At 38.3% G+C, this 72,089-nt stretch overlaps 1 protein-coding gene, 1 non-coding gene and 1 pseudogene across 3 annotated transcripts; 2 read left to right on the plus strand and 1 right to left on the minus strand.

Annotated features, from left to right (window-relative positions):
- The first annotated feature begins 7,384 nt into the window (after positions 1-7,384).
- On the plus strand, positions 7,385-17,947 carry LOC145584937 (uncharacterized). 2 transcript variants are annotated; one of them, XM_081641722.1, is made up of 10 exons: positions 7,385-7,553; positions 8,295-9,039; positions 9,455-9,485; positions 9,664-10,516; positions 11,583-11,877; positions 11,979-12,203; positions 15,927-16,100; positions 16,611-16,817; positions 16,896-17,009; positions 17,405-17,947. In XM_081641722.1, exons 2-10 carry the CDS (start codon positions 8,344-8,346, stop codon positions 17,747-17,749), a joined length of 2,940 nt encoding a protein of 979 aa, XP_081497848.1. In that variant the 5' UTR covers positions 7,385-7,553; positions 8,295-8,343; the 3' UTR covers positions 17,750-17,947. The 2 variants fall into 2 exon arrangements, with proteins under 2 accessions (XP_081497848.1, XP_081497849.1); XM_081641723.1 differs by lacking the exon at positions 7,385-7,553 and having other exon boundaries at positions 7,622-9,039.
- Positions 17,948-19,121: 1,174 nt separating this feature from the next.
- On the plus strand, positions 19,122-31,590 carry LOC145583917 (putative disease resistance protein RGA3; annotated as a pseudogene).
- A 17,350-nt stretch (positions 31,591-48,940) lies between these two features.
- LOC145587142 (small nucleolar RNA R71) lies at positions 48,941-49,046 on the minus strand. Its single transcript, XR_014101169.1, has one exon. It is a non-coding gene; the product is annotated as a small nucleolar RNA R71 (small nucleolar RNA).
- Positions 49,047-72,089: the final 23,043 nt, after the last annotated feature.

A 72,089-nucleotide genomic window follows, 5' to 3' on the forward strand; every position in this document is an offset into this window, starting at 1 on the left:
AGATGGGCAACGGTGTTACAAGAACGTTTAGTATGCGAAAAAATACAAACGTTACACAAATTGCTATCCTTCCTAACATCATCATAAACTAGATAAATCGGAGCAGCCCCTATAGTCCCATCGTTAATAGCCTGGATCACATTAAAAGCATCACTCTCCACAATCACATTCGAGTACCCCAACCTTGCAGCAAGTTGTAGCGCATAACGAACAGCCATTGCTTCCCCCGATTTCTGGAGATGAACCATACGTCAACTTCACTGCAGCAGCCAATAATTTCCCATTTGCGTCTCGGATGACAGCACCCAATCCCATTTTATTGCCCTCCTTAACATGAACATCAGAATTAATTTTAACACAATTTTCAGGGGGGCAAAACCATCTCGTCACATTCATATAGTTGCTGCTAACAGAAGAGGGAAGAAAAACCTTAGTAGCATACGAGTTATACTCGTGTACAAGCCTCGTAAACCCAGCAGCCAGGCTTACAACATTTGGTGTCTCCTCCTGGAACACGATCATGTTCCTTCCCCTCCACGCAACCCACATCAATGCAGCCATCGAGCTTAGGAATTCAGCGCTATACTTCCTGCACAACCAGCTCCACCTCTCCTCAAAGCTGGAAATTATATTCTATTGATTTCAGTTAGTATTTTGTTTTGCACTATTTAGGAATTTATATTTTAAGTGCTAAGTGATTATATAGAATAGAGATTGTTAGAGAGCTCTAAGAAAAAAGTTATAATGGAAAAGGAATAAAAATAAAAGTAGCAGAATTATCCATAACATATGAAGTCTAACAATTGAAAAATTTGTATATGGTTCAATATCTTATATGAAAATTGCAACCTTTAATATTCAACTAACATGCAAATTTTCAAAAAATCTAGAAAAATTGATTCAAAAAACACAAATTTAAAACACCTTTTACAATTGTTCATTCAAGAGGAGATCTAATAATAGAATTTTATTACAAAAACTAACACTCCATATGCAATTGAACACTTAAAGCCCCAAAATTGTCAAACTCAAGCTCAAAAAACCCAGAAAATAAACCCTAAAATTAATTGAAAAAATGAGGGAGATTGTGAAGTTACCTTTACCACAACAATGGAAAATTAGTAGCGAAGATGACGAAGTCACGATTTCTAATAATTAGCTTCAAAAGAATTTATGAAATTCAATTGGCATTATATGAATTGGGTGTATGAGAATTTATGAAATTCAATTGGCATTATATGAATTGGCTCTCTAACTGAATGTTTTGGGATTTTAGGGTGAAAGAGAGGGAAGAGACGAAAGAATTAGAATATGAGAAGGTAAGGGCATAATTGGGTTTTTGGGGGGTTGTGTAAAGTAGGTGAAGGTTGTGTGTTAGCAACCGTGTTTTTTATTAATTTCCTTTTCTTTCTCTTTAAGTTTTATTTAATTCCTTTTAGTTTTCCTATTTTATTTTTCTTATTTTTTAATTAGCTTGTATAAATACCCATTTTTTGGGTTAGTAATCTCTAAACTTTTTAGCTCTAATTAGGGAGTTAGATTAGGATGTAGAGAAAAGATTAGCTTAGATCTAGAGAGAGAAAGTGTGGGTTTTTCTTTAATTACTCCATTGTTGAACTTCAAGTTATTTCAATCCAAGCTCTTTCCCTTATCTCTCTTATTTTGTTTATTGTTTTCCATTTGGATTGTTATCTTTGTTTATGGTTAGTTTTGTTGCTTTGTTTTGGCTATCCTTGTTTATGAATGATGTTTAGATTTGAAGTGGTAGTTGTTTATTCTAGCTTTGTTTAAATGGATTATTTTATTTCTCTAGGCTAGATTTCTAGCTAAGGGAAGGGGGTGAAGAGCATGGATTGATGTTGACTAAATGATGATGGATGATTGATTATTATGTCTTGAATTGATAATTTTTGCAATTAATTGCTTCGGATTATAGAGTGCACCTTTAATTCTCTAATTTGAATTGTTGCCTATTTTGGATGTACGAGAATGATTTAATTTAGGTATTAGATCTCGATTATTCGATTTGCTTGAACAATTGCATAGGAATAAATTGTTTAGGTGGAATTTTATATTCTTTGGCTTGTTAATCTTGATTTTCATCATTATTTTGATGATGGTGGTCCTTGGTGGCAGAGGCGGTGATGGTGGCTGAAGACGAGGTGGATATGGTGAGAATGGGAGGCGAATTGAGGATGGAGGGTTGAAATTTGCTTCTCTGATTTGCCAGATTCAGGCCTAAAGCCGTTGAGGCCGGGTGTGAGAGAGGCTGAAGGGTTTGGTTCGTCGGTAGTTTGTGGCTTTGAGTGTGCGGTATCGGCGGTTGGTGTCTTTAACTAAATGGTGTCGGTGTTTGTTGATTATCTGATGGTCGATGATTATGAGGTGTAGAGTGGCTGTCGCTGAAGCGGCGAGGTGGCCAAGTGAATAACTGCCGTGACCGGTGTGGAATAAGTTGGGGTTTGGTTGATTTTCTATCAATAGTTGTGTTTTCTGGGTTTGAGTAGCTGTGGATAATTTGTGTGTTAAAGAATTAGTGCCAATGGAGGAGTAGTTGTCATTATTGGGTTTATAACAGGGAGTTGAAGAGAATTTGGGTGGGTTTCCATGGCATTGATTGGTGTTTCCACCTCCATTGTCAAGTGGCGTAAATTGTCTATGGTGTTGGCTGCACTTAATGAAGGGCGCACACAAGACTCTTTACATTCTTGGATAGAAATATTTTTGCAGGATAATTTTTCAGAAATATTCTCTGGAAAGTGAATATTTTCTTGAGCTCCATTATAGCTCAAAACTTGAAAAGAGTTTTCTTGGAAAGGATGTTTTTTGAAGGCTTTTGGTTAAAGGTGTCTTTTGTGGTTAATTTATTTTTATTTAAGATTGGTTTTGGGATTTGGTGGGTTTTATTTTTGTTGTTATTTTTCTTAGTGGGAAATTTCTTATTAGAGACAATGGTCCATGGACCATATGAGTTAGTGGGCATTTTAATATTGTTATCCAAAAAATTGGACAAGTTAGTGGAGCCTAAATGTTGACTTTGGTTTTCAGAAGCTCTAGGATTTTCCAAGTGGGGGGGGGGGGCTTGTAGTGGATGTGGAGGGAGATGGATTGGGTTGAATGGAAGTTTGGATTAGGGGTTTCTTACCTTTGTTTATCCCATTGCACTTATCTTTGGAATGACCAATAATTCCACAGTTAAAACAAAGCGAGTGGATGTTTTCATATTCAACTTGTTGCCAACCATTGCTAATCGAGATGGATGTGACTAAAGAGTGGTAAAATCAATATCGATATAGACTCTGGCATATCGAGCACAAGTAAGATGATTGGTTGCATAATAAAATCTGATGGGATTTTCGAATTTTTTTGCAATTTCGAATAGAGCAATTTTATCATCATACTTAACCGGTAACTCAGGGGATCGTATCCAAACCTTCATTCTGTTAAAGGGATTCACGGACGGCCTAAAATTAGGCTTCCATTTGGTTAGCATAAGATAATGGTCAAGAACAAACCATGGTCCCCCAAGAAGAGCTCTTTCATAGTCATCAATGATTGAATATCGAAAGAGGTAGACATCTTTTTCGAGATCTATGACTTCTAAAGTACCTTTAGGACGCCACATTGCTCGAATTCTTTGGGTGATAAAAGAGGGTCTAACTGATATTCCGAGACATTTTCCCATTAAAGTTAGTTTGCATGGACTTCAAAGCTTTGTAAGGGTATCTTTTGGGAATGAGATAGCATCGCACTACTAAAATTCGATCAAATTGCGACTGTTATTAAAACGGTCGCAAAATATAAAATTTGCGACCGATTTTGACACAGCCGCAATTTTGCGACCGTTTCTAAAGCGGTCGTAGATTTATGACCGGTTTTTCCTATTTAACGGTCGCAAAGGTATTTTATCATTTTCTTTAAATAAAATAAATGTGAAAAATAATTCTAAATAAAATAATACTATTGCGACCGCCAAAAGGGGTCGCAAATTGCGACCATTGCAACCGTTACAAGCGGTCGCAACAGGGTTATTATTTTTTTTTTTAAAAAAAAAGGGTATAAAAAGAGTGTCGAACTCACCCTAACCCAAATTTTTTGAACCGCTGCTCCATCTTTCCTCTTTCCTTTCTCTCTTTTCTCATTTCCTTTCTATCTTTTCTCTTCCCTCTTTTCCTTCTCTTCTTTGAATTTCCTCCCCTCCTTTTCTCTATCTTTCGTCTTCTCCCTTTTCTCCTTCTTGTTCTCTTTACTTTTCTCCTCCTTCTCTTTCCTTTTCAGATCCGTCTTTATATGCAAAAAAATTCTCCACTTCATGAGGAGCAACTTGAACCGTCCTTCGCATTAGTCTTTCCTCTCCTTTTCATTTTGGAAGCTCGACAACTTCGGTGGTGTTGGTGGTGTTAATTCAAGCAAGTTAATGGTTTTTAAGGTCAAATTCGACCATGAAAACTCTAGATCTAGACTTTTCATGGTCGAATTTGGCCTTATTAAACCAAATTCGAAGTCAATTCAGGGTTTGAGGTATTTTTTGGTGTTTGTAATTTTTTTGTTTGTTTTTTTTGTTGAATTTGGTTTGATTATTGGTTGATTTTTTATTCAAATTTCCATGGTCGAATGTTGATTTTTTTACTTGATTTTTGTTATGTTTGGGTTTGAAAACCATTTTAATTTTTTTTTTGGTTAATTTTTGTTTTGATTTATGTTAATTTTGGGTTTGAATTCATTTTGAATTTGGGTTTGATTTTAATTAATTTCGATTTTGGGTTTAATTTTAGTGGGCAGTGTTGTGGATTTAGTTTTGTGATTTTTTTTTTTGATAAATTAATAAGTTTAGTGGTGGGTTTAGGATGGGGTTTAATTTCTGTGGGTTTAGGATAGTTTAGGATTGGCGGTGGATAGTGGTTGTTTGGGGAGGGCGCGGTAGTGGTGGTGGGTAGTGGTTATTTAGGGATGGCGGTGGTGGTCGGTAAGGTGGTTTAGGGTGTAAAAGTATGCAGTCCAGTGGGAAGTGGTTGATGGTCGTGTCTGATTCTGTTTTTTTTAAAGCAATTTGCGACCGCCTATGGCCATCCGCAAATGCTCATATTTGCAATCGGTATGGTAACGGTCGCAATCAATAATAATTGCGACTGTTTTAGTAGCGGTCGTTGAAAATCAATAAAACGGTCGCAAAATTATTGCGACCGCCAACCAGTCGTAATAATTGTTTTTTGCGACCAAGTGAATAACGACCACCCTATTACAACGGTCGCAATTATTTTCAACGATCGTTTTTGCTATTTTTAGACCATTTGAGACGGTCGCAAAAACCATTATTTTTAGTAGTGTTGTTGGAGTCAAGAATTGGAATATGATCATCTTCCCATTGTAGAGAAGAGACAACAATGTCACGAGATCCAGAGAACCATTGTGAAGAACCTTTCACAGCTTCTATAAAAGACATGGTCAAAGTAGGGATTACAGGGGTAGGAGGAGGCAATTTAGTATTATTAGGTAGGTTGGCTTGAGCTGTGGTGGTGTCAATCACCATAGCATGGATATCCACGCTACCATCCACTAGAGCGGCTGCTAGGTCCTCCATGGATGTATCAGATGCATCGAAAGAGGCTTCGGAAGCTGCCATGAGTAAGGCAAGATCACACGAGACAAGAACAAGAGCTGGCTACAACACCTACAAAAAAAGAAAAAAAAGCAAAGCAATTTGAAGAACTTAATCCCCGCACAAAGGAGACTCCCAAAGCCCCCTCGCGAAAGCGAAAAGGAAATTCTCTGATGGTCACCCAAGTGGAGAGAAAAAAACTAGAGAAAGGAGATAACATTTTTTTTCCATAGGTTAATGGATTACTTATTGCATGTGTTGGAAGTTGTTAAATGCATTACTCATTGTATATTTTGACCAATATCTTATCATGATTTCTATACCTCATGTTGCATGCACTAGTTTCTATACAATAATCGTGGTAGTGTGAATAATGTTCGTTCAAAGTATAGTAAGACTTATTTACAACATTGATGGAAACTTACAAAGAGATATTTATTATATTCCAATGGGCTTACATTTATGTTGAAATTATTATTAATGTCAATTTAATAGCATGTTATGAATCATGTAAGAAGTGTTCCTAAAGAACTTATATATGACGTATTTAAATACTCAGGCCTACAAATTGTATATTTTGAATATTGCAATTATTATCAAACTCTTTAAAAGTCTATATGACTACATGATTGACATCTCAACCTGAAGTTTGAGCATATGAGGGTTAGTGAGATTTACTATTTGTATTTGTAGGAAAACTATCATGTCAATTATGAAAACGTCTAAAGGATATCAACGGGATACTTATGCGTGAGAATATTTTCATGGTCCAGAAGAATCATGATTCGTGTATATAATTTAATTACATATGTTATAATTCATATAAGATTGAAGAATGACATTAATAATATCATGTGTTGCCATCAAATTATTATTAATGAATGTTTGATCAAGTAATGATCATCAAGTTCTATTATTCACAACTTCCAAAAGAAGGCATAACTGCGTAAGTTTAACTTTTAAGGCAACTTTAATTAAATAGAGATTTGGAATAAATATGTGTATGGTGAAATAAAGACACTTTATATGTTCATGTGAAGACTTGAAGATGCAAATATTTAGGAGGATCAAAAATAAGGAATGATGTTCTACTACTTATGAGAAGATATCCAACCATATTGGATTCATTGCACTAGAAGATCTCAAGATATTGGGTTTTTCTGGTAAGCTTTTTAATGAGGTAGCTTTTTTTCCCACATGATTTTTCGTAGTAAGGTTTTAATGAGGCACGGTGTTCGATAATAGACATCCAAGGGGAAGTGTTATGAAATATTTGTGGATGCCCATTATGTTTCAGTACACTCTGGAATATTCTAGGTTTAGGGTTTAATGTTTTCTAAAAAAACCCTAGCTATTGTATATGTATATATATCCCTACTTAGGCCCCATTCACTTCACCTTATTTTTGCAGAACTGAAATTATTTTTACTGAATTGAAATTATTTTTGTTGAACTTAAATTATTTTTACTGAATTGAAATTATTTTTGCTGAACTGAAATTATTTTTACTGAAATGAAATTAATTTTACTGAATATTATTTTTTAAGGTGAAGTGAATAGGGACTAAATGGAATAATAGGTTGATCTATTTTGTCTTCAATTTCTCTCATATTTTCTTTATTTCACAACTAAAAAAACGGATGAACTATTTTTTTTTTTTTTTAATTTGTAACATGTTAAGAAAATGGGGCAAGCCCGAATCCGAACCCGAACCAAACACCCTCCACCTTACAAACTGTCAAACTTAGACGTTTGTTCTCACTCAAACAGTCAACAGTGTTCAGCTGTTCACTTCCACTATCTTGTACGGAGTTCAACTTAGAATAATCATCGAACTGTTGGAAGTCACATTCTGTCCTAAATTCTACCATCTCATTTTTTATGTTTGTACTTTACTCCATTAAACTCTCATTCCTCCCAAATTACGCCATTTTCAATAACAATCTCATTTTTGGTGAGTACTCCCTGTTTTACTTCTTTCTCACTTACACCTATGTTTTTCCATTTCTATTATTGTTCATAAATTACATTCCTCCTTTTTTTTAGTGTTAAGAGTACTTGCCACTGTTTAATTTTTATGTTCATTTTCTGTTTATTGTGACATTTTTAGCATATTTCACTCAAATTCTTCATCTGTTCGTGTAGATCTATATTGTGCTGGTAATAAATTATATAATTATTTGTTTAGTGTTCAGTTTACTTGCAATGCTAGTTGTAATTATGCCTTTAATTTGCTGAATACTGTGCTGCTTTCTTTGATAACTTTTAGTTAACTTGTTAAGATTCAAACTTGCAGTAGCCTTTCAAATTCTTGTTTAAGTGCTTATTTCTTAATTTGCCTCTTTGATTTTTCGAATTCTTGTTTCAGGTACTCATTTTTTCTTCATTTTGGGGGTTATTTATTTATTTATTTTCATATATTTTTTGTGGGTCTAATTTGATAAATTTCATTATTAAAAGTATTCATATAAGAAGTAAGTAGGATTGCCTTTTGAACTTATTTACTGTATATAATTTTGATATGCAACTGACTGAATTTTGTTCGTAATGCATTTACCTAATAATGATTATTTTTTAAATTTATTGGATTTGTATCCTTATGTTGCCATCATCATGACATTGATTTAGCATTTCTTGTGATATTGGAAATAATCTAATTAACAATCACTATTATTGTCATCTTGGTGTTGTTTAGACCAGTTCGACTTTATGTAATTAACCTACGACAGTAGTGTAATCGAGCAATGGTTTCGGGTACAAGGAACAATTATAGGAGGGGTCCTAGTATTCAGGTTGATTATGTGATTCATATCCAAGATATTAAGCCTTGGCCTCCAACACAATCACTAAAAACCGTCTGTTCTGTCTTGATACAATGGGAAAATGGTGAGCGCAATTCTGGGTCTACTAGCTCTGTGGCTCCTTCAATCAAGGATGGAAAGATTTTAATCAACGAATCATTTAGAGTTCCTGTCACTTTGTCAAGAGATTTATCGGTTAAAAGTGGTGATGTAGATATGTTTCACAAGAACTTGTTAGAATTCAACTTGTACGAACCTCGCAGGGATAAGACGGTGAAAGGACAGTTGCTTGGTACAGCAATTGTGGACTTGGCAGACTATGGTGTTATTAAAGAGGTAATGAGTTTAAGTGTTCCCATGAACTGTACCCGGAGCTTCAGGAACACAGCACAACCAATTTTACACTTTAGAATCCAGGCATATGATAAGGTTCGCTCAGGTGTATCCTTGAGAGGTAGATTAGCCAAAGAAACATCACTTGATAAGAACGAAGAGGACTCAATCTCGGCACTAATGAGTGAGGAGTATGCTGATGAAGCTGAGGTTGCTTCCTTTACTGATGATGATATTTCGTCACACTCTTCACTTACTGCTTTATCTGCTCTTGAATCAAATGGAGCTTCACCTTCGCAAAATGAGGTACTTTTCTCTAAATTTGGTAGTATATTTGTGTTTCCTTATTAATGTCTATGGCTGAATGTTCATCTGCTTGGTTGCAATCTTTGTTTACTCCGTTTTTATTTTTCTAATATAGTCTTTCCTGCATTTCCAATCTTTGTAGTTGTAGTTAAGTTTAAGATACCTGTTTATGCTATGTGGCTTTTCTCTCATACATATGATGTAAGAACTTGAGTTATCTTCTTAAAGGCATATGAAATGTTAGGTTGAGAGTGGAGGAAAGTTTGGGGAATGGTATTATATATAGCATATCGTCCTATCTATTTTTTTCTGTTGAAAAATGTTTGCTGTGCTTGTGGGATGGTAGCTAATTAATTTTTATCATACAATTTTATATACTATCTTTTATTTACTTATCTTTCTTCCTCTTTCACAGACTGGCTCGAAGAGGGGAGAATCCCATACAGGTATACAATGAAAAACCATGCTGTGCCTACAAAACTGACGCATAGTATCAGAGTCAAATCATGAATCATGCAAAAATTGCGGAAGTTGTGAAAATCTGATTTATTCTTCCTTTAATCCTATGTTTACATAAATCTTATAACCAGGGGAAGCCATATAATGTATCTTCTTTTTTGTCAGACACCTCTGAATTGGACTCAGAGTTGAACGTGGAAAAGTTATCTTCTGCATCACACCAAGTGCATGAAACCAGTCAAAAGTTTGCAGTAGAGGTTGATGGTCTTAAAGGTCAAACTCTTGCTATCTCAACAACAAATGAATCTCCACCTATACCTACTGCTAAAGGAATTCCAGTTGAAGTACCTGCGAAGCTCAAGTCTGAACATGATTATCACATACAAGCCACTAGGGAAAGTGTGCAAAATTCGAAGATTCCAGAAAGAAAATTTTGTATTGAGGTTGCGCCTACAGTTGATTTTGATGGTGTGGAGGTCAAAGATAGAGACAAGAACGAGAAAAATGATCAGGCAGGGGGAATGCTGGAAGTGGAAAAACATTTATTAGGAGATGCATCATACAATAAGCTCTCACTGGATGCAACTAAAAAACAAGTCTTGTCTGGAAGTGAGTCACTTCTCGTTAGGGATAGAGTTAGGCATGTGAGATCTGTTAGATCCTCAACGGAATCTTCTAGAGGCAGCGGCCCCACAGGAGGCTTTTCTGGAAATATTCTGAGACAGGAAGCCAATCCAGCTGAAAAAGTATGTACCTCTTCTGATAGTAAACTCCAGGGACTGGGACAAAGGATAGAAATACTGGAGAGAGAGTTGAGAGAAGCTGCTGCGCTTGAGGTTTCTCTTTATTCAGTGGTTGCTGAGCATGGAAGTTCCATTAATAAGGTTCATGCGCCAGCAAGGCGCCTTTCTAGACTTTATATTCAAGCTGGTACAGGAATGAAGAGAGCCAGTGCAGCCCAAACTGCAGTTTCAGGATTAATTGTTGTGGCAAAAGCTTGTGGAAATGATGTTCCAAGGTACGTTTATGTGACATTCTATTCTGCATTTCTTAAAAACATAGCTTTTTCAAAAATTACATGAGGCAATAAAGCAAGTACTTTGTGAACATGAATTAATTTTTAAGGTGCCAAATATAAAATGCAAAATGCAATAGCACAAGGGTACTGCCTAGAATTTCCCTAAAAGATTCACGACTGAAAAATCATAACTTATGATTGTTATGAACTATATCAATGTAACTAGATTCATGACTGAAAAATCTTTACATCTTGTTGTGAAGTTATAAGTCAATCGAGAGTTGAAGATTTTTGACCCTCCTACCTTTTGTTAGATTGCAGTCTCATTAGGGTCATGTGATCATTGCACATATATTGTTTGCTGTGGTTGTAAGCGTTATTAGGCTTGGTATACTTGTGTGGGGTGATGATGTGAGCACCAATGCACCATAAAAATTCTCACTAGTCGGTTTATGTAATAGACTAACCTTAGGAGGGGCAATTTGGGAAGTCTAGTATTATTAGATTAACGGTCTTTAGCTTTAGTATATATAGAGATGGAGGGAGAAAGGGGAAGGTAGGCAGAGTTTTGGAGTAAATCGTTAGAGAGTTGTGACCTCAAGTCACTAATTTGAGGGTGATGGTGACCTGTATTCACTAATAGAGATTGGCATCCTAAAGTTGCTAGCTTGTACAAACTCCTGCTTTCCAATATTTTTAATCAAAGATTTGATCCTTTTCCCTCTGTACTCTGTTAATGCTGTGTGTGATGGTCCAGCAAGCATGAGTCTATCAAAGTTTAAAATGTTGGCTCAAGTGAACCTTCTATGGTCATATGACTCACATCCAGTCGGAGAAATATATGCACCTTAGACTCCTTTTAATCTAATTATACTTTTACAATGAGTAAATTTGAAAGCATGTCACTACTAGTCAGATTGGGCTGCAGTTTCTGCTCTAAATTTCTTTTAGATGATGCAATCTATCAATTTTCTTATAAAAGCGTTTTCAACGTATGTTATTCATTATGTAGGGCATTTTTCTTTTCTTGGAACTTATCTGTAGTTTTGCACTCTCATGAATGCAGGTTGACCTTCTGGTTGTCAAATTGTGTTGTACTCCGAGCGATTCTCACCGAGGCCTTTTCAGAAGAACAACTTCCAGTATCTGCCAGCTCTTTAGCAGATATCGGAGTTAGAAAGGGAATAGATCAGAAATCAACAGTACTAAAGTGGAAGGTTTTCTCTTCTGACAAGCAAGCTAACAAGTTTGATGTAAATGGAAGTCCCCAAGATTGGGTTGATCCACTTGTATTCATGTCCGCATTAGAAAAAGTTGAATCTTGGATCTTTTCACGAGTTGTAGAATCTGTTTGGTGGCAGGTCCTTTTCTGTTCACCCCTTTCTTTCTCTCTCTCTTCCTCGTACTCTTGTGACTAATGTTTTTCAAGAGAGTTGACCAGATTGAGTTCTTTTTTTATCAGACTTTGACTCCACACATGCAGTCTTCAGCTGCTCAGATGATTGAAAAAGAAGTGGATTCTGGCTTTCAGAACAAGTATAGGAGGTCATCCTCTTCTAGTGATGAAGAGCAAGTCAACTTCTCATTAGAACTTTGGAAGAAGGCTTTCAAGGATGCTTGTGAGAGGCTTTGTCCTCTCCGAGCTGGAGGTCATGAGTGTGGCTGCTTGCCAGTGCTGGCCAAATTGGTTAGTTTATCTGCTTCAATCTTAATTTCCAATGAAGACTGAAAATAAACTGTCTCGCTGGGATGTGCTTGTAGTTTATTTGGATGTTGTCATACCTACTTCGGTACTACCTTTGTTTCAATTCATGCGTCATTTTGATATTCACATGTGTCAATGTTCAACTTTAACATCTCTATATAAATATCTGTTCACAATTTTTTTTTTTTTTTTTAAAAAAAACTTGATATTTGAAAACATTAAATTGAAATAACCAAACCAACTACTGATATAAATATCTATATAAAGTTGCTTGTTGATAAAATAGTTAATAGATCTTCAACAAGAAGTTGATTATCCTGTGAATTTATATTGCGATAACAAGTCAGCAATATGTATAGCTAAAAATTCTATGCTTCATGCATGAACTAAGCATGTGGAATTATCACTATGTACGAGGAAAGGTGTTGCGTGACGAGATAAACATTGGAACCTATCATTCAGAAAATTAAGTGGTAGACATATTCTCCAAGGGTTTAAGTGGAATCAAGTTTGAAGAATCACAAAAGAAGCTTGGTTTAATCTCAATGGCATCAATAAAAGAAAGTTATTGATGAGGGGGAGTGTCAAAATTAAAACACCGATAACTATTTCTCCACTTGCTAATTACAGTAAATCTAAATACTCAACAAACCATATGCAATTAAATTTGTTAAGTAGAAAATTAGGAATGATATTTGCAATTTTTAGATTCTTATTTTGTTTTCATTGCTCATTATACGTAGAAATGGAACTGAAAGACATAAACATAGAGAGATTATTACTCTATAAAATTTTGCTTTTAGATTATTTTGTTTTCCTTGTAAAAGTCATTTTTAATTAACATATTTTTCAAGGGATGCCAACAATAATCACAATGGTACCCAAATTAAAGAGCAATCAACATATGAAATTGATGAGAATTATTTCTCATTCTCTTTATGAAGACATGCTTGGTAACTCACAATCAATGATCACATCTCATGAAAATGTTGAAAATCACATCTCATAAACTACAATGAATAAAGAGGGTTACAAAGAGACTAAGAGGAATAGAAAAGGTCTATAACAATCTCTTTTTCTTTCTTTACATACAATAATTATCAATGTTCAATGTTTGCTTAGTTATAACAAAAAATGTAGGAAGTGGAGATTCATAATAATGGATAGACTAGGTAATTATTTGGTTGATACAAAAAGGTAATTTGTTAAAAGACATGGTAAAAAAAATATAAGGAAAAAGGTAATTTGTTAAAAGACATGGGAAATATATGGTTATTTTAAAGTGCATTGCTTTGGCTATCATGAAGTTTTAGGATAAGGAGTTAAACGAACTACAATATTATGTAAGTGAGGTTTGTTGGGAAGTATGACAAATTTGAATAATGCATATTGGGTATGCAAAACCTACTTTCAAGAAACCCTTTGCTTCTAAGGGTGAGACAAGTAAGCTTAATGCCAAAAATCGACATGGAGCCTTGTTTAAGAACATTCAACTTAAGGCGAGCATCTTGCAATTAGTCTCTAGGCACGAAAGCCCTATGCAAATGTTCTTCAATTTCTCCGAAGAAGTGATTTTTATTTCCCTTCTTTTTTTTTACAGTTATTAAAGTTCACATATCACAAAGAAGCATGCTTTTTCAATTTAATGACGATCAATTTACACCTTTTTTTTTTATCATTATACCCCTTACAATCAAACATGTTCTCCATACTTCTAACCCTATTAAATTAAGAACTTCATTAGGGTCGAGATTACCCTCAAAGTTGGGAAGGTCCTACAGGATGTCTTGGCTATATGGTTGTCCTCACTCGATCGGGGGGTGCGGCCGCGCTCCAGAGGGTCTTGAGATTTCTTCGCACCCAGGGGAGCGAGTGCTCCACCCTAGAGGAGCAGGCGCTCCTATTAAAGTGAGAGGCCGCTCCTCTCTACTGTTGAAAATGTGTAATTTTGCCTCGCGCTCCTACAAGGGGTGAGCGGCTGCTCCTTGCAACTGATCTGGCCCTCATAATAGATTTCATGTTCCACTCTTCCACTACTCCAAAGCATTCCGAGGTTCAAGCAAAGCTTTCGGGAAATTATCACGAGCTTCCATACAACTTGAACAAACACTCATACATAAATATAGGCAAAATAGTGGAGGGATTAAAATAAGGGAAGAAAAAGGGATGAAAACACCCAAAATCGAGTAGTATTAGCTATAAGCTACTAGGAGAGGGAAAGTAAGCAAATTACATCAAAACTAGGAGAATAAAGGGAAAAAGGAACGAGAAAGGGCTTTAAGAGAGGGGAGAAAGGGTCATAAAAGTGGTCATAAAGACCACTTATCAATTATAAAGCTTTTCGTGCTTGAAAAGATAAGAGGCTGGCTGAGAAGAAAGCTACTACAGGGTTATACTGGATTACAAAAGACAAATGTTTTGCTAATGACTACAACTTATATTTAGACTCCATCACCAAATGTACTTCAAAGTTCAAAGTCTTTAGCCACAACCGGATTTGAAAATTCACCCTTACCCTATTCAAGTTCTTTTTCCAAAAGAAATCCCTCTACGACCGACATTCGATGGGTCAATAACTCATCCTAGTTCCTCTTTTTGTACACTTTTAATATTAGTATTGTTTTAAAACCTTGTTGGTACCATGTCAGTACCATCTAAGCTAATAGTAGTACTATCCTAATAGTTTTATTTTTAGTCGGAAGGACCAATTAGGTAATCACCAATTTATCTTTATAGTGTCATAGTAGATGCCAATAGATATAGTGACTAAAAAAGCCCCTTCCTGTTTGAATCATGAGCCTCTTAAGGAAGACGTTTGCTCTAAATACTATGGCAGCCTCAACAGTGAATATTCCTGCCTGGCTTTTCTTCTGCCATGGACATTGCAGTGTACATTACCACCTTTTTTCTGTGATCTGCTATACCTAACATTCAATGTCCAAAGTAATTATTAAACTCTGTATGCAACTTCATAATAGTACTCTTGTCAGGTGATAAAATTGCAGTTTGGAACCTTTAAAATGCAAAATGTTCACATTCCAACAGGGTTTGACTTTCTCACCCATCAATGAAATATCATCGAGTTATTATGTGGCACTGTGCATATTATCCTAAAGACATAAAGTGAAAATATAAGACCTTACATGGCAGAGAGGAAATGGATGTTTATCTGTTTATAAGTCATCCTACTACAAGCCCTTGTCCCCTCATTCATGTCTAGTGTGAGTGATGCTCTTCTCCCCCACCCCTTTTATCCAACATTTTAAATATTCTTTAATAAAATTGTCAGCAGAGTCTTTAGTTTCAAGTCTTTATCGCTTTTTTCGTGTGTGATTAATGTGAATATGACATGCGTATGTAGCACCAATATACATATTTTCATAGCACCTTGCACCGTAGTAATAAAATATATATTTCCTCCATTTTTTTAATATTGGCAATACTTCCCTAAAATAGAAATGTCACAATACTTGAAACACACTATAATTGGATAGGTTTTTTTTTGTGAAATTTACACTGCTATCCTTATTAAAAGTGTGTAGTCATATGTGGCACACATTTTTCAATTACCATGAAAAAGTGTGTTGCTACTATTAGAAAATGAAGGAAGTATCATTTTAGAAATTTCATTAATCTCTTTGCTGATTTTCTGGTATTTTATGCTCCATGTCTGACTTGACTGATTTAGTACTATCATGGGTGTAGATAATGGAACAATGTGTTGCAAGGTTGGATGTAGCCATGTTTAATGCTATTCTTCGAGAATCTGCTGATGACATTCCAACTGATCCTGTTTCTGATCCTATTACCTTTCCGAAGGTTCTCCCAGTTCCAGCTGGAAGATCAAGCTTTGGTTCTGGTGCACAGCTTAAAAACGCAGTATGGAGCTTCTCTACTTTATGTATATTACTATGTTTCTGCTTCAAGTAGTTGCTAATAATATGTATCTGCGGAGTTCTTTCTGTCTGAAAATGGACTCCTATCTAGTTATCAATAGATCCTAGTAGATACTTCATATTTTTTTTTTCCCCGACCAGTTCTTTCAGAATAGGCAGCCCTGGACAGATTTGCCTTTCTGGCTTGCATTACTTTCCAGATACTGACTTACGACGCCCATTTTGAGCCATTAGGCTACATTTGCCTACTAGTTCAAGCTTGCCTACTTTGACCATTTATTTGTTGCTATAAATGATGAGTTGTGTACTTATTATCTGAAGACATCTTTGTGATTATATTGTTAAAAAGTCTTTTATGGTAAACAAGGGTCAAAGTTGATAAGGTTTGACTACGGCAGTATAATGTAGCATTTTTCTATTAAACCTAAGGGTACAAATTTTTAACTTTGACGACATGGTTTAAAAAACATTCACTTTCATGAATATTTGACAGATTGGAAACTGGTCTAGATGGTTATCTGACCTATTTGGCATGGATGATGATGATGCACCAGAAGATGAAAGGGAGGATAAGGAAGATGATGACGGCGAGGGATTTCAATATGATTCATCCTTCAAATCGTTCTATCTGCTTAAATCATTGAGTGATCTTATGATGCTTCCGAAAGACATGCTACTGAGTGAGTCAATCAGAAGAGAGGTTTGGACTTTTACACTTTTGAAACTATCATGTTATTGCAATCAAGCTCTGGCACCTTGGTAATTTCTATCTTTGCAGGTATGCCCTTCATTCGGTGCCCAAGTTATTAAAAGGGTTCTTGAAAATTTTGTTTCTGACGAATTTTGCTCAGACAAAATCCCAGCAGCCGTCTTTGAAGCATTGGATGCTGAGGTTAGGTGAACAAAACATATGTTTTCCTATCATCTTTTCCCACCTGCTTTTTTAATTGGTTGTCAATGCGGGATTACATCGGGGATGCCCCAGTTTCTCATAGTGAGAAACAAAATTTGTTTCTCACGTGACATTTTCGTAAATAAACCAACAACTTTATTCAACTTTTTTTGATTGTGGAGCCCACTATAATGAAAAAGTTGTTGATTTATTCACGAAAATGCCCCCATGAGAAACAAATTTCATTTCTCAATATGAGAAATAGGGAATTTCCCGATTACATCTTATAAGGAGCAAATTCAGTTAAGTTGGTTAGCTGCAAGAGGCTGCAACACATTCTGAATTCTCGCAGAATGATCTGCAGTTCAACTTGCTAATAATGTTACTTTTTGCAGAGCGTGCATGATGAAGATGAAGGATCTATCATGAATTGTCCTTGCACAGCACCTGCAGTATCCTATTCTCCTCCGACACCATTTTCACTAACCAGTGCACTTGGGGTAAATTTAGGAAGACAAAGCCCATCCCAGTTACGAAGAAGTGGATCAGTGCTTAGAAGGTCAAACACAAGTGATGATGAATTAGATGAACTGGATTCACCACTACAAGCTCTTCTGAGTGAGGGTGTCCAGTCATTTCCTGCTCAAGTTAAAGAAAATCATAAAATGTTGCAAAATCACCAAAACAATGTCATCAGATACCAACTTCTTCGCGAAGTTTGGGATGAAGTAGAATCGTGAATATTATTGCGTATAGCTGTACAGATGTATGAACTGTGTAGCAAGATCCTTTTCCACTCATCAGTTTGTAGGTAAATCCCTGTTGTGACCACTGGAAGAACATGAAGCACTGTATAAATCAAAGGGTGTAGTATGGAATTCAATCTTGCTCATCTTAGGCATAATATGGAATTATGGAAACTGAACTGTTTTGGTTGACATCATTATTCATTAAGTTTATCATGTTAACACTAGGTTGTATACTATGTATAATATATCATTAGTTTAAGAAGCATGATGAAATTATTTAAGGAAAAATAAGTTCAATTTAGTAAAAGTAATTTCAGTTCAAAAAAAATTAGTAATTTTTAAGAAGAAATATAATAGAAAAACAATAGAAACAATTTCAGTTCATAAAAAATAATTTCAGTTAATAATAACAATTTCAGTTAATAAATATAATTTCCTCAATTTGGTGTATTAGACTTCAGATTGTTGCTGAGTTTCAAATTCCAGCTGCCAAGGAAAATTTGGAATTAGTCCTTCGATTTTCTTCAACCAAAACCTTAGGTTTCATGTGGCTTAATAATGATTAGATTATTCAAACGTCAAGTTTTTGTTGATTGCTCAAATTATGCTCATACTTTGTTAAGATCATTTTTTTTTAGCTGTTTAGCATATTTTACTGCTTACTCTATTTACTGGTACATTATTATATTTTTTTGGTTGCTGCAAGTTATGTAATTATACAAATTTTTATGAGGTGAGGTCCTACATGTTACCAATCATACATTTAATCCGCTCAGATGAGTTAATTTATGGTCGTGACGTGGAAGGTGAAAAATTAAGGTTGGAATCTTGGAAGGAGAAAATATTAAAAGGTGAGATCCTCATGCGCCTAACTCCATTATGTTCAATGAACGTTATGCATTGTGCTACTTACCTGACTAGTGAGCGTTAAAGTTGAGAGATTAATATAATGATTATTGTTATAGTCGATGATAATATGCACATGTAATAGACTTGTGTTGGTAATAATGCCATTGTTTATATTTACTTCCGTTGTCATGTTAGATGGCCTAGTAAAGATCGATAAAAAGCAAATGGATAAAGTAAATATACAAAGTAGTAATTAATATAATACCTTAATTTTTAGTCGAAATAAAAAGGTATTATTTGTGAGACAAAACATTCATTTGTTGCAACTAAAAATTAACGGACATAATAATAACTTGTCCTGGCTGATTGCTCATTGCTGCTAGTTCTGTTTAACTATAAGGTTTGGTCACTTTGTGTTCCACGCTTTGCACTTCAAAAACTCGCAGAGTTGCAGAAAAGATACTTGAAAAGATTAAAGTTCAAGGTCTACAAAAAAGAACGAGAGAGTGGAAGGATGGCTGAAGCAGTACTATTTGGCATTGCAGAGGAAGTCCTGAAGAATCTGGGTTCGAAGGCTCTGGATGAGATCGTCTCAGCATGGGGCTTCAAGGTGTTAAACTCAAGAGTATTGTGGAGAAAACGGCTTAACCTTTGTATTGATAATAATCACATATATATACACAATACATAACTTGCCTAAAACTCCTAACAAGATAAACTTGCCAAATATACAATATTAACATAAATATAACAACCAAACTCTAATACTCCCCCTCAAGTTGGAGCATGTAAATCACGAATGCCCAACTTGCGTAAAAGAAAACCAAACTGTTGTCGTCCAAGAGCCTTGGTAAGAATATCTGCCAACTGATTACCCGTCGAAACATATGAGGTAGAAATATTACCGTTTAACAACTCATCACGAACAAAATGACAGTCTACCTCAATATGTTCCGTACGTTCATGAAACACCGGATTCTTAGCGATATGCAAAGCCGACTGATTATCACAAAACACCTGCATAGGCTTTGAATGCTTAACACCAAGAACAAACAACAACATTTTCAACCATTTCAACTCACGGGAAGAAAGAGCCATAGACCTGTATTCAGCTTCAGAAGAGGATGTGGCTACAGTAGGCTGTTTCTTAGTCTTCCAAGAAACAGGGGAATGGCCTAGGAAAACAAAATAACCTGACAAGGAACGCCGGCTCAAGGGGCATGCTGCCCAATCACTATCACAAAACGCTGTCAATTGTAAATCCGTCGTAGGTCGTAACAAAATACCTTGTCCCGGACTACCCTTAAGATAGCGCAGGACACGAATGGCCGTATCCCAATGAGAAACCTGTGGAACACTCAAGAACTGTGCCAAAACATGTACTGAATAACTCAACTCCGGTCGAGTGATCGACAAATAAACCAAACGACCAACCAAACGACGATACTGTTCCGGATGAGCAAACGGCTCACCGGAAGCATGTGCAAGACAATGATTCTGCTCCATCGGAGTATCAATGGGTTTACAACCCAACATTCCTGCCTCAGTCAAAATATCTAGAGCATACTTTCGTTGGGAAAGAAAGATGCCCTCGGGACTCCGAGCAACCTCAATGCCTAAGAAATACTTAAGCAAACCCAAATCCTTCATATAAAAGCATTTGCTCAAATAGGCTTTGAATCGAACAATAGTATCGTGAGAGAAGCCTGCAATAATCAAGTCATCGACATATACAAGAACGTGCAAAGAAACACTGCCCTGTACATAGCTAAATAGAGAGTAATCAGCATGGGAATTTTTAAAACCAAAACCTCGCAGAGCACTTGACAGTTTAGAAAACCAATGTCTCGGGGCTTGTTTCAAGCCATATAGAGATTTCTCCAACCTGCAAATTTTGCCAGAAGTTGGAGTACCGTACCCTGGAGGAAACTGCATATATACTTCTTCATCCAAATCACCATGAAGAAATGCATTATGAACATCCATCTGATGTAACTCCCAATTCAAAGAAACAACAACAGCTAATAAGATACGTACTGTAGTCATCTTTGCAACTAGAGCGAACGTCTCATTATAATCAACACCTTCAACTTGACGATTGCCATAAACAACCAAACGAGCCTTGAGACGTTCCACCTTTGATTTGTCTATGTACTTGATTTTGTACACCCAACCACTACCAATAGCCCTCTTACCTGGAGGAAGATCCACAACGGTCCATGTGCCATTGCGTTCTAGAGCATCAATCTCATCCTGCATAGCCTTACGCCAACCGACGTCTTTAACCGCCTCTTTGAATGAAGACGGTTCCTTTCCCTCAGTGATCGTTGCCAGAAAACACCTGTGTCTGTTAGAAAAACGATTATATTCAACATGACAAGCTATAGGGAAAGGTTTACCCAAGGAATGTGATTGAGGAGGAACAACAGTTGATGTAGATGGGTCTATATTTTTTGTGATGATAGTGTGAGTAACATAATTCCGATGCCACGAAGGGGGACGTTTCTCACGATGACCTCGACCCAAATTATCCGAAGAACTCCCCCTCAAAAATTCCGAATTAATAAAAATATTTTCGTCGACAATTTCTTGCTCAAGAACAACTCCCGAGCCTAAACCTTGATGATTAACCTCACCGGAGCTACCTGGATTTTGCTCCGGCGAGGCTGCTGAACTTTTCGGCGAGGCTGCCACCTGCGGTGGCGGAACAGGTGGCTGGGCAAGCACCTGCTGCTGCTGACAGGGGTTGCTGGCAGGCTGTTGGAACAGCCGGGGCTGCTGCTGGTCCCCTGCGCTGCCAGCAGGGGTCGTGACCTGCTTGGCAGCCTGGCTGCGGCTGGGAGCAGTTCCCCGCGGCTGGGCTGCGGAGGGGACTGTTTAGGGGGGCTGCACACCCTGCTGAGCAGAGTGGCCTGCGGCCTGGTCGCGGCCAAGCGCCTGCTGCCGCGGCTGGGCTGCGGTGCTTGCTGTCTCGGTATTCGCACCCCCATTTCCACATTATTCGGCCAAAATTCTTCATCTATGTCATCCCACACCGGAGGGTTGGCAAAATATCTCTCCCATTGCAACCTTCGGTCATCCGGAAGAGACTCAAGGTAAGGAAATTTATCTTCGAAGAATTGAACATCCCGACTCACAAAAAACTCATTTGAATCTAAGTCATAAAGACGCCAACCTTTTTTTTCCGTATGGGTAACCAACAAAGATGCATTTCCGAGAACGAGAATCAAACTTGTCCTTAATACGTGGCCGATTTGCAGCATAACATAAACAACCAAAAACCCGAACATTATCATACGAAGGTTTTTGACCAAACAAGCATTCATGCGGCGTTTTTCCTCCAAGGACCGGAGTAGGAGTTCTATTAATCAAATAAACCGCCGTCATAACACATTCACCCCAAAAATACTTGGGCAACTTTGCCTGAAACCGAAGAGCTCGTGCCACATTTAAAATGTGACGATGTTTACGCTCAACTCTACCATTCTGTTGAGCTGTGTCAACACAAGATGTTTGATGCAAAATGCCTTTCTTAGCAAAGAAAGAACCCAAACTGAGAAACTCCTGACCATTATCACTACGAACCACTTGACCTTACGACCAAATTGAGTCTTAGCCATAGCACAAAACTCACGAACCAACTGAGAAGCTTCAAATTTACCACTCATTAAGAACACCCAGGTGGAACGCGAAAAATCATCAACAATGGTAAGAAAATACCGAGCATCACAACTAGACAAAATCTTATTTGGACCCCAAATATCACAATGAATCAAATCAAATATGCCAGATGCTCTAGTCTTACTCAAAGGAAAAGAATTGCGGGGTTGTTTCCCCATAAAACAAATATCACAATCAAACGAACAACCAGAGGAACTACTATGAGCATGAGTACTACGAGAAACTCCCGGAAGGGAACTAACCACTTGCATCGATGGATGACCAAGACGTTTATGCCATAACAAACTCGCATCTGAAATCACTACTTTGTTTGCCTGAGAAGACCGAGCACGAACCAGACGAAAAATATAGACCCCATCACACTACTCCCCCGCTCCAATCAGGTTCCTCAAACTGCGGTCCTGAATAATGCATAGCTTGTCAGTGAACATAATAGACTAATATTGTTTTTCTAACAACTGAGACACAGACAACAAGTTGCATTTAAGAGCAGGAACATAAAGAACATGATGAAGGGTTAAATTATCAGATAGAATAACTCTCCCTTCTTTTGTAGCAGTAGTGCTCTTCCCATTAGGCAAACCAACAGGAGACGAAATATCAGATAAATCTGTAAATAAATCAATATTACCAGACATGTGATTTGAAGCTCCAGTATCAATGAGCCAATCGACAAAATTATAGGTGCGAATAGACGAAGAACTCGAGCACTGAACGACAGATAAAAGTTCTTTCCATTGCTCATCAGTGATAGTAGGAACACTCCTACGATCTGCGTCAGTAAGACGCTCAAATATACGGTTAGATTGAGCCCCCATTGTAAGAGAACACCAAACAGCTCAACAACACACTAACCAAACGATAGCACCAAAAAAAAAATAGACCGCCAAACTAGCTCAATCAACAAACACGAGCTATTGAACCACGAAACAATATAATACGTTTGGAAGCACAAATACAACCAAATTGCACCACCAAAGAAAATATCAAACACCAACCCCAAGGACGAATAACACAACAGCAAGAACAATACGCAGCAACCAAGAATACCAACTAGCTGAGTAACACCTTGAGAAATAATAAGGAAAAAAAAAAATCAAGCCACTAAACAATATGGTAGAATAGTGGAGAACAAATACCAAATTATTGCATTAACAAAATGCCTCAAACCACGTGAAGAGGAAAAATAATTAATGATCCAACTTGCAACCAAGAAAAGGAAAATCAGTGAGTGAAATCAAGAAGTAGCAGTGATCACACTAACCAACAACACACCGCAACAAGAAACGGCACACACTATACCGCAAGAAGACGACTAGCAGCACCACGAACACCAATAGCACACCACAGCAAGGTAGCGCACCAAACTAAATACACGAGCAGCACTGTCACACAACAGCACCACACCACACAACACTGCACAGCACGCACCCACGCACCACACAAGAATAAGACACAAACGCGTAGCAACACAATACCACGCAAACAACGAATGACCACGGCAGCAGCACACCACACCAGTAACGCACCCACGTAGCACCTAAAACCGCAACACACGCACACCACAAGGCAGCGCAGAAGCCAGCACACACAAACAATGTGCGTACCAAAGTATCGAACAAGAATTAGGGTTTGTGAGCCCTAATTTCGACCCAAAAAAAAAATTGTAAACAAATTGATTTCTTGAAAAAAAAAAAGAAAATCGAAGCCTTAGTCTCAATAATTAAATGAGGAAGAAATTGAAAAACAAACCAAGATCGTAATATTCTCTAAAAATTAGAGAGGCCTAATACCATGTTAAACTCAAGAGTATTGTGGAGAAAACGGCTTAACCTTTGTATTGATAATAATCACATATATATACACAATACATAACTTGCCTAAAACTCCTAACAAGATAAACTTGCCAAATATACAATATTAACATAAATATAACAACCAAACTCTAATACAAGGCTCGTCTTGAGAAGCTCAAGAACACCATCACCACTGATAAATATGTGTTGTTGGATGTTGAGGAAAGACAAGCTGATAGTCGCGCTGTTCATGGTTGGCTTCAAAGGCTCACCAGTGCTGTCTATGCTGCTGACGACTTGTTTGATGAGGTCGCTACTGTTGCTTTGCAACGACAACTCATTGACAGAAACAAAATGTCTAAGAAGATACCAACTTTCTTCTCCCGCTTTAAACGGATTGCATTTGCTTTCAAATTTTCTCGGAAAATAAATACAATTAGGGAGGAGCTTGATGAAATAATTAAAGATGGCACGCAGTTTCAATTTATTCAGCGGTCTATTGAGGAAAGGAATGTAAATGAGTAGTTGGAGGAGAGATCAGACTGTTTCATTTGTAGATGCAGAAGTAGTTGTTGGCAGAAATGAGGATAAGAAAGTGATCTTGGACATGCTGCTCGCATCCTTATCCACTAATGCGAACATGAATGAGATGCTCCCTGTTATCACAATTGTGGGAATTGGAGGCATGGGGAAGACGACTTTAACTCAACTCATATATAATGATCCTCGGGTTTAGGAGCTTTTTGAGTTGAGGTTATGGGTTTGTGTTTCAGATATCTTTGATATTAAGATAATCACTTAAAAGATCCTTATTGTTACTTTAGAAGAATACTACAAGAGGGGGGGGGGGATGAATTGTAGTTAAAGGGAATTTAGCTAACTTTTTGCAGAATTAATAAAACTAAGCTAAAGGAACTCAAAAGTCACACAAAGAGATTTTACGTGGAAAACTTCTTGGCCCTAACAAGAAGAAAAACCACGACCACTTGGGATTTTAGGAAAGATTCTTTACTAGAATAGGGCAATCAACCTATTACAAGATAAAGACTCTAACTTCAAGTTGCTCAACGAACTTGAAGTTCCCAACAGTTAGTCCCTCTACTCACTGCTCTTCTCTTCTCTTTCTCTTTCTAATCTGACTTCTCTTGAATTCACTCAAACTCCCAATCCCCAATTACAACTCTTGAAATAAAATACTCTAATGAAAGTAATTAAGAAAGTTAACCACTAAAGTAGAATGCGACTCTTGACTCTTTTAGAAAACTTAGAAGATAGAAAAATATGATTGAGCAAGGTCAAGATTTTCCAGAAATCATCTTAATTATTTATAGGAAAACTTGGCTTAGAGAAAACGCCATTACCTCCTCCACTTACGCCACTACTGCTGCATATCAACGCCACCAATCTCCACTACTTATAGTACTTCAAACATGTCCTAAAACTTAGGACACGTTGAACTACCATGAAGTAGTTTCCTTGTTTAATGGCGAAGACTAAATCAAAACTAGTAGCGCAAGTTTAGGAGTTAGTTGAATAAACTTTCTGAAAGAAAAAGATATAATTTTGAAGATAAAATCAGAAAGATATTTGGGAAATTTTCTTTGGTAAACCTCTAATAATTAAAATTCTCAGTGGTAAAATGCAAAAAAAGTTATTATCCTTGGTGAAATATGTTTTAAAAAGTTTAATCAAGGGTAACCTTAAGCAAGGTAATTAGACAATGGTATGGTTAACCATGATTAATCATTCTAATTAAAATAAAAGTTGTGATGCCTAAAATACCCCCATTTAATTACCCCCAACCACAAATGTCAAATCATTTCCTTCCTTGACTTTAAACCTTCAGCCTTCTTCATCACTCTACATTCGACATTGATGAGGTGCGCCATTTCTCTTGAAGGTGCAATCTGAATTTTTTCCTTTAAAAGTTTAGGGATTTTTAAAACAATTGTTCTAGGTTTGTATTTGTAGTTGGTAGTGGTGATTAAACATATTTTGACGGAAAATTCAAGACAGTTTGAGGGGTTTTGGTGAATTGCATGGAGTGGAATTCGGTTTTGTGCAAGACGATCTGCATCAAATTTCGAAATTTTTGAGAAAATCCCACCATTTGCCCTTAATTGAAGCAAGGTATGTGTTTTTTTTTTGCATATAAGGTTTATTTATGCTCTATTTTTTTGGTTAATGGGGTTGGATATGAAATGTGGTTAATGGTATTGGTTTAATTTGTTTGCTTAATTATGTTAATTGTTAAAGTTCACTTTTTTATTTGTTTAGGGCTTTGATTATGTGGTAACATGCTGTTTATTGTTGGATTGGTATGTAATTTAGGGCAGATTCTTATACAATTGTTTTTTTGGATGTTGTTTGGTTTGGTTGATGCAGAATGGTTGATAAAATTGTGCTACAATTTCAGTATTTTGGTATTGATGTGTCTTTTGTGGTTGATGATGTTGATAAGATTAATTTGATAGACCTCATTGTAGAGTATTGGGAAATTGTTAAGGAGAAAAATATTGAAACACCACAACACCCCACCTTTCAGTATTTGTATAAAATGAAGCACGTACCTCTTCTAAGTGATGCTGATTTGATGAAGATGTTTAGGAATTTGCCTGAAAAAAGTGAGATATACATATGGGTTGGGTGTGGTGCTAAAGATAGTAAAATTGTTGCAGCTGCAAGAGCATTAATGAGTGGAAAGCAAAAAGTAACTAACCTTGTAGCTAATCCAGTTCTTGAACCTGAAGCTAACCCAGTAGTTGATCCAGTAGCAAAAGTAGTAGCTGAACCATCAAATAGAAGTACCAAAAAACTCACACCTAGGAAGAATAAGCAACCTGAGAATGTGGAAGCTATAGTAGTAAGCAAGGCTGACTTTCATAGACATGTGAAAGCTCTAGGACAATCAAAGAAGGTGAGTGAACCTGTGATTTTAAATTATGATCCAGATCAAACATGGGCTGAGTTAGAAACTGAATTGGAAGTAAACCCTATACCTAAGGGTAAAGGGAGGGGGAGTGGGAATGACAAAGGGAGAGGGAGAGCATCTGAGAGAGGGAGAGGAAGAGGTAGGAGTAGAGGGAGAGGGAGAGATAGATCTTCTGACAGATGGAGGGGTAGAGGGAATGCCTTGGAGAATTGGTTCAACATTTCCCCTACACCATGGCCAACTGAGCAAGAAATTCAACCTCATGAAAATGACCAAACTGATGAACCAAATGAAAATCAATACCAAGTGCCTCATGATATTATCACACAAAATACCCAAGCCCAACCATCTACACAGTCTATGATACCTCCTTTGCAAAACATTGGTCAGTTTGGACCTAGGGGTAACTTAGGTGAGAATGAATCATCAAATTCATCAAGAGTGTTTGCCTTTTTCAAAAGAGAGTGCCTACTGCTAAGAGAAAAAGGATTGTGATTAACACAAGTACAAGTGGGGGGGGGGGATAGTGAACAACAAAATGGGGATCATAATAGGCAAATCAATGACATATCAGCATTATTATGATATACAAAAATTGCTTACAAAAATTGACAAAAGTAGTACCAATTTTATTCATTCATCATTCATTAAGAAAACCAAAGTACATCAGTTCCATACCTAATACATAACCTCCAACATCAACATTCTAATTCATACTACTACACCTAATTCATCACTTAGAAACAACAAATAACATAATAAAATACATTATCAAAGCCATCCTCACAATTAGTTTGATGAAATTCACTAAATCATCCAGCCTTGAAGTAACACCAGCAATACCACCTTGTTCAACTTCCAATTCATCACCAACCCTTATTATATCCTCCTCCTTCAACTACGCAAAATAATCGCATCCTCTGCACATGAAAATAGTCTTCTAGGGTTCTTCGTGGTTTTCGAAATCTTCACCGCAACCACTTGGGGGGGAACACACTCGCAGCGCAGATGCTTAACCCAAGCAATCCTATCATCCATGGTGATTGGCTTCACCGAAAAAGATGAACGACTGTTCTTCATTGCCTCTACAGAGAGAATTTGGGGAAATCGTGAAATTAGGGATCATAAGAAAGGGGGAAATCGATTTGATAAATATAATAAGGGGAAATCGATTTGGAGGGAAAATCAGGTCTGCAATTAGGGTCAAATTAGTCATTACATCATTAGTTAACCATAGTTACGCTTAAAATGCCTAATTACATTACTTAAGGTTACTATTGATTAAACTTTTTAAAACATAGTTCACCAAGGATAATAACTTTTTATGCATTTTACCACTGAGAATTTTAATTATTAGAGGTCTACCAAAGAGAATTTCCCAAGATATTTTCAAAATCAACTTCCCTATTTTTTGGCAATCAATAAAACTCTATCTTTTAACCAACATTGAAATCGCATTCCACTAAGTATCAACTCCTAATTATTCTCACTTACATAAAACCTAAAACACAAAATATTTTAGACTTTATAATTCTCTAGGAAGTCTCTACCCTGAGCCTTCATTATCCAGCTTCTACTCCGAAGCTTCTGTTCCTTCAAAGGAACACTGCAAAAAGACTTCTAATTCCTTAAGCTCTTGTTCCTTTACCTTGACTTAATCCTGTAAATTTGTCAAAACAAACTACACAACTTATCAAGGCATTAGTTTATTTATTTGACTTGTGTTATCATTAAACATCAAGGGCAACACTTATGTCACCAACCAACACAGAAATCCAAAAGTTAGAGATGGAGCAGTTACAGGGTCATTTGCGAAAAGAAGTAGGTGGTAAGAAATACTTTCTTGTTGTGGATGATGTGTGGAATGAAAAACGTGAGGAATGGCTGAAGCTGAGAGCTCTGTTAAAGGTTGGTGATAAGGGGAGTAAGATCCTCGTAACTACTCGATCAAGGGAGGTGGAAGACATAATGGGTAATTTTCCTCCTCATGAATTACAAGGGCTATCACAGGAGAGGTCTTGGGAATTGTTTGAAACCAGGACAAGCTCAAAAGAAACCCCACCTTGAGAGATTAGGGAAGGAGATTCTTAAGAAGTGTGCAAGTGTTCCTTTGGCCATAAGAACTATTGGGAGTCTGCTTTATGGCAAGGAGGAGAGCAGGTGGTTGTCTTTTAAGGATACAAGTCTTGCAAAAATATCTGGGAACCAAAGAGAAGTTATGAACATTCTTAAGCTCAGCTACAGTCATCTACAGTCGCCATTGAAAAGTTGTATGCTTACTGTTCTTTATTTCCAAAAGACTATGAATTTGATAAGGAAATGTTGATAGATCTTTGGATAGCAGAAGGTTTCATCATTTCAGTTGCTAGTGAAGGCCAAAGTTCTACGGAGTTGCAGAGGAGTACTTTCTTACTCTGGTACAAAAGGGCTTTTTCCAGGATATAAGAAGGAATGAATGGGAGGCTATTACAAAGTGCAAAATGCACGATTTAATGCATGATCTTGCAGAAGAAGTGGCTGGAGTCAAATGCAAGGTTACAAGGTTTGCAGAAAGGAATTTTGACAATGACAAAATCCTCCACTTGTCCTTTGCTTATACTTTGATTTCCTTATGGGAAATTCCAAATGGCATGTATAATTTGAAGATTCTAAGTACGTTTATTTTGCCAAAGAAAGTAAATGATAGATCTCCCTTTAGCGAATCAATCTGACAATAATTAATAATGAGGTTTAGCTGCTTGCGGCCATTGGATCTACATGGTCTCAGCCTCAAGAATTTGACTAGTGCAATTGGTAAGCTGATTCACTTGAGATTCCTCAATCTCTCTCACACACCTATTCTAGAGCTCCCCCTTTCAATAACAGATCTTTTGAATTTACAAACACTAAATTTGCATGATTGTATGAACCTTAGAACACTTCCTTCAAATGTTAGAAAGCTTACCAATTTGAGGAGCCATGATGTTGCTAATTGTTTCAATTTAACTCACATGAGATCAGGAACAGGAGAATTTAATTTTCTTAATAAGCTGCATAGATTTATAGTTAACCACGAGTGGTCTCTCTATAAGCCCAACAGTTCTAGTGCTAAACTGAGTGATTTACTGAAACTCAATAACTTGAGATGAGACCTAGCAATTTATATATTCCACGATAAAAAAAACATGTTGGATGCAACAGAAGCATAGTTGAGCTGCAAACAAAAGTTGATCGAATTAATGATAGACTTCGATTGGAATTATAAAGATGGTGGTAACCATGATGAAGCTGTGCTGGAGGGTCTCAAACCCTATTCCAATTTAAAGAAGTTGAGAATTACTCATTACAAAGGTCAAAATTTCCCAAGTTAGGCTAGGATGGATTCTCTGAGTAATAACCTTCCAAATTTTGTAGAGATTAGACTATTTCAGTGTCGAAATTGCCATGAAGTCCCCGCCTTTAATCAACTATGTTTCTTGAAAATCATGTCGATAGAGATGTTAATGTTGAATATATGGAGATTGGTGTATGTGATAATTCCTCATATCAAAGTTGCAAACTTTTTTCTTCCCATCTCTTGAGGAACTTTGCTAGAATGTATGACGAATCTGAAAGGATGGTGGAAAGAAGTAGAAGCAATTGTAAGTAAGAATGAGACAAAAGGTGCATCATCATATGAATTAGCATGGACAAGGTTAGGGCAATAACATGATCATCATCTATTATCCAAGCAATTTTCCAAGCTATCTAAATTAATTTTAGAAAACTGTCCAAACTTGGTATTGTTTCCACTTTGTCCTAAAGTTGAGAATCTAAAAGTAACTGGCACCAATGAGAACCTCTCAGTGTTAAAGTTGGCAACAACTTTGTCAACAAGAAGTGCGTCTTCTTTTGATTGTGGATAGGCTGCTTGTTTGAAGTTGAAGGAGTTAAAATCTGATAATGCCGTATACCAACTAATGTCCCACCCAAAACAATGTCCGTACCAGCTATCCTTGCTAACCATCCATAGGGATGACAATCTACAGAGCACTAAAAGTGTAAGAGAAGTCTTTGCAAGTCTATCTTCTTCTCTTCGATCTTTGAAATTCTCGTGTTATGGTAACTTGAGAAGCATATCTAAAGGCCAGGCCTAGAACATCTGACTGCATTGGAGAACTTTTTTTATCTGGGAATGTAAACAGCTTGATCTATCACAAAATGAACAACCAGCAGCAGTAGCTGAGGATGAAGAGAGCATGCCATGGAAAGCCTTGAAAAATAATCTTCGTTCTTTGGAATTATGGAGTCTTCCACAACTTGTGGTTCTTCCGTGTAGTCTTCAACATTCGGTGAACCTCTGTTCTCTGTAATTAATTATGAATAAAGAATTGAGGGAACTACCAGAATGGATAAGTTGTTTGTCCTCTCTTGAATATCTAAAATTGTTGTTGTGTCCCAAATTGACAATGCTGCCAGAAGCCTTTTGCAAACTCACCTCACTTAATCAACTTAGAATTAGAGATTGTCCAGGATTGAGAGAAAGATTCCAACATCCAAATGGTAGCGACTGCCCCAAGATTCAACATTTCCCTCTTGTTATTTTTGAAAATTAATTATGTAAGTCGCCCAACTGAACCCTTTCATTTTTATGTTTTTTTTTTCATTTGATAATTACTAATGAAGAATTTTCAATTTATTCTGCCAAATTCTTTGTATAATGCTACATAACTGTATATTATGTTAGATTTTATTCTGTTCAGGAGAACTTTCCTATATCTTTGAATTTACTTTTCTTATGTTTATATTTTACAAGATTATAGTTGTATTGAAATTTCACTTATCAGATGGAGATGCTAATATATTGTATTGAAGAGCACCAACAGAACAGTATCTCCCTCTCATGCATCTTACAACACTTCAGCAAATCAGCTAATAATTAATAACAAGATTATACAAATCTATTACAAAATTTAACAATTATGTTGAAAAATTAGACTTCTGAGCTGTTATTATATAAACGCGATTGCTAGACATGTAATACAAACTCTTTACCAAACAAGGAGAAAATATTTGCACATAGAGTACAAAGTTAATCAAGATTAACAAACTTTTGAGGAAATATATATATAATGATTTATATATTCATGTGTTATTATATCTTAGAAACAATGATCAAACTCAATACGACTCTCAATTCTCTCTTATCTTACCTTCATCTCTCGCCAGCTCTATCATTTGTCTGGTATATCTATTTCTTGTAATCAAATGTTGTGGGATTATGTAATTCGAGAGATTAATATCTTGCTTTGGATTTCTTTTATTGGAATTTCTGCTATTTGTGTAAGAAAATTGTTTGTACTCTTTAAAATGTGGTTTTATGGTAGTCGTATTTTTGATCCTCCATCACCTTCCTTTTATGGTCATTTTGTGCTCTTTGCTGGCGCCACTTCTCATCAGGATCTCACTGGTAATTTTTTTGATTTTTTTTTGTTGGTATTTTCGATGATTTTTTAGTGTTCTAAGCTGTATCTGTTGAAGTATTTGACTTGGTTGTATTGGATAATGAGGTGGCGTTGTTAATTAGCTTGTTGATTAGTTTATTGCTATTTGAAATTGAAATTTTGTCAATCTATGGAACTTTAGTAGGTATTTTTAAACCATGGCATATAAGATTATAAGGTGAAACACAATTGTCTCCTTTTCTTTGCAGAATCAAGAATTTATTTATCCATATAATGTGGTACTTATGACATCCTTATGATATTGGCGAGACAATTGTTGACAGGCATTGAGATTGGTAAGTATCTTATAGGATATCCAAGATTATTCCTCTCCAACGTGAACAAGATTCAAATTCCACATAAAACTTCACTACTTGAACACTATGAGCTAGGATGTTACAAATAACATGATCAAACCAAGAATTCAGAAAGAATCATAAAGTAGGGAATATCCTACTTCCTGCTCCAAATGGAAAGAAATTCGCTCTTGTATTAGGATCATGCAAAATAGATATGCAATCTTAGTTTATGTATATTAAATGTGAATGACTTTTGGAACTAGGTGAGCACTTCTAAGCCAGATCAGTGGGTACAATATAACCTTCATCAAGTATAGAATATTAAATTTTATCAGCTTCAACATGTTTGATAGTTTCATAACACGTGATTAGAACAAAAGAGGTTTTTAGTACTATTGGATAACACTAACCATTGATGTTAACATCCGTATTTGCCTCTCGAAAAAGTGTAAATGAGATGTTAACCACACGTTGACACGCAGCATCTCATCAGTGACCTTGTTGAAATCCTCATATTAAGGCTAATTGACATTGAAATAAAGCTAGCTTAGCTATAAACAGTACAACCAAAAGAAAACTACCTTTTGATAAAATTATCATATAGTTGATCGAGTACCTTGGATAAATACTTGTAGGCACGAAAAATTTATATAAGTTCCACATCGGATATTATACGGGTCAAAAGTCAATTTGTTGACTTAATGGTTTGACTATCAATTGAGCTGTGCCTAGTTAATTCTCCCGATAAACAAAACTTGTTTATTTGGGGGTATAATTGTCTTTTCAAGTACTAGTGGAGGGGTATATGCGTCTTTTCTTGTACTAGTTGAGGAGTACATGTGTAATTTCCTCACCAAACAGTAAATGCAAGTTGCAAACAGTAATTGGACAGCTCACCAAAAGTATTAAATAAATGACCATGCTTTTCAATATATTTACAGAAATGCCACCAGATTAACAAAAATTCATTTATCTGGCCGATAAACTTGTATTTGCCGCTATTAATTTAAATTATTTAGTTTGGGTGAAATATATTAAAATAACCCATTTTATTTAATTAAATTATAAAACCCAATATATAAGCTAGATCATCATAAATGGGTTATATATTCAAGCCCAATTTCTAATGTATGTTAAACCCTAACCCTAGGAGTCCTTCACTCATAGCTCTCTCTAGTTCATTTAAGGGGAGAGGAAAAGAAAACCCTAGAGAAAACAAGGAGAATCAAATACAGAGAAAGCCTCTTAAAAACTTTAAACCTCTCTAGAGAAAACCTCTCAAAACCAAGAAGAACAACAAGCATTCGACGTGCCGTTCTACTCTAGAAGATCACCCGTGGAAGAGATCAACCCTTGACAGCCCTCAACATGAAAGAAAGAAGGAATTCAAATCATCAAGAACACCCGTTTAACCACTAAATCAAATATTCATTGATCGAGATCAAGCTCCGTCGGCCCTCACTCAAGAATTTAAGTCAAAGGTCTACATCAACAATAAGTCAAAGGTCTACATCAATATAAGTCAAAGTTCTGCATCAAATCTTAGATCGAGATCAAGCTTCAACGGCCCTCGTTCGAGAATCAAGTCAATTCGTAAATTACGTCAAAGTCAAAGTGGAGGTCTAATCAAAGGATCAAATTAGAGATTGTACCCTTAATTATCAAATTAATAAAATTAACACTTTGTTGCATTTGTTTTGAGTTTATAATTTGCAGATTTAAAAATTGTGTTTACCAATTTGGCACGCTCGATGGAACTATTTCTACCTCTCATCTCTTTCTCCACGAATCGAAATGACAAACCACCTTCAACAAGTTGAAGAAATGATGACGAAGGACAACGCACAAGACAACGTCGTTGTAAATGTCATGGTAATCGAAGAAAACACCATCAAGGAGGAGTTTTTTCTCTCCCTTCTCTCTTATTTTTCTTTCTTTCTTTTCCCCCTTCCCCTTATTTTTTTAGCACCACCGCCGGCCACCACCACACCACCGGGGGGCTGCCGCACCACCACCAGGCGCCGGCGGCAGCAACGACACCACCAGCAGCGCGGCTGTGGTGTCGGGGCTACTGCTCGGCAGATGCACTTCGAAAAAAAATTATTTTTTTAATTCTTTTTCTTTAATTCCTTAATCTAATTATTAATTATGGTTTTTGTGACGATCTTCATGATGTTTGATTATAGGTAGTATGTAAATAAATTTTCATATTTGATTTTGAATTAAAAAGCCCAAAATTGAAAACCCTAGCTTTCTAAATTATTGCAAATTAAAGGAATTTGATTTTGGGTGGTTTAAATCTTTGATTTGGGGGTTTTAAAACATATTTACAGCAAGTTTTAAAGATTTAATAAAGCTGGAAATTTTGTTAGTAAGCCATTATTGAGTTTCTTGAAGGGATTTTTTATTACCCATTAATTGGGATTAAAGTAAAGGGTTTTAAATTAATTTTCAGCTTGTTTTAAATAATTTATGAGTGATTTAATGAGAGTATATATTACTGAAATTTGTGTGGAGTAGATATTAATACCTCTTTATAATTTTGGAATGTAGGAGACTTCTAAGTGAGTGACTTCATATAGTGTGACGACTTTAAGATCGTATTCAAGGTACGTTCGCGTACTTGGTATTTATTTGGTGATGTAGAAACATGCTAGGCTTTGAATAATTGATTCCAAATAGTATCATGATAGATTTTGATTGGAATTTAATATTTGGTTGATGTTGGCGATTGAATTATGAAGCATGGATTATTAGTGATGGATTAGTGAATGGAAATAATTGATTTGGCATGTTGTATATGAACCACACTTTTATTTCTGGCATGAAAGTGAGCATGTTTAATTAAACTAAATGTTTAATTTGGTTTGGAATATTAAAAAGGAATTTTATTATGGTTCATATAATTTTTATTGATGCTATTAGCATGAGGAAAGAGCAATTTAAGTGTTATACGTTGGTGCCTTAGTGCACTTAAGGTGTTTCTAACACCGATGGATAGGAATTTTGGCGCATTATGCGTTTAAGGTGTCTTTGACACCGAGGTAGATTAAAAAGGGTTCAACATTAAATATTGTGTGGTCACTAATTATTCAAGAATTAAAATGGTATGTTTAATTGTTGAAATAATTATTATGATTGATTGTGTTATGGTTTGAGAGTCATCACCAAGTCTAATAATATGTAAATAACGTGAAGTGAAAGAGATTATGCACCAAAACTCTTGGAATGTATATACCTTGAGTATGAACATATGGGGGAGTTATGGGGTTTTATATTTAACCATAACTTCTACTGGGAGTACAGGACGCTATATATTCCTTTTTATTATTATGCGTAGGAATTCTGGCTCTTACGAGTGGTTCTTTTATACTAGCACAGTAAGCTCCCATGTTAGTACCCCTTTTGTTGGGGCAAGTTAGGGGGAAACCCGTTCGATGCGTAATCAATGCTAAACGAATAAATTAGTTATTTAATTGAGGGTCATGTTGTATGTTGTACACTTGTAAACGGGTGCAACAAGGTAAGTTGTGTGATGATAAGTGAAAGCATATTAGTGTGTTTTATTCACGCTTATGTACTCAGCTTTGTTGATTGTGTGTTGTATGTTTATTTGGCCTTGTCTTTACTTTGGCCCTACGATGACCCATTTCTAATGGAGAGTAGTGGGGACAAGTAGAGAGGAGCTTTTCAGGTGATGAAGCATATTCATGATGGGCATGAGTGAAGAGCGAATCATGCTTAGTTTCCACAAGTTTATGATGTGGATTATTGCTTTGATTATTTTATTATATTATGCTTTTGAGACTAACGCAAAGGTTTTTAAGTTTGTGTTGGGTGTTTTTGTCCCTCGGGAGAGGTACAGCTCGAAGACTGGTCTGGTGACGTATGTACCTACAAAATAACGGAGACTCCGGGTGGTTGGAGCTCTGCCTCCAACGATCAAGTTAGAACGTGTTGGAGAATATGAAAAAGGTGTCGAAAGTAAAGAGAGATCTTCTCAAATTCCGAGATTAGGTGTTTTTTCTGATGTGAGAGAATGTAGGGTTGTGTAATAAATGATTGAATGTCTTCCAAAATGGGTGATATCTCCCTATTTATAGGGTCGTTGGAAAATGTGCCCTATCTTAGGTCACTCTGACCTAGATTTGGCGGGCTGCGCCATTTTGCGGCTTTCTCAGGAATTGGGCCTTGAAGGCCGCAATTCCAGCTGATATCTGAGGCTGACACGTGTCAGCTGGTGAGTGGCCCATGTGGGCCTATCCAGGCTTGACACGGGTCCCTCTCTAATTGACCACGTGTCTAGGGTATTTTTACCCTAAACATATGCCCCTCACAGGGATCACGTGGCAGGCCACGTGGCGCTTGTGACACGCGTCTTTCTGGGAGTGGTGAACAGTAAAAAGACTATTCACCTTCTGGGGTATAATGGGGATGCCCCCCGTTTTACCCCTCTATAAATAGGGATTTACCCCCCTTTTTCCCTTCACTTGTTTGACTTGATTTTACTTGTTAGAGAGAGAAAAAGGGATTTCTAGAGAGAAAGACTCTGCCCCCGCCTGTAGCGAGTATTTGAAGCTTCCGTCTGCGTTTTAGAGGAACACATCTGGTCACCGTCTGAGGCTATTTTCAGATTTTCAGAGTTTAAGATAAAGGTAACCGCCTCTATCCTCTTCCAGCTGTTTATACTTTTTCCGTTTGTGTACATAAACTTCCAAAATAGAAATAGACTCTCCATCGACACACACGGCACTGCCTAGGTCATTCAGCTAGTCTCTTGATACGGTTAAGTCTAGAACCGGGGGTGCCCTTTCTGGACATTTGGACCTGCTTTGCTCATCCCCGAATCCCTCCGTCTCTGTGTCTATGCAGGACACAATGGCTAGAGTCAAGCAGACGGCTACCTATCCTAGGAGGCGGCGTGCTCGGGAAGTGCCCGCCGATGAAGTTACTCCGGATGAGGAGTACGAGGGATCGGAGGAGCAAGCAAGTTCTTCTCCGGGTGCCACCCTTTCCACCCCAAGTGACACAATCTTGAGGGAGTCAGGCGACGAGGACGCTGCCTCTTCCCAAGACTCAGATGAAGAGGAGTCAGGCGGTGGAGAGGCCGCTGAACAATCCGGATCAGAAGTGTCGGGCTCTGATCAAAGGGATGTTGCGGCTGACTATCAGCAGCCGCCTAGGGGGCCAGCCTTGTCGGATCCTTTAGAAACGGGCATGCTTCCCAAAGACATTGCTACCTTGAAAAGTAGCTTTCGAGCGTTCATAGATGCACATCCCATAGGGGAAGGCTGGCGGATAGAGGTCCCGCCTGCGGAGGCAACGATTGCTTGGAAAGATGACATCAAAAACGCTGATAATTGTTTCGGCTGCTATGAGGCCGTGATTAGAGCTAGTCTTCGTTTCCCTTTCCACAAGGGGATTAAAAAGATTTTGAAGGGGTAGGAGTTAGGCGTCTGGCAACTCACCCCAAATTCATGGATAAATATATTAAGTTACATCGTCGCTTGCGAGTTTCAAATTATCGAGCCAAGTTTTGCAGCCTTTGCTCATATGCACTATATGAGCCGGGCGCTAGGCGGGTATGGGGCATGGTACGCATTGACCACCCATCCGCAATATCTGATGACCTTGGACAAACCGTCCAAGTGGATCGGCTGGAAGGAGAAGTTTTACTTGATCTCCTCGCCCAAGTTAGGACACAACCGGTTCTTATGCCGGTACAATAAGACCCGGCTTTACTTAGAAAGAAGTGCACCCTTCCTCGCATTCCGTCTAGGGCTTACGAGCAAATAATGGAGCCCGGATTTTTTGAAACTACGACTAAGCCCCTTGAGGATGGGACCCATATAATTGTTCCTAAGAACTAGATACCCCATCCGAATTTTTTGATGGATGAGGCCTTCCTTTCCGCCTGCGGTCTTAGAATCATGTTCCTACAGGGTAGATTCACTATACATCTGGCAATTCTGCTGTCTCTATGATGCACTAACTGTTTTATTGGTTTATTTAACCCACTGTTTTCTTGCTTTTTTTGTAGAAGAAGCGCTAAACATGGTGGACCCAAACAAGACACCTACTAAGCCTGCTGCCCTGCTGAGAAAGGAGCAACTGTTGGAGAAGAAGGCTGCCTTGGAGGCCAAGGAATCTAAGAAGAGCGAGGTAAAGCCGCCTGCCATGCTTCCTAGCTTTTTGTTTTAACTTAATTATTCGCCGGCTGTAAACCTTTTTCTTCATTTGCAGAGTGGGAATAGATCCATTCCACGCTCCATTACCAAGTTATTCAAACGGCCGGGGGATGAGTTGATAAAGAACTCGGCTAAGACAGTAAAGAAGAATTCTTCACAATTAAACCCTTAATCATCCTACAACCGGGGGTAAAAGCCTAGTTGTGCTGAAGGCTCTAAGTGAGAGCTCGAAGCGCGCTTCTGGGAAACTGTCAGATGCCTCTACGGCATCGAAGGATGGCGGGCCACCCAATGTTGCAGTCGGCGCTGCAACGGCTGAAGGGGGAGAGTCTTCTCAGCCTAAGACCCAAGGTAAGACTCGTATTGAACTCCCTTGGCCGCTTGACTACATGCGAGTCAAGACTCGAGTCAGCCCCTCTGGAGGTTCGATCAGCAGCCGGCAGAAAATGGATACTGCCTTTGCTGCTTTCTCACAAAGTACTTCTTTTGGTGCAGATGCTACCTCAGAGCCGCCTGATGTCTAGGCGTTTTCCAAGAGGATGGTTAGGTCTTTGACAAGATCAGAGAAAAGCTCAGTGCCTGATCTGCAAGTAGTGGACTTTGACCGAATCCAGGGCTTAGTGGCTGAGGTAACTCAAAGTTCATTTTATACTTTACTCTTTTCCTTTTCTTATTCAAATGCTTAACTGTCGTGTGCATCCCTCCAGGCAATGCTAAGGGTAGACAAGCTGAGGGCCCCTTTTAGGTGGAAGCAAGACGAGGTAAACGATGCTAAACAAAGGGCCAATGAAGCTCACAACTCTGCTGAATACAATAAAATAATGTATGATGTAGAAATTAAAGCAGTGGAGTTGAAACAGGATGAGCTGGTGAAGAGCCTGACGGCTGCACCAGACGCCGCCAATGCTAAGGCAGCCAACCTTAAGTTGGAGTTAAAAAAATGCTAAGTCTAATATTGCAGAATTGGGGGAAGCAGACAAAGAGAACGCCCATCTGAGGGAGGATGTCAACCGGCTTAGGTTGGAGATTGTTCAGATGAGGAACAATCACCAGGAAGAGCTCTCGAAGGAGCAGAGCCGGCTGGTAGTCGAAAACGAGCGGGACACTGAGGCCCGTCTAAAGCTTGCTTGGAATCTTCTTCATCCGACTGTGGACTTTGAGTACTTCAAACTGAGGTACGATTACGCCACAGCGGTGTATGACGCCGAGGTCTTGAAGGAGCAGGCCCCGCCTCCTTTCAAAGAATGGGCTTTGGATCTAGGCTTTGAGGTCTCAGACGGGGAAGAAGAGAAGGAGGAGAACCAAACCGAGGAAATCCCGGCCAAGGTCCTCCCGGAGCATAAAGAAGCAAGCCTCCCTGCCGGCCAAGACCAGCTAAAGCAAGTTCAGCAGCCATGATCCAGCCACCCTCGAAGCATTTCTGCGGCAGTATGTCATTTCTTATTTAATCCGGCCTGTGAGCCGTGTACTTTTGTATTTACCGACTAAGGAGTTGGGTTAACAATTTTATCTTTTTTCTTCTTGATGTATTTCTAGATAACAATATCACCCGGCCTTTGGCCGATTTGGAATTTAATGAAATTTTCCGACTGAGTCTGTTTGCTCAATTTGTTACAATTTTTGCACTTAAATTTTTGCAATTCTGCCTAACTCTTTTATAGCATGCGGCATTCAGTATACCGGCTACCCTTGCCCCTGGCGGCTGTGTGGTTGGTTTCGGTACTTCTCTGATTGATTGACTTGGGAACTTTTGATACTTTAAAGAGTATGAGATGTTCCTAAGTCAATCAATCATAGTAGTGATTGCCCCAAACCAAGTACACAGCCGTCCACACATTCAAGCAAGTAGCCGTTTACCCAGACGAAGAAATAGCTATGCTATAGCCCTTCTCCTCCGTCTAGGGTACTCATAATCCAGTTATACTGTCTTATGATAAGGCAAGAGGCAAATAGCCGCCTGGCACTTGATGAGGTAGGAGACAAATGGTCCGCCTGACAAATGGCCCCAGACGGCTTAAGAACCGTCTAGGGCACATTCAATCCATTGCACTTTGTCCGTTTGTCCCATTGGGTAGACTTGTACAATTTCGTCGAATAATCTAAGTTAGAACTTCAGTCGACAGCCAGCTGATGTCAATAGACATCCGGCTTTTGAGCTTAATCATTCTTTAGATTATTTTGGTCAGACGACTATGAGTTGACCAATTAGGTCGTTCAATTTTTTCCGTATGTATGAGTTGGTAGAGCACTTTGTTACCCGAATGGGAGATACTCTCTACGACGATTCCACCCGGATGGGTGTCGCCGGACGCCTCACTCATGTTGGAGCAGACGAATTATAAAATAAGCATTATCCGGCCATTGGCTCATTTTTTGAACATTAATTTAGCCGCTAAGTTTTTAACTTAGTTTAATTTTATCATTGTCAGTTGACCGTCTATGCATTGCATAGACGATACTCTAACACTACACATGTATATATAAAAATTAAATAACAGGTTTGAAAATAAAAAGCAACTTTTCATTGATATGCTTCTCATTTACAAAAGTTTACAAATCTCAAAAGTAGTACTTTTTCAAGTTATCTACATTCCAAGTTCTAGGCAGCCGCTTGCCGTCTGGAGATTCCAGGCGGTAGGTGCCATCTCTTACTTCTTTATAGATCCGGTAGGGGCCTTCCCAATTAGGGGTTAGCTTTCCATGCTCTTTGGCCCTTCCGGTTGCCTCCATTTTTCGTATCACAAAGTCCTCAACTTTCAAAGGCCGTTTGTGTACTCATTTGTTATAGGCACGCGTCTTTCTCAGACTGTAAATCTCATGGCGCAAGGCGGCATTGCCCCTGCGTTCCGGGAGAGAGTCCAATGCTAGCCGCATGGCCTCCCAGTTTGCCTCTTCATTGTATAACATGACTTATAGAGTCGGCTCATAATGCTCAATGGGGAAGACGGCTTCAGCACCGTATACCATGAGAAATGGGGTTTCACCAGTCGCCCCTTTTTCAGTTGTCCGGATGGCCCATAGGACATGAATTAGCTCCTCATCCCATAAACCACCGGCTCTTTCAATTCTCTTCTTGATGTCGTCTAAGATGAACTTGTTGAAGGCTTCAACTTGGCCGTTTATCTAGGGTCGGCCGACTGATGTAAAACAATGAGAGATCCCTTGATCTCCCAACTAAGTCTTGAGTTGAGGCGTCTCAAACTGAGGGCCATTATCGAACACCATAGACATAGGTACCCCATACCGGGTGATGATGTTCTTCCAAATGAAAGAGAAGACATCCTTTGTCTTGATGCCCTTGACCGCCTCTGCCTCAACCCATTTGGTGAAATAATCCACAGCCACCAGAATATAGCGCTTTCTGCCTGGGGCAAGCGTATAAGGACCTAAAATGTCCATGCCCCACTTAGCAAAAGGGACTGGGCTGTGGATTGCTGTCAGGTCGGTTGCCGGTTGATGGATGAGCTTGCCAAAGATTTGGCACTTGTCACACTTTTTGACCATTTCCATGGCATCTGACTCAAGAGTAGGCTAGAAATAACCTTATCTCCTGGTCCTGACAGCTAGGGATCTGCCGTCTATGTGAGAGGCGCAGTATCCCGAGTGTAACTCTTCGAGTACTTCTTTCCTTTTTTCTGGGGTAACACACTTCAACAAAGGTTTTAGGAAACCCGTCTACATACACCTTCCAAACCTGATCAAGGTTGTCCGGAGCAACCGGCCTTGTCATTTCGACAATGAAGTCGGCAAACGCTTAACCCTTCACTACCTTTCTTAGTTCGTAGGTGATTTCAAGACTTTGCATTTCAATAGCCCACTTGAGCATTCTGCCGGATGACTCTAGGGTTGTCATTGGCCACTTGAGAGGTTGGCCTGTGTAGATTACAACCGGATGTGCCAAGAAGTAAGGTCTCAGCTTCTTGACAGCCATGTAAAGAGCGAGGCAAAAATTTTCAACCATGGGGTACCGCATATCAGCATTCCTGAGTACATGGCTAATGAAATAGACCGAGAGCTGCCTTAGCAAGGAGAACGACACTAAAGGCATGGTCTGAGACGGCTAAGTACATGTAAAGCGCCTCCTTGGGCAGAGGGCTAACAAGCCTTGGCAAGGAGTGTAAATGCTCTTTTAATTTTTGAAAGGCCGCCTCAGCATCGTCTCCCCATTCAAAACTAGTCTTTTTCATGATTACTTGGAAGAAGTAATGGCATTTGTCACCTGACTGGCTGAGGAATCTCCCCAACGCAGCCAGGCAACCGGTGAGCTTCTGAACTTCCCTGATAGTGCGGGGTGACTTCATGTCAATTACCGCCTGTATCTTCTCGGGGTTAGCCTCTATCCCCCTTTGGTCAATCAGGAATCTGAGAAACTTCCCAGACTCAACACCAAAAACACACTTTTTGGGATTTAACATGACCTTATGCCACCTGAGTGTGGTGAAGGTTTCTCGGAGATCAGCAAGGTGATCCGTTTGTAGGTTGGATTTGACTATCATGTCATCAATGTACGCCTCTACATTCCTCCCAATATGATTAATGAAGACTGTATTAATCATCTGTTGGAAAGTAGCTAGCGCATTCTTCAAGCCAAACGACATCACCGTATAATAGAATAACCCGTGATCAGTGACGAAGGCCATCTTCTCTTGATCTTTTTTCCACAGGGGTATCTGGTGAAAGCCTGAGTAGGCGTCCATAAAACTTATCAAGGCATGCTCGGCTATAGAGTCGACCAGGCTGTCGATCTTTGGAAGTGGGTAACTGTCCTTTGGACACGCATTGTTCAAGTCAGTGTAATCTACACACATGCGCCAGGTACCATTCGGCTTCTTTACAAGTACCACATTCGCAACCCAATCAGGGAAGTTACATGGTCGAATAAACCCAGCATCTAACAGCTTTTTGATCTCGGCAGCTGCCGCCTGACTTCTTTCCTTGTTGTGATTTCTTTTCTTTTGCTGGATGCGCTTCTTTTTAGGATCCACGGCGAGTTTGTGGACAACAAGATCCGGGCTGATGCCTAACATCTCTTCCACTTCAAAGGAAAATATGTCTTTGAATTCTTTCAGCAGGAGGTGCAAGTCTGCACCCCACCTTTTAAAAGCAGCCATCCCCACCTTAATAGTTCGCTCTGGATGGTTGTCGTCCAGAAGAATATCAATGTGATCACCAGCCGGCTGGGGACGGAGCTCATCTGATCGTTCCCCGACCAATGATTGCTATTTCTTCTTATTCTTCACCTCCACCAGCTGATCAGCTTTTCTTTTCTTCCCGGCTACTGGTGAGGCTGAGTTAAAGTCCTTAACATCGTCAAGGTCTATTGGCTCCTTCGGTTGACCGACTGCAGCAGCCGTTGGTTTGACGTCCGAGAGGTAACACTCCTTTGTCGTCTTCTGATCCTCGTTGAGGGAGCCAACAGAGTCATCATCCTTTTCATACTTGAGCAGCATGAGAGATGGGATGATGACGGCCTTGCACTTGTTCAGAGTGCGTCGGCCCAGAATGATGTTTTAGGCGGTCAGCTCTTTAACCACCAAAAACCGAACGATCATATGTCGCCCTTTTCCATTCTGCCCCAGCCGGATGGGTAGATCAATTAGTCTGACTGGGTGCATGACCCCTCCCCCAAAGCCAATAAGTGGATGGGAGACGTCGTGCAGGTTCGTTGTCCATCTTATAGCTCAACTTGGACAAACACTTGTAGCTGATGAGGTCAGAGGAGCTACCAGTGTCAATAAGGATCCGCCCAACCAGCTGGTTGGCAACTATACATTCAATGACGACTGGGTCATCATGCGGTCAGCGGACTTTGCCCCGATCCTTCTCAGTGATGAGGACGTCTAGGAACGTACCACTAGTGGATGCCTGTCCATCATCAAATGAGTGTATTATCTTCTTCAGATGATCCTTGGTGCCCCGGATAGTCGGGCCGCCATTAGCGATCCGCCTGCTATGGTGTAGACCGGATCCTTATCGGTGTTCGAACTACTAGTAGGCTGGACATTCTTAGACGACTGCCCTGGATTCGTCTTGACAGTCGCTTTGGACTTCAAGACATAGGACTTCAACACCCCCTTGTTAGCTAGACAGTCCAACGTTCGCTTGAGACTATAGCAGTCGTTGGTGTCATGGCCGACTTCCTCATGGAAGTGGCAATATTTATTCTTGTTCCGTGACTGAACGGAACTCTTCATTGGATTCGACTTCTCAATGGTTAGCCGGTCCTTTATCTCTATGAGGATGGAGTGGCAGTCTTTATTAAACTCGTACCTCGGAATGTACGGTTTGAATTCTTTCTTTTTCTTTTTGGACGGCTGATTAGGCTCATCAACCTCCCAAACTTCTTTTCTCTTTTTGCTCTGATCAGCTTTCTTAGCCGGATGATCAGACCGACTCTCTTTTTGCTTGTCAGACTTTTTGGAGTCTATCAACGAGCCGGAAGAGATGTCAGTCACTAAGTACTATACAAAGGTTATCGAGTTATCTCGTTTTGTTGAGGAGTCTGTTGCTTGAGAAAAAGCAAAGGCTAGGAAATTTAAGAGTGGCTTGACTACTAATTTGCAGCTGAAGTTGTTTGGGAAAGTATTCAAAACCTTGGATGAAGTGTTTGGGAGAGCCGCACACCTTTATGCACTAGAATTGAAGAAGAGGAAAGAACTAGCTGAGATAGAAGGGAAGGAGAAGAGAAAAGAAGTGGGACAAAATTCTGGAAACCAACAGGGTAACCAGAATGGTTTTAAGAAGCAGAAATACCACCATAACAACAAAAACTACCATAACAACAATAATTCTCAAGGTAACAATCGTCAAGGGGGACGAAATTTCAATGGAGGAGCTAGGAACTTCAACCAAGGGAGTAACAAGGATGGAAGGCGTTATTTTTGCAAAAGATGCAAGACTAACCATCCTAGAAAAGATTGTGATGGCAATCTAGTTACTTGTCCTGCTTGCAATAAGCTGGGACATAGGGATATGAGTGTTTCTCCAAGGATCCTAATCGAAACAAGCAGAATAACAATTTAGGAGGGTCCCTAAGAAACTTTCAAGGGAACAACAATTATTCTGGGAATAAAGGAGTGCAGCAGAATGGAGTTAAGGGCAACAACAATAGCAATTGGAATAACCAACAGAAAGGTGGAGCTGTAGGGAAATTGAATGTGATGAGTAGGCCTGAGGCCGATTCCACGAAAGATGTCATCACTGGTACTTTTTCTATTAACTCTATTCCTATTAAAGTTTTGTTTGATTCTGGTGCAACTTTTTCTTTCATTTCAAAGACCATTATTTTGGAACTTAAAGACTGTTTGAAAGCAGTAGAAGTAGTAGACTTGCTTATAACCATTCCCACAGGTGGGGTAGAAAAATGTACCAAAACCTTTAAGGATGTGCCTCTAGAAATCGAAGGGAAAGTATTTCTGTCTAACCTCATCGAGTTTGTATTGAGTGACTTTGATCTCATTTTGGGAATGGATTGGTTGAGCAAGTACAGTGCATAAATAAGTTGTCGATCACAGAAAGTAAAAATGAGTACGAGTGAAAATGAGTCGGTAACATACTGGATGCATGGTGAGACCAAGTGCCCAAGGTTAATATCTATGCTAAAGTTGGCAAAGTACATTAAAAAGGGAAATCCAGTGTATTTTTGTAGTGTGAGAAACATGGATCATGAAGAGACAACTAAGCCAGAGGAAATAGAAGTGGTGAATGAATTCCCGGATGTGTTTCCTGATGAGTGTCATTTATGGCACTCTTAGGCTAGGTTTTCTTTGTAGTTTTATGCTCGTTTTTAGTCTTTTATGTCGTGATTTTGCATAATAATGCTTGTTTTGCTTGTTTGTGTGTAAGTTTAGAGAAATGTGTGCTTTTCATGGTTTTCTTTCTATTTTATTCATTTCTCGGTTATCTTTTCTCGCTTCTTCGTTTCTTTGGCTTGTTTTGTAGGTGTGTTGAGTATTCTGAGGTTTAATTATCAAGGAGGAAGCTCGAGCACATTCAAGGAAGTTGACGGAGCTAAGTTCGGGAATCCAAACATGCAATTCAAGCTAGCTCCGCAAGCACAAGGACCTTGTAAGCAATGCTTTGGCTCGAAGTGTTCGAGTGCTTGGAAGATAAAAGAGCTGCCCTTCTCGCAGGCATCACCTCGAGTGCACCGATGATAGGCATGCTCGGGAGCGCGGAGATCGATCAAGCAAGCGAAGGAGGCAGGCCACGAGCACCACAGCAGGGGTGCGCTCGCGCGGTCCTCATTGTGCGTGCGCGCACGGCCTGGTGGTGCGCACGCACCGGGTGCGCTGTTCCCCTTCGCTCGATTTTTTATTTATAGCTTTGGACTTTTCCTTTTTCGGGGGGGGGACGACTTATTTTATACTTGACATTTATTTTCCAGAATTAGAAGAGAGAGAAGTAGAGAGAGAAGCTTAGGATTTCTTGACTGTACTTGAATTTGATCTTTGATTTCATCTTGATCTTGGATTTCTTCTTCAAATCAATGAATGTTTGTGAGATTTCTTTCCTTTAAATTTACTTTTATTGCAATTTCCTTTTATTCTTGAATGTTTGATTTGAATTTCAATCTTTGTTTGAGAAATTTTTGAATGATTGATTTTCTTCTTGATTAAGCTTGAAATGAATATGTTTGTGATTCAATTTGTTTTGTTTTGCAATTTCCCCATAATTAGTGAGTAGATTAGTTGCTAGGGAGAAGGGGAAGCATGCTTGATTGATGATTTTTGCTAGTTGATGATCCTTGATTGATTGAATTGTTGCAATTAAATTGGTTGACATAGTTGTGCATGTGATTAATTAGACTAGGAGTGATCAACCTATGAGATTAATCTAGATTGCATTGCAAGTTTCAATGACATGAACCCTTAATTTGAGAATTGCTTTAATTGATTGAATTTGATTGTGATTTTCCTAGTTAGCCATTCATAGTGAACCCTAGCTAGGCTTATAGGAGATAGCTTTTGGATTCCTTTGGTTGCAACTATTGTTTGTCCTTTGTAATGTTTGAATTGATTGAGTGACCCATCAATTAGCATAATCATTGAGCTTGCATGTGGAACCTATATCCCTAGTGTTTAGTATATTGAATTACTCGATTTATCTAGCTTTCTAGATACCTTAGTTACCAACCATATCTTTCTACAATCTTCGAAGTAGCTTGACCTAGGCTATAGCTAACACCTACTCATTCCTTTGGGTTCGACCCTTGACTTACCATATACTCGTATTAGGTTGGTCGAGTGTTTATAAATTTTGTTTGGCTCTAGCGGAGGGTAGAAAACGACCTACTTTTCCCTACGTCAAAAATGGCGCCGTTGTCGGGGAATGATATCGGTGCTTTGTTATAGTTGTTCAATCTATTTCATCCTTAATTGAAAATACAAAAAGATTTTTCTTTTAGGCTACACTTGTAGCCCTGCTTCTAATCATTTCTTTGAGATTTTATACATAGAGCACGTGGTCGTTCACTAGTGCCATTTGATCCAGAAATTGAGATAACTATTGCAAGGATAAGGGTTCCTAGACGATCTTTGAGCCCTAGCACTTCAAGTGAAGAAGAACCACAACAAGAGGAACAAGCAAGAATGGGAGAAAATCCAAGGGTGGCGTTGAAAGAATTGGGGATTCCCGGTGCATATATATTTGAGAGTGGAATTGCTCCACCTACAACACCGGTGAATGACTTTGAAATAAGATCGGCAATGATCACTTTGATAGAGAGGCGAAAATCTAGTGGGGCCAAACATGAAAGCCCACTAAATCATCTCAAGGAGTTCGAAAAATATTGCATTACTATCAAGGTGAATGGAATTTCCCAAGAATTCATCCGCCTCAAGCTTTTTCCCTTTTCCCTCATAGGGCGTGCCTTGGAATGGCTAGACAAGGAGGTCAAGCCAAATTCTCTAAGGACATGGGACGAAGTGACCAAGGAATTTCTATCCCGTTTCTATCCACAAAAGAAAACGGCGGAGGCTAGAGATTTGATTCAAGGTTTCAAGCAAAAGCCTAGTGAGAGTCTCTATGAAGCATGGGAGAGATACAAAGAGTATCAAAGAGAATGTCCTCACCACGGAATTCCTACTTACCAAATTATTCAAATTTCCTATGGAAGCCTTAGTCCTCAAGGAAAATCATGTTTAGATGGAGGAGCCGGAGGTCCTATCATGAACAAAACGGAAGAGGAAGTGGTGGACATAATTGAAGACGTAGTGAGGTATTATAGAGATTGGCAAGATGGAGAAAGAGAGTCAACTAGCAAGAGTAGCTCTTCGGTGTATTCGGTTGATCATTCAAATGCAATCAACAATCTATCCTCACAAATGACAAACTTGGGGAAGGAGATGTCCGCTATCAAGGCGAAGTTGGAAAGTGCTACCTACCAAGTTTCAAGTCTTCCCTCCCAATCTAAGGGGAGAGGTATGTCTTCTAATTCTCAACCCCCTCCCTCTTCTAATAACATGCCTAGTGGATGCTTGTTTTGTGATGATTGTGGATCGTATGATCATGATGTTCCTAATTGCCCTTATGCATGTATGGATGTTTTTGATGATTAAGATGGAAATATGAATGAGCATGTGAACTATGTGTCAAACAATAATGATTCTAGGTTTGAGAATCAAAGAGGTCAATAGAATAGGAATTACAACAACAATGGCAATTTTGACAACTACAACTAAGGTGGTGGTAATAGGAACCATGGGAACCAAAATTCCCGAGGTACCTATAACAACCAAGGTTATAGTAGCCAAAATTAAAATCAAATTTCTCAACTTGCTAATGCTTTAAAAGACCATGCTAGTCCTTCTTCTTTACCTTCCCAAATCCTAGATCCCAAGAGACCGGTCAATGCTATTGTAACAAGGAGTGGTAAGGTTCTTGAGGAGATTTCGCCTAGGAAGAGTGAGACCAAGGAGGCCACAAAAGAGGTTTTGGTAGAATATGAGAGAGATGGTGCATCTTTGAGTGAGGTTGAGATTGAGAAACCTAGTGAGGTGAGAGTGGAGAAAGAAACTGTGAAACCCAAGCTTCCTTATCCTCAAAATTCATGAGACACAAGTTGGATGAACAATTTGGAAGATTTATTGACATGCTCAAGCAACTTCACCTTTCTCTACCATTTACCAAAGTTGTCACCCAAATGCCCAACTATGCCAAATTCCTCAAAGACATTTTGAGCGGTAGGATGACTTGTGATGTTGTAGAGACAGTGAACTTGACCGAGAGTTGTAGTGCAATTATAATGAACAAGATGCCACCTAAGATAAAAGATCCCGGAAACTTTTCCATCCTTTGTGCCATTTACAAAATGCAAATCGAGAATGCCTTGTGTGACCAAGGAGCTAGTGTTAGCCTTATGCCATATTCGGTGTACCAAAGACTTGAGCTAGTTGAAATCTTACCTGCTAACATCACTTTGTAATTGGCCGATTGGTCAATTAAGTTTCCTAAGGATAAGGTAGAGCATGTCCCTTTGAGGGTTGGGAAATTTGTTATTCCGGTGGATTTTGTGGTGCTTGAGATGGAAGAAGATGCTAGCATTCCTAGGAAGACCATTCCTTGCTACTTCGGGTGCAATGATAGATGTGAAGAGTGCTAAAATTTCACTCAAAGTAGGGGATGAGGTGATAGAATTTGACTTGAATGATAGTATGAAGTATCCAAGTTCTTCTTTAGAAAGTTGCATGTTGATTGATTCTCTTGATCATGTTGTGTCTTCCATACATGTGTAATTGCTCACCTCTAACGATGCTCTTGAGAATGTTTTGTTGAATAAGGAAAAGATAGGTGCTCCTAGCAAGGATATGGTTTTGTATGAAGATATGCTCAATGGAAGCCTTAAGGATGTTGAAGAGCAAATGTGTATGAGCATTTCTAGCCAAGAAGCGTTGCAAGTGGCTACATCAAAGGAAGGTAAAGGTGTTCCAATGGTTGAGCTCAAATCTCTTCCATCACACCTTAGGTATGAATTCTTGGGACCCAACTCTACTTTTCCCGTGATTGTTAGCTCTTCTTTGAGTGAGTGCCAAGCTCAAGAGTTGTGTGATGTTTTGAGAAAGCACCAAAGTTCTTTGGGTTATACCATTGATGACCTCAAAGGTATAATCCCCGTTTTATGTACACATCACATAACCCTTGAGGAGGGTGCTCTACCTTCTATTGAGAGGCAACAAAAGCTACATCCCCAAATAGGAGAGGTAGTGAAGAAGGAGATAACCAAACTTTTGGATGCGGGAATTACATTCCCCATCTCGAGTCCTAGGTGGGTCTCCCCTGTTCATGTTGTCCCAAAGAAGGGAGGCATGATCGTCGTCGAGGATGAGAGAGGTGAGCTCATTCCGACGAGGACGGTCACGGGATAGAGGATGTGTATAGACTATAGACGTCTAAACACTTCCACCACGAACATTTCCCCCTTACTTTCATTGATCAAATGCTTGAGAGACTAACGAGGCATAAGTTCTATTGTTTTCTTGATGGTTATTCGGGATTTTTCCAAATCCCAATCCACCTGGATGACCAAGAGAAAACAACCTTCACTTGTCCCTATGGAACATTTTCTTATAGGAGAATGTCGTTTGGCCTTTTGCTCTCACAACATTTCAGAGATGCATGATGAGTATATTTGGAGATATGTTGGAGGAGGAGATGGAGGTGTTTATGGATGACTTCTCCGTAGGAGGTGTTTCATTTGAGGCATGTCTTGAAAACCTTGAGAAATGTTTGGCAAGGTGTGAGAAGGTGAACTTGGTTTTGAATTGGGAGAAGTGTCACTTCATGGTGGAGGAAGGCACAATCCTTGGCCATAAGCTTTCTCACAAGGGTATAGAGGTGGACAAAGCAAAAATTGAGGTTATTGAAAAGCTTCCACCTCCGGTCAATGTGAAAGGTGTGCAATCTTTCTTAGGACATGCAGGGTTTTATAGAAGATTCGTCAAGGATTTATCGCTCATTGCAAAGCCCCTCAATGATCTTCTTCAAAAGGATATCGAGTTTGTATTTGATGATAAGTGTTTGGAAGCATTCAATAAGTTGAAGAAAGCTCTAATCTCTACTCCTATTGTTCAAGCCCCAAGATGGGATTTCCCTTTTGAGTTGATGTGTGATGCGACCGATTCGGAAATTGGAGGTGTCTTAGGTCAAAGAGTGGAAAAGAAGCTCCATGTGATGTATTATATGTCCAAGGTGCTCAAAGGAACTACACCACAACGGAAAAAGAGTTTTTGACTATTGTTCATGCTTTTGGGAAGTTCCGTTATTATTTGTTGGGTTCCAAGACCATTGTCTTCACGGATCATGCAGTTCTCAAGTACCTTTTTGCCAAGAAGGAATCCAAGCTTAGGTTGATCCGGTGGGTGCTCGAACTTTAAACCTTTGATATTGAGATTAGAGATAAGAGAGGAGCGGAAAATGTTGTGGCGGACCATCTCTCTCGCCTTAAGAATTCTCAAATTCATGATGATGGTTCTCCAATTGAGGATAGAATGCTTGATAAATTCTTATATGCTATTGAGGCAAAAGAGCTCCTATGGTTTGCCGACTTAGTGAACTTTCTTACATGTGGGGAGTTTCCACCTTCCGTTTCTAAGAATCAAGGAAAGAAGCTCAAGAGAGAGGCAAGACACTATGTGTGGGATGATCCCATCTTGTACAAGCGAGGAGTTGATGGCTTACTTAGGCGTTGTGTTCCAAATGAAGAGGTGCCTAGTGTATTGAAGATGTGCCACTCGGATCCTAGTGGTGGCCATGTGGGTGTTTCTAAAACCGCCACTAAGATTCTTCAAAGTGGTTTATGGTGGCCACATCTCTTCAAGGATTCATGGGGTTTTGTTAAGTCATGTGATCGTTGTCAACGAGTTGGGATTATCTCCAAGCGAAATGAGATGCCTCAACAACTTATCCTTGAGTTGGAGGTATTTGATGTATGGGGAATTGATTTCATGAGACTGTTTTGGAAATCAATATATTCTTGTGGCGGTGGATTACGTGTCTAAATGGGTTGAGGCCATTGCTTCCCCAACAAATGACCACAAGGTGGTAATGAAATTGTTCAAAACGATCATCTTTCCAAGATTTAGTGTGCCTAACGCGGTGATAAGCGATAATGGTTCTCATTTTATTCACAATTCCTTTCAAAAGATTTTGCGAAAGCATGGAGTTCATCAATGATTTGGCCTTCCATATCCTCCTCAAACAAGCGGCCAAGTCGAGGTTTCCAATCATCAAATCAAGTTAATCCTTGAAAAGACGGTTGCAAGAAATAAGAAGGATTGGTCGGATAAGTTGGGTGATGCTCTTTGGGCCTATAAAACAGCTTTCAAGAGACCTATAGGTACCACTCCATATCGCCTAGTCTATGGCAAATCATGCAATTTCCCGGTAGAACTCAAACACCGTGCTTTGTGGGCAATCAAGAAGATAAACTTTGATTTGGCAAGTGCGGGGGAGAAAAGGTGGTTAGATCTTCATGAGCTAGAGGAGCTTCGACTTGATGCTTATGATTGTGCTAGTATTTACAAAGCTCGTTCTAAGGAAACTCATGATAAGCTTATCGAGAAGAAAGAGTTTTGTGTTGGTGATAAAGTTTTTCTCTACAATTCAAAAATGAAGTTGTTTCCCGAAAAGCTCATGTTAAGATGGAGCGGTTCTTACTTGGTGCAAAATGTCTTTCCTAGTGGCGTTGTAGAGGTTTCAATGATGGATTCTTCATCTCCATTTAAGGTCAATGGTCATCGACTCAAGAAGTATTTCGATGGTGTTTTTGTTGGCCTTATTCACATATTGCTTCTCCGACAACCACCTTAATAAGTGGAGAACGTCGAGCTATGACGTTAAACAAGCGCTTCCCGGGAGGCAACCCGGTTTTCTAACCCTTTTCTTTTGATTCTTCAATTCTCTATATTTCTTTTATTTTTGAGAACTTTACTTATTTTTCTTTTTTTTCTTGATTTAAGGTACCATGAGATTGGATCAATGATGATTTCCAACTATTTCGGTGTTAATTCAAGGTTTCATGAGGTATGGTTAAACTTAGGTGAAGGAGTTTGTTGGGGATACATGCTCTCGTGTTTGAGTTTTCATGAATTTTTATTTATGATCGAGTGATTTTCGAACTATTTTTTGTGTGATTTTTAAGCACTCGATCATGACGCTCGTTAGCGCCGATGAGAGCGCAAGCACGAGAGTATGTTCAAGAGCTGAAATTTTCTTGTTTGGTGCGCACGCATCTTAGGTTGCGCGCGCGCACTTAAGGGGTCAGAAATTTAAGCTCATTTTGATGAAAATTGGTCGAATTTTGAACCCCCAATTACCCTCCTGGTGCACACGCACCATCCTCCCTACGCGCGCGCACCAAGGGGGTTAGAACTTTTGGCCTTTTTTTGGTGCGTCTCAAGGCAAAGAAACCCCCCTCATTTGTCGTAGCTGGTGCGCACGCACCACCCAGGCTGTGCGCACACACCATCCGCAGCATCCCCGCCTCCCTTTTTCGTGCCCCTCTTCTCCCAAACCCACCCTTTTCACTCCATTTTCTCTCTCCCCGATTCTCCCTTATTCCACCACTCACTCTTCTCTTTTCAAACCCTTCCTAAACCTTGCAAATTTACTTTTCACAAATTACATTAAACCATAATCAAATCTTTTCAAACACAAAAAAAAAAAAAAAAAAAAAAATCAGAAATTTTCGAATTGGAATTCGAAAATTTGGGCTCAAATTCGATTTTTGAGGGTTTTATTTTGGTGCTTGGAACTTGACTTTGGGTGTTCTAATTGTTCTATATTCTTCAAATTGTGCAATTTTCAAGTGATTAAAAGCTTCATTGAGGTATAACTTCTCATTCTCTAGTCATCTTCTTCCTCATTTTTGAAGCTTGAAACCCTTGTTCTTGCTTTCATGGTAGAACTCCATTGTTGGTTCTTTTAGCTTGTATTTTGTGTTGAATGATGTTATTGGATGTTAAAATTGAAGCTTTTTCATGATGAATTTGTATACCTTGCTTGAATCCTTGATTCACCGTTGTTGGTCATTTTCTCTCTCATGGGTATTCTATATGATAGTTTTATTTCTTTGATAATTCAATGTTTTAGGATTAATTTCCTCATAATGATTCATGATTTGGTCTCTTCTATCCAATTTTGCCTTTACTTCATGACTAGTTGCTTCAAGCTTATGTTTCTACATTCATGGCATAGTTCATGTGTGACTATTTCTTGTTTCATTTTTTATTGAATAATGTTTGTGCTTGATTTTAGAGCAATTTCTTATGAATCTTTTTGAACATTGATAATTGTAAATGAATTACTCATGAATTGCTTTGCTTCTTGTAGATGGCTCATATCCGTCATAAGAAGCGTGCTAGATCAAGTTCAAGCAAAGCTCGGCGCGTTGTTCCACCTCCTTTCGAGGTGGTAGAAACGTATGGCATTGAATTCTCCAAAGAAATGCATTGGGATAGGTTCAAGCAACTTACTAAGAGGAAGCTTAAGTCGATGAGATTCTAAGATCAAGCAACTACCAAATTGCTTGGAATTGATGATGACGTCCGCCTCCTTGCCAAGAACCTCGGTCTTCTAGAGTTCTTGGATTTGAGTTCTGTAACACCCCCAAATCTCCCTCTACGGAAATACTAGTATAATACGTATAATTATACCGTAGAGATAAACTTAGGCGTATTACCGCCGCGTGATTACGCAAGGCTACTCAACTTACTAACAAAACCATACTTTGCAGCGGAAACTTCAAAACTCTCCTTTATTAATAATAACTATGAATAGAAACCAATGTTATGAGTACTCAAAAATAAATACAAAGACCACGATTCCTAACTTAGTGAAACAAAATCCCGGGACTCCAATGCATCAATTTATTCACTCCACCTGAAATAACACTGCTTACCATTACGGTAAACAGGGCGAACCAAAACAAATAAGAACTACGGGTTAGCAAATATGCTAAGTACGGTAAGTGCAAGATAATTAAATTCAATTTATTTGCAAACATGCTTTTGAAATCAATTCCAATAATTATTCCAATAATTCCAAACTCATGATTCAAAACCAATTCTCAAAATTCAAATCCCAATAATCAATAAAACCAATTCCAATTATTTTAAAACCAATTAAACCAATTTAACCAATTCCTCTCCCAAGTGTGCACACCCCCCAATCTAGTCTCCTTATGTTACAAGGCTATTCTTGAGGAAAGACCCGGTCATACAAAGTCCAAGGCCTTATCAAAATACCAAATCCGCATAGTGGGATTACTAACATGCTTATAAAGCATAAATAATAAATTTAATTCAATGATTAAATAAATCCTCTTTAAATCCAATAATTCCAACCTTTAATAATAATAATTCAAACTCCCTTTTTTTTATAAATCCAACAAGCTTTCAAAACCAATCCTTTTTAAACATGAATAATAAATTAATTAATCAAAACATGTTATAAAAATCAATACTCCAATTTATTTATTAAAACTAATCTTTTAAACATACTTTTATTTCATAAACCATAATTCAAGTCAATTTAATTCAATCACCATAAAATCATTCAAACATGCTCATTCAAATCGATCACTTTCAAGGTATCTAGCCACCTAACGTACCTTGATCCTTGCTTAGCCAAAAACACTTCAAAAGAACTCTCAAGTAGCTTGATCAAAAACACCCTACAAATAAATATAACCTTAATTAATATAAGGTTAACAAATAATCACAACAATGAAATTAAAAAACCCCCAACTATATGTACATGAACCTTTTAAATTAATTTTCATAACCATCATTAAAAATCTAATTTATATAATTAAAACTACTCATAATAATTTTTATAAATCCCCCATAATAATAATAATAATAATAATAATAATTGAATAAGAGAAGAGAAAGAGAAAAGATAAGAAACCAAGGAAAAGAGAAGAATTGGATTTTCGTTGGAAAGAATAGGCAGAACTTGCAGAGGCTATAACTCCTTTGATATAACTCCGAATTGGGTTATTCTTGAGCCTACCCTCAAGGATGTTTCGAGAGGAACAATCTTTTTTGAAACAGCAATACCCCAAAAACTGACCAGAAATGCCCGAAAATTGGGTTCAAAGATAAATGGGATGATTTGTGTAAAAAGAGGAGAAGAAAAGAAAAGAATTGGTGTGAATAATGTGAGAGGTATGGAGGGGTATTTATAAGCTAACTCATGCAAGAATTATGGTAAGAGAATTTGGGAATAATTATGGTAAGTAGGGTTTAAGGGATTACTTGGGGAAGTGAGTAAAGATTTAAGGAAAGTTTTGATATTGAAGAGATTGTGTATAATTGAATATGGAAGGTATGATTGTCATGAAAAATATTAAGGAAATTGGAATTACTCGGGGAATAATTAAGAAAAAATAGATGGCAAGAAAATAAAATGATTGGATACTAAAAAGATGGAGAATTAGATTTAAGGAAAATAGGAGATTTTAAGGAGATAATTAAAAATACAATTTACCAAAAAAATATTTTTCCCAAAATCTACATGGGATGGCCGAAATTTTTGAGCTTTCCTAAGCTCATATTTTCGGCCCTCCTATTTAGTACTTTAGGAAATTATTTTTGCTAGTTTTAAGGAATTAAAATAATTGTGTAAATAATATTTATTGTAATAAATAATTAAATAATAAAATACCAAATATTCACCAAATAATTTAACTAATAAAATCAGATTTTCTCTTAGGAAAATCCGAAATTTATTAGCCAAATAAATGGGATTTTCGGACTTATTAAAATAACAATAAAATATAGCTTTTGCCTTAATTAAAATATCCAAAATATATAAATAATCCGGTTTTTAAAATAGGATAAATGGATAATAAATCTTATCCAAAATAATAATTTGTTTTTAAAATACTTTTGGCGCCAAAATTCAAATATCGTTTTGGCTCCAAGATTTAAATAGTAAGTTAAATTACTAAAATACCCTTTTTAGAAAATAATAATTAATTAATTAATTAGAAAAATACGTATAAAAATACGGGGTATTACAGTCTACCCCCTTAAAATAAGTTTCGACCCGAAACTTAGTCAAAAGAAACGAAAATCATTTTGAAATTATTGGTTCATGCACATCCTAACTTGACTCAAGACTCCAACTAAACTCAAATAAGACTCGAAATCACTCAAAAAATGACTCGAAAAGTAGATGCGCGAAACTCTATCGCCCTCTACACCCCTTAAAAGGAGTTACGCCCCCGTAACTCGACCACTAACCTTAGGTAAACAACTCTGGGTATCGTTTCCTCATATCAGCCTCAGCTTCCCATGTAGCCTCCTTAGTTTTCTGATTTGACCACAACACTTTCACAATGCTCACATCATTGTTCCTTGTGCTCCTTACCTTAGAGTCAAGAATCTTTACTGGTCTTTCCTCATAAGTCAAATTTTCATCCATCTCAATGGTTTCTGGTTGCAACACATGTGTCACGTCCGGAATATACATTCGAATTTGGCTCACATGGAACACATTGTGAACCCTTTCTAGCTCGTTAGGCAGATCCAACTTATAAGCCACTTTTCCCACTTTCTGGATGATCTCATAAGGCCCTATGTACTTTGGGCTCAGTTTCCCCTTCTTTTCGAACCTCATCACCCCTTTCATGGGTGAAATTTTCAACAAAACCTTCTCTCTAACTTCATATTCTTCCTCCCTCCTTTTCAAATCAGCATAACTTTTCTGTCGATCCTGGGCTGCTTTAATCTTTTCCTGGATCAACTTGACCTGCTTCACCATATCTTCAATCATTTCTGGTCCAAGAACCATAATCTCACATATATCATTCCAACACACTGGGCTTCTACACTTCCGACCATATAATGCTTCAAACGGTGCCATTCCAATGCTTGCATGGTAACTGTTATTGTAAGAGAACTCTATTAAATCCAAGTGGTCTTCCCAAGACCCTTGATACTCCATCACACAAGATCTCAACATGTCCTCCAATGTCTGAATCGTTCTTTCTGTTTGACCATCTGTTGCTGGATGAAATGCTGTGCTCATTAACAACTTCGTTCCCATCGCCTTTTGCAAACTTTTCCAAAAGTTAGACAAAAATCTTGAATCTCTATCCGAAATGATATCCGTGGGTACCCCATGGTACTTCACTACAAACTTCATGTATGCTCTTCCCAACTGATCCATAGTCCAAGTACTCTTCATGGGTATGAACGCTGCTGACTTCGTCAACCTGTCCACTATTACCCAAATAGTGTCATTCCCTGCCTTGGTCTTTGGCAAAGCTCCCACAAAATCCATAGAAATCGAATCCCATTTCCACTTAGGTACCTCCAAGGATTGGACCTTTCCTTGAGCCCTGCGATGCTCAATCTTCACCTTCTGACATGTCCAACACTTAGCCACAAATTCAACCACTTCTCTCTTCATATTGGGCCACCAAAACGTTTTCTTCATGTCCTTATACAACTTATCCCCTCTAGGATGCATTGAATAAGGAGAATTATGAGCCTCCTCCATCAATCTTTGTTTCAGATCACCACGATTCTGCGGTACACACCATCGTCCCTTAAAACGAATACTTCCCTCATCACCAATGGTGAAATCCAACACTTGTCCTTCATCAATCTTCTTCTTAATTGCTTTTAACTTCTCATCTTCCAATGGCTATCCCTTATCTCATCATAAATGGATGGTTGAACCACCAAGGCATTCAACATCCTAGCCACTTCACCATTCTCCATCACTTCCAAGTTCAACTTCTGAAATTCCACACACAACTGATCTGAACTACTATCACATTCACCGTATGTTCTGACTTCCTACTCAAAGCATCTGCCACCACATTAGCTTTTCCCTCATGATACTGAATATCCAATGTATAATCACTCATATACTCCAACCATCGTCTCTGCCTCCCATTCAAGTGCGTCTGGGTGAAAATGTATTTCAAACTCTTATGGTCTGTGAAAATTCTACAAGTCACCCCATACAAGTAATGTCTCCAAATTTTCAAGGCAAACACTATTGCAGCTAACTCCAAATCGTGGGTTGGGTAATTCCCTTCGTGAACCTTCAACTGCCTCGAGGCATACGTAATCACTCTTCGATTTTGCATTAACACACATCCCAATCCCAACTTCGATGCATCACTGTACACGTCATACAGATCACTCCCATCCGGCAAAGCCAGCACAGGTGCTGTGGTTAACCTTTCTTTCAAGATCTTAAACGCCTCCTCACACTCTGGAGTCCATAAGAATTTATGCTCCTTTTTCATCAAACTTGTCATGGGCTTCGCGATCCTCGAAAAATCCTTCACAAACCTTCTGTAATAGCCTGCTAAACCCAGAAAACTCCTTACATCTGACACATTCTTTGGGGTTGGCCAATCACTCACAGCTCGAATCTTGCTTGGGTCCACTGAAACTCCGTCCTTGGAAATCACATGGCCCAAAAACGCTACTTCCTCCAACAAAAACTCACACTTAGACAACTTGGCATACAACTGATGTTCCCTTAAACATAATAACAATTGTCTCAAATGCTCCTTGTGCTCTTCTTCATCCTTTGAATAGACCAAAATATCATCAATAAACACTACCACAAACTTGTCCAAGTATGGCCTGAAAATCCTATGCATCAAATCCATGAACACTGCAGGTGCATTGGTCAAACTAAATGGCATAACTGTGAACTCATAGTGACCATAATGGATCCTAAAAGCACTCTTTGCAATATCTTGCTCCGCAATTCTCAACTGGTGATAACCCGATCTCAAATCTATCTTTGAAAATACTCCTGCTCCTTTCAACTGGTCAAACAAATCATCGATCCTTGGTAATGGATACTTATCCTTCACTGTCACCTTGTTCAACTCTCGATAATCTATACACAACCTCATACTCCCATCTTTCTTCTTCACAAATAATACTGGAGCTCCCCAGGGTGATGAACTAGGCCTAATATAACCTTTCTCCAATAAATCATCCAACTGGGTCTTTAACTCCCTCAACTCAGCTGGAGCCATCCTATATGGAGCCTTAGAGATAGGTCCAATTCCAGGCACTAGGTCAATAGTGAACTCAACATCCCTTACTGGCGGCATACCCGAAATCTCGTCTGGAAACACATCTGGAAACTCTTCTACAACAAGAATACCCTTTTCACCTTTCTTTTCCTCACTTTCAATCTCTTGAACACTACACAAAAACAAAGGACAACCCTTCTTAACCAGCTTATGTAGTTGCATTGCAGACACAATTCTCAATCCTGAACTTTTCCCTTCCTTTTTATATACCACTTTGGTCTTATTTGGGCTAGTTAAGGTGACCTTTTCAGCCGCACAATCGATCCTTGCCTCATACTTTCCCAACCAATCCATACCTAGAATTACATCGAAGTCATTCAAATCGAACTCGATCAAATCTGCCAGAAATTCTACGCCATAAATGGAAATAGGCACTCTCAAAAACAATCTTGAACAACTCCTCACTTCCCTAGACGGGATAGACACATCTAGAGAAACTGACTCAGGACTCTCTAAACCGAGACTCCCAACTAATTTTTTAGAAATAAAATAATGCGACGCCCCTAAATCAAACAAGACTCTCACAGGAGATGAACTTATAAAGAAAACACCAATTACCACATCATTAGCAGACTTAGCCTGACAGCTATTCATCACGAACACACGACCTTTTGGGGCACTTCCCGCACCGCTACTAGTTCCAGCCTTGGTTGTAGGTCCACTAGATTGAGGTGGTTTGCTAGGTGCACTAGACTCTTTCACCTTCCCAGACTTAACATCAGCTTCCTTCTTGAAACACTCGTACTCACGGTGTCCCAACTTCTGACAGTAACGACAAGTTACCGGGTTTCCCTCACAGTCCTTCCCTGGGTGGTCTTTCTCACACCGCTTGCAGAAATACCTTCTCTTGGGTTTCTCACCCCTTTGGTTCCTATTCCCCTTATGGTTGGACGACTGGCCTCCATTACCCTTCCCAAAGTTTCCCTTGTTGTCCCTCCTATCACCAGAATTCCCTTGGTAATTCCCATTAGGCTTGTGCCTCTTTTCACCCTCGTGAAAAGAGTCCGGGTTCTTCCTTTTCTCTCTAACCTGCTCCATCTCTCTCCCCTTAATTCCGTACAGATGGGCTGCACGGCCATAAACTTCATCTAAAGTCTCAAAGGTCACTCCCCCTAGCTTCCCTTGGAGGGTCAAGGTTAAGCCTTGCTCAAATCTCTGAGCTTTGATGGTTTCAGTAGGGACTACTTCCGGGGCAAACCTCATCAACTCAATGAACTTGTTGTAATATTCACTGATTGACATGTTCCCCATCCTTAGGTTGGTAAACTCCATGCACTTCTGCTTCCTCAGGTAGGAAGGGTAAAACTTTTCTCTCAAGGCTTCCTTAAACTCATCCCACCCAAAGTTTGGTTTCTTCAAAAGCTCATCTTTTCTTTGGGCCCACCATAAATCAGCTTCCTCCCTCAAGTAGTAAACCCCATTGTTCACCCTCATCTCACTTGGGCAATTGATAGCATCAAACAACTTGTCAAACTCCCTAATCCAGTTTTCAAGGCTGGCTGGGTCCTCCTTTCCCAAGTAAACAGGTGGTTTAGCTGTAGCTACCCTCTTAAAGACTTCACTATAGGAATCAAGCTCGGGATTTCGGTGTTCCTTTTTCACCACTTTCGTGATGTTCTCAGTAATATGGGCTAACTGCTTAAGGACCTTTCCAACTTTGGAACCAGTGCGCTTACTTTTCACTTGGTCTCTCATTCTTGCAGACATACTTCCTGGGTTTAATTATCACACTTTGAAAATTAACAAGTTTTATCATATAAGCATTTAATTCACTTAACAACATAGAGAAATTTCAAATAATTCATTTTATTTCATTAATAATTAATGAAAATACAACTTTGTCATTTAGGACAATTATTGAGACATGAAACAAAACCATAGTTCAAAAATCATTCAATCAAATAACATAATGAGCATAACCATCTTCAATAGGATCATAATCCGAATCCTCACTTCTATTACTTGGTTCGGCAATGAAAGTTGGGTTATAACCACTATAGCTTGGAATAAGGCCTGATGAGCTTGACCCGGATTTACTTATATTTCTGTCCGGGCCAGGAGTGTAACTTGGGCTTTTTGTTGGGCTTACATCCCCACGAGGTTGGCTTGAAGGATCTTTGGGGTTTTGGGCTCTTTCTTTTGCAATTTGAGAACGACGTCTGGGCCTTTTTGCAACATGGAAATGGACTTTTGGGCTAGGTTGTTCTGAAGATTCATAGCTTGGAGTTTGGCTAAGAGAACGGTAATGCTTACTCCTACCAAGAGGTGGTATGGACTCATCACTAGATTCCACATACTCATGTCTCTTCTTTAGGTATGAAAAAGGTACTTGGGCATTTAAGAAGTACATTTGGTCATTAGGTCAAAGGTTCGATCCTTTGGGATCGTGGGAATTTTCACAACTTTCCTCCTAGGTTCATACTTGCGCTCCACATAGTGCAAGTCCCTCTTAAGGCTAGACATGGTTGCTAACCATTTCCCTTCACGATGATGCTTCTCATTCCACATTGTTCCATCTTCCTTGATCACATCCCCATATTTGTCAAAGAGAGGTTGGTATTTCTTAATCCTAGGTAAATGGGCCAAAGCCAAAAGGACCATCCAAGGTTGTTGGGTCAAGGCTTCCTCACCATACTTCTCACAAAGGGTTAAGGCCAAAGTACAAATTCCAGTCATGAATTCACTAACTGAGACTCCACTATCTTTCAAATAATGAATGTCAAAATATTGATGTCTCATTTGATCAATCTTTTCCATCTGTTTCACACACACACATGCAAAACAATTAATTAAATGCCAAATCACACAAACAATCCAATTCAAAATCCATTTGCAATAAGCAATTCATAACTCAATAAACCAAGTATAACTCACAATCACCCAACCATGGGTAATACTCTAAAATTTCGGACCCCCTATACACACTTCAAGGTGTTTTCACACCAACTATAATGCACACATAATCACATACTCAAGTTTCAAATAATTTCAATTCTTTTTATTTTCGAAAATAATAAATATGTACTTGAATCATGATTATAGGACAGTCGAGCCCGCGTCTCCCAGGAAAGTTACCTATGACGTTGATGAGAGCCTTTCCTAGACAGAGAGTCGTACCCATTATAGGCCTCCGTAGAGAACTCGAGCATCCTTTTCTCATTCATCTTTCCACAAATAGGAAAATAGTTTTTAAATAAAATAAGGCTTTTGACTCACACACAAATGCGAAACTCTATCTATCCTATATGCCCTCTTAAGTCTACCCGCAATTTTAATTACTATTCTAATTTTAATCTTTTTAGGACCCTGAAAACTGATACCACTTTGTAACACCCCCAAATCTCCCTCTACGGAAATACTAGTATAATACGTATAATTATACCGTAGAGATAGACTTAGGCGTATTACCGCCGCGTGATTATGCAAGGCTACTCAACTTACTAACAAAACCATACTTTGCAGCGGAAACTTCAAAAATCTCCTTTATTAATAATAACTATGAATAGAAACCAATGTTATGAGTACTCAAAAATAAATACAAAGACCACGATTCCTAACTTAGTGAAACCAAATCCCGGGACTCCAATGCATCAATTTATTCAATCCACCTGAAATAACACTGCTTACCATTACGGTAAACAGGGCGAACCAAAACAAATAAGAAGTACGGGTTAGCAAATATGCTAAGTACGGTAAGTGCAAGATAATTAAATTCAATTTATTTGCAAACATGCTTTTGAAATCAATTCCAATAATTATTCTAATAATTCCAAACTCATGATTCAAAACCAATTCTCAATATTCAAATCCCAATAATCAATAAAACCAATTCCAATTATTTTAAAACCAATTTAACCAGTTCCTCTCCCAAGTGTGCACATCCCCCCAATCTAGTCTTCTTATGTTACAAGGCTATTCTTGAGGAAAAACCCGGTCATACAAAGTCCAAGGCCTTATCTAAAAACCAAATCCGCATAGTGGGATTACTAACATGCTTATAAAGCATAAATAATAAATTTAATTCAATGATTAAATAAATCCTCTTTAAATCCAATAATTCCAACCTTTAATAATAATAATTCAAACTCCCTTTTTTTTTTTTATAAATCCAACAAGCTTTAAAAACCAATCCTTTTTAAACATGAATAATAAATTAATTAATCAAAACATGTTATAAAAATCAATACTCCAATTTAATTATTAAAACCAATCTTTTAAACATACTTTTATTTCATAAACCATAATTCAAGTCAATTTAATTCAATCACCATAAAATCATTCAAACATGCTCATTCAAATCGATCACTTTCAAGGTATCTAGCCACCTAACGTACCTTGATCCTTGCTTAGCCAAAAACACTTCAAAAGAACTCTCAAGTAGCTTGATCAAAAACACCCTACAAATAAATATAACCTTAATAAATATAAGGTTAACAAATAATCACAACAATGAAATTAAAAACCCCCAACTATATGTACATGAACCTTTTAAATTAATTTTCATAACCATCATTAAAAATCTAATTTATATAATTAAAACTACTCATAATAATTTTTATAAATCCCCCATAATAATAATAATAATAATAATAATAATTGAATAAGAGAAGAGAAAGAGAAAAGATAAGAAACCAAGGAAGAGAGAAGAATTGGATTTTCGTTGGAAAGAATAGGCAGAACTTGCAGAGGCTATAACTCCTTTTATATAACTCCGAATTGGGTGATTCTTGAGCCTAACCTCAAGGATTTTTCGAGAGGAACAATCTTTTGTGAAACAGCAATACCCCAAAAACTGACCAGAAGTGCCCGAAAATTGGCTTCAAAGATAAACGGGATGATTTGTGTAAAAAGAGGAGAAGAAAAGAAGAGAATTGGTGTGAATAATGTGAGAGGTATGGAGGGGTATTTATAGGCTAGCTCATGCAAGAATTATGGTAAGAGAATTTGGGAAGAATTATGGTAAGTAGGGTTTAAGGGATTACTTGGGGAAGTGAGTAAAGATTTAAGGAAAGTTTTGATATTGAAGAGATTATGTATAATTGAATATGGAAGGTATGATTGTCATGAAAAATATTAAGGAAATTGGAATTACTCGGGGAATAATTAAGAAAAAATAGATGGCAAGAAAATAAAATGATTGGATACTAAAAAGATGGAGAATTAGATTTAAGGAAAATAGGAGATTTTAAGGAGATAATTAAAAATACAATTTACCAAAAAAATATTTTTCCCAAAATCTACATGGGATGGCCGAAATTTTTGAGCTTTCCTAAGATCATATTTTCGGCCCTCCTATTTAGTACTTTAGGAAATTATTTTTGCTAGTTTTAAGGAATTAAAATAATTGTGTAAATAATATTTATTGTAATAAATAATTAAATAATAAAATACCAAATATTCACCAAATAATTTAACTAATAAAATCAGAATTTCTCTTAGGAAAATCCGAAATTTATTAGCCAAATAAATGGGATTTTCGGACCTATTAAAATAATAATAAAATATAGCTTTTGCCTTAATTAAAATATCCAAAATATATAAATAATCCGGTTTTTAAAATAGGATAAATGGATAATAAATCTTATCCAAAATAATAATTTGTTTTTAAAATACTTTTGGAGCCAAAATTCAAATATCGTTTTGGCTCCAAGATTTAAATAGTACGTTAAATTACTAAAATACCCTTTTTAGAAAATAATAATTAATTAATTAATTAGAAAAATACGTATAAAAATACGGGGTATTACAAGTGCCCCTACCTATGCTAGAGTGATGTATGAGTTTCTATCATCCCTATAAGTGGTATGAGAGACAAGTGGTGACTCTTCATGAACTTTGACCTTTCAACTATTCAACAATGATCATCGGTTGTCGGAGTCACAACTTTGTTCTTACTTCCGGTTTCCTTAGGCCGTTGATGAAGACCATCTTGTCTATCCGGCTAATGGTAAAATGGCTAGTGACCATGGGTATGATGAACTCAAGTGGCGGCGGCGTATCTCCGATGAAGGGAAATATGAGCCTCAAACTTCCAAGTCCGCATTGATCATTCATCCGGCTATGAGATACTTTAATCGTATTCTCACCTATGCCCTATGCTCTGAAGACTATTTGGGAGTTATTTCCCGTGAGGAACTTTGTTGGCTATGGATTGCCGACCAAGAGTCGCATGAGATCGAGCTTGTAGATTTCACTCAACATTTGATCAACTGATTTCTAGACATCCGAGATGGTGTTTCACTTTCGGGGAGCATCCAAATTGGAGGCATGATCTCTATCTCGCACTTTGCCTCAATGACTCTTATTATGACTTGCTATGCGAGCTCCCTCCGATAGTCGACCCTCGGGAGAGGACTCCTTCACATTTCCTCAATGTTTACACCCTTGTAAACCAAAAATTCATTGATCGTACCAAGAGGCATAATGTTTTCATATGGAAGATATCCCGAGTGAAGGATTGGTTCTTGATTCCGAGCAAGGAGGCTACAAACCGTAAGACGAAGACGAATTCATTGACTTGGAGACCTCCAAGATGCAACATCGACCCCTCTCTTTGGAAGAAGACTAATCATACAAGAACCGCCTCCAATGATGCTCTCTCGACGGACTTCCAAGCTTTACCCCCGGTTAAACGGGGAGATACTCCTATCCCTCCTTCTACTTCTTCTTCTACATTTGATTTATCTACTGTTCATGCCAAGTTAGATTCCATCACTAATGTCTTGTTTTCCATGCCTTCGGGGCGGGATTCGTCTCTTGTCTATGATTTCCATGGCAATCAAGTGTATGACTATCATGTGAGGAGGGGGGAGATTGACCCTTGCTTGAACTATCCATACCTCCCGGTCCAACAAGGACCTATCCCTCAATGGGAACCCTTTGACCCATTCATCGGACCTAGACCTTGTTACCCCTATTGGGAGGGTCCTAATAGTGTTATTGTTGGCACAACCCCGGCCACTTACGACTATAAGCGGCCCGGTGGATGCAATTATACTTATGATCCCGCGAACCCTATGCCTTTCCTGAACCCCGAGACTTTTGGTAGGTGGGGATTATCGGGCGAGCCGGTTTTGGATGATTGGTCTCATTTCTTCGCGATAGATCGTGCTAGGAGGGAGGGGAGGTTAAGGGGAAAAGCTCCTATAGAGGTGAGTGAAATGGCTAGCTTGGTTCATGTTTCAGAGACCGGTGAGGGGAGTTCTCATTCTACCCCTTACCATAGTGTGGAGTGAGACTATCGTGGCTACCCCCCTTTCTTATGTGCTTTATATGATGTTCTCTTTTGCCTATATGTTATTAGGTTTAGAGTTTAGGGGGTAGTTCATTTCGAGCTTAGGGGTGATTTATGTTGTTTGTGTGCTTCACCGTTCCCCTCTTCGCTTTCGTAGTTCACTCTGGGTCTCTTTTGCTTGTTGGTATTGATCACTGTGTCTCTCTTGCTTCTCTGATGATGATGATGATGTACTTTTGATGATTTCTCTGTCCTGTTCTTGGTATTATTGTTTGTTTCACTGATTGTTGTCTGTTGTGTATCTTTGCTTCTTTATGATTATGCTTCCTGATGATGATTGTTTGATGTCTTGTTTCCTGACTCTGCTTCTATCTGATGATTCTGTTTCCTGATTTCGTTACTTGACCCTATTCCTGATGCTTTCATATATTACTTTTTCCTTATTTGCTTACATTTTCTCTTTTATTTCTTTCTTTTCTTTTGTCTTGAAGTTACTAACAATTTTCTTTGTATATAGTCTATTTTCTTTCTCACCTGGCTTCGTCGCTTATGCTTTGGATATTGGTGCTTCATTAAGGTGCTCTTTCCCTTTGTTTGATGTAGCATAGCTTCGACGTGCGGTGAGATCCTTCTAATCTTTTTCTTTTTATTCTTTTCTTGGATGCTTAGTTTAGGTTTAGATTAGGAGAAGTTGAACGGTTCGAGGATGTTTGCTTTTTAACACCTTAGTGTGTTTGGGAACATTAGTGTTGTAGCCGAATGTTCACTTGTTTGTCGATTGGGATATATGTGTTAGCTTACTTCCTTGATACTTTCTATTTCTCCTTTGCTTATATATCTTTCTTCTTTGTTTCTTTGTTTCTTTTTCCTCTTTTTCTATTTCTTTTTTGTTTCACTTTTTTTTTTCTTTTTGATTTCTTTATCTCTTTTCTTTTACTTTTATTTTTGCATTCTTATGTTTTTCTTTTAATCTTTCCTTTTAAAAAAATAAAATAAAATAAAATTTTGTAAATAAAAAGAACATGTTTTTGAGGCATTGCTTTTCTTTCTTAATAATTTTGCTTTTGCTTTGGACTTGCACGTTGGCTATCATTCTTCCTAAAAACAATGGTTTGCACGGTTTGAGAGTATCTTTGGTTGACTCTAGGATAGAACAGGCTAAGGTAGTCGTTCAGAACTATTGGGACCTTGAAGCCGGATTCTTTTGTTTTTCAAAACTCGCAATCGTTCCCCTTTGGTGAATTTGAAGCTTTTAGTGAGTTTTTGCCACATCCTTGTGAGGTTACAAAGTTTTCAAGCCTTCTACAATCACTTGCTTGAGCGGCATGGATTCTTGACTATTGCGGACCTAATCTTGAATCTTGACTCATAATTCTCAAACACGAGACCGAACCATCTAGGGAGGACAAAGGAATCTTTTCAGGGTGGTAATTTTTATTTTCTATGATAACCTTCTTTATTTTTAGTTCTTGGGTTTCCATTTGCCTTCTTGCCAACCATTTGAGCCTTTTCCCTTCTTTTCAAGACACATCTTTAGAACTTTGAGCCTTTTGTTTCTTTTTGTTCCATTTTTGGTTTTTGTAAAGCAAATGATCATGTTCTTGGAGATTGTGGTATATGAGTTTGGATATTGGTTCTTATTTGTAAGCAAGCTTGTGTTTTGTATATCTTATGAATAATGGCAGGTGAATAAATGAAAAAAAAACAGTCCATTGTTAAAAGATGCGAGGACAATGAATAAAGTGAAAAATGACAAATTGAAAAAATGAGAAAAAGCAAAGCAAATTAAAAAAGCTTTGGCAAAAATTAAAAAAAAAAGGTGAAAAATGAAAAAGTTCAAAAACATTTTGTTGTAATTGCTTCTTCCTATCTTACGCATTGAGGACAATGCTTTGTTCAAGCTCGGGGGGAAGCGTTTTACGCTTTTTGTATATATGATTGCGGTTATAGATTTGAATAAGCTTGGGGGTGTTAGTTTGTTTTTGTTTGGTGACTACTTGGTTTTGGTGTTGAGATTTGGCGAATCTTTGCTTCACAAGTTAGGTGTACCACCAAATTCTAAATTTTAAGCCTACCCTCAACCTTTTTCCCTTACGTTACAACCTTTGGGAAAGCCCTTTTGACCTAGTGGTTGAGTCACATACCGAGGGAGGGCATTATGAGTTAAAGCCTAAGGAGAGGGGATGCAAAGTCAAGATGTCGAGAAAACCTCAAATCTATTGTTTTTTCGGTTCCTTCGAGGAACTATAGAGATGCTTGCTAAAAGAAGATTTGAAGCCAATTGGGAAAATGTGCTAAAATTTTTTTTAGATGAAAGTGAATTGCGTTTTGGTAGTTCTCCATACTTAGCATGTCCTATGTTTCAATCAACCCTCGATATCTTGGAACGTGCTTACCTTTGTTGTTTTAGAAAGTTTGATATCCTCTCACGTTTTGACCATGTGCAAAAGTCCATTGTATAAGCATCCCTTTTTTTAAGTTTTAACTTTCTCTTTTCTCTTTTATTGCTTTGCCTCCCTTTTACTTAAGAGTTATGGGTTAATCTCTTAGGAAACCCTTTCGAGAGCACCACTCGTCCTCTAGAGCGATCTAGAGGTTTAAATGGCTTGTCAATTGTTGCTAAAATTGACCGTGATTCCTATGAAAGTGAGTTAGTGTACATTCTTTTATTCTCTAGTCTTTCTCGTTTCTTGCTTGCCTAAATAATGTCATCATTTTCCTTTAAGTTTGATTTTGTTTTGCTCGAGGACGAGCAAAGGTTTGGCTTTGGGGAATTTGATGAGTGTCATTTATGGCACTCTTAGGCTAGGTCTTTTTTGTAGTTTTATGCTCGTTTTTAGTCTTTTATGTCGTGGTTTTGCATAATAATGCTTGTTTTGCGTGTTTGTGTGTAAGTTTAGAGAAATGTGTGCTTTTCATGGTTTTCTTTCTATTTAATTCATTTCTCGGTTATCTTTTCTCGCTTCTTCGTTTCTTTGACTTGTTTTGTACGTGTGTTGAGTTTTCTGAGGTTTAATTATCAAGGAGGAAGCTCGAGCACATTCAAGGAAGTTGATGGAGCTAAGTTCGGGAATCCAAACATGCAATTCAAGCTAGCTCCGCAAGCACAAGGACCTTGGAAGCAATGCTTTGGCTCGAAGTGTTCGAGTGCTTGGAAGATAAAAGAGTTGCCCTTCTCGTGGGCATCACCTCGAGTGCACCGATGATAGGGATGCTCGGGAGCGCGGAGATCGATCGAGAAAGCGAAGGAGGCAGGCCACGAGCACCACAGCAGGGGTGCGCGTGCGCGGTCCTCACTATGCGTGTGCGCAGGCCCTGCTGTGCGCGCGCGCGGCCTGGTGGTGCGCATGAACCGGGTTCCCCTTCGCTCGATTTTTTATTTATAGCTTTAGACTTTTCCTTTTTCGGGGGGGGGTGGGCGACTTATTTTGTACTTGACATTTATTTTCCAGAATTAGAAGAGAGAGAAAGTAGAGAGAGAAGCTTAGGATTACTTGATTGTACTTGAATTTGATCTTTGATTTCATCTTGATCTTGGATTTCTTCTTCAAATCAATGAAATTTTGTGAGATTTCTTTCCTTTAAATTTACTTTTATTGCAATTTCCATTTATTCTTGAATGTTTGATTTGAATTTCAATCTTTGTTTGAGAAGTTTTTGAATGATTGATTTTCTTCTTGATTAAGCTTGAAATGAATATGTTTGTGATTCAATTTGTTTTGTTTTTCAATTTCACCATGATTAGTGAGTAGTTTAGTTGCTAGGGAGAAGGGGAAGCATGCTTGATTGATGATTTTTGCTAGTTGATGATC

This window comes from Chenopodium album, chromosome 16 (assembly GCF_948465745.1).
Source record: "Chenopodium album chromosome 16, dcCheAlbu1.1, whole genome shotgun sequence".
NCBI lineage: Eukaryota > Viridiplantae > Streptophyta > Magnoliopsida > Caryophyllales > Amaranthaceae > Chenopodium > Chenopodium album.

Bases quoted from the DNA above. Each gene is read 5' to 3' on its own strand.
- LOC145584937 (XM_081641722.1), top strand. From the start codon at position 8,344: ATGGTTTCGGGTACAAGGAACAATTATAGGAGGGGTCCTAGTATTCAG. The intron at 9,486-9,663 runs GTATACAATGAA...CTTTTTTGTCAG, and splicing joins GAGGGGAGAATCCCATACAG to ACACCTCTGAATTGGACTCA. The intron at 16,101-16,610 runs GTATGGAGCTTC...AATATTTGACAG, and splicing joins GTGCACAGCTTAAAAACGCA to ATTGGAAACTGGTCTAGATG.